The 60948-nt window shown below is 39.7% G+C and overlaps 2 protein-coding genes across 3 annotated transcripts; both read left to right on the top strand.

Moving 5' to 3' along the window:
• The first annotated feature begins 3106 nt into the window (after positions 1-3106).
• p4ha2 (procollagen-proline, 2-oxoglutarate 4-dioxygenase (proline 4-hydroxylase), alpha polypeptide 2) lies at positions 3107-28536 on the top strand. Of its 2 annotated transcripts, none has more exons than XM_081390433.1 (15): positions 3107-3656; positions 6090-6181; positions 8283-8379; positions 8471-8622; positions 11748-11903; positions 13759-13998; positions 17051-17250; positions 18321-18497; positions 19684-19754; positions 22134-22233; positions 22684-22737; positions 25099-25164; positions 25540-25608; positions 27349-27445; positions 28149-28536. In XM_081390433.1, exons 2-15 carry the CDS (start codon positions 6103-6105, stop codon positions 28217-28219), a joined length of 1629 nt encoding a protein of 542 aa, XP_081246559.1. In that variant the 5' UTR covers positions 3107-3656; positions 6090-6102; the 3' UTR covers positions 28220-28536. The 2 variants fall into 2 exon arrangements, with proteins under 2 accessions (XP_081246559.1, XP_081246560.1); XM_081390434.1 differs by having other exon boundaries at positions 3124-3656; positions 11748-11885.
• Positions 28537-29199: 663 nt separating this feature from the next.
• LOC308706117 (prolyl 4-hydroxylase subunit alpha-2) lies at positions 29200-50043 on the top strand (the record flags this gene model as incomplete). The annotated part of the gene is made up of 14 exons (XM_081391497.1): positions 29200-29281; positions 29815-29911; positions 30314-30465; positions 31327-31458; positions 32744-32953; positions 36297-36454; positions 40263-40430; positions 40853-40923; positions 43780-43879; positions 48827-48877; positions 48984-49043; positions 49143-49211; positions 49342-49438; positions 49602-50043. 14 exons carry the CDS (start codon positions 29200-29202, stop codon positions 49670-49672), a joined length of 1518 nt encoding a protein of 505 aa, XP_081247623.1. The 3' UTR covers positions 49673-50043.
• Positions 50044-60948: the final 10905 nt, after the last annotated feature.

Below are 60948 nucleotides of genomic sequence, written 5' to 3'. Positions count from 1 at the left end.
AATGAGATGGCTCTGTCCACTTCTTATGTCTATGGTCAGAGAATGTCTAATAAGGTGAGAAGTTCCACTCTCAGTAAACTTCCGGCTTCTGAACTGGTTGCAGTTCCACTCTGGCTCCATATGAGGGCGCTCACATGACGAGTGCAGAATGAATGGAGGTCTATGGCGATATACCCCTCAAAATCCACTTTTCTCAGGATATAATTTTTTGTCTAGTAATTTGAATGTTGTATTCGAAAGGAGATGCAAAGAAATTACACATTGCTGGGTGTTCGATTTTTTAGAGTCACTTATTTGCTTTAAAAAGTATTTTAAAGTGTCAATGACATCATACACATCGTACGACCAGATATACTGCTTTATGGCAATCCTTCAGTCACTTTGGTGCTTTCGCGCTCTGCACTTTCTTTTCTCTCGAGGCATCAACAACACAGCTGACACAAGTAAACACACGTGCTAGAAGAGTTTTTGTTTAGTTTGTTTCTGGTCCCGCTTCGGATGCCACGATGCCATCAAGCGGTATCTCTGGTCGTAATCAGTCCTTCACTGACCAATCAGCTTTCATTAGCAGAATGCTAGCGTGTTATGGGCAACAACAACTCAACTTGTAAGAAATCGAAAGGACATAAGTACTCGTTCATTCAACTTTTGACCTATAACCCATGTTGAACTTGCAAAACCTACAATCAAATCTGAGATTTCTCAACGGCAATCGGGTGAAAGAGACAAATTTAGCTGTCTAGCCCCATAGACTCCCATTAATTTTGCACTCATGGGCGATCGCCCCCAGTGGAGCTCTGGTGGAACTACAGCCAAAATTCGGTACAATAGGACTTAATAGGGAGTGGGCAGGCTCTCCGTAGACAGGCTCTGCTATGGTCTATAGAGCTGGTAAGTCCCGCCCCTTCCGCTAACCCCGCTGGACCTCAAAGTTGAAAAACCGTCAATGCAAGTGAATGGGAGAAAATAATTATTTTCTGGTCCCGTTTGAATTGTGCCATGAATGTGAACATATGTTGTCTGTGAATTTTTTATATAACTTTTCATGTTACGAGTTTGACAGTATATGGTATGATTCTTCAGCTAGCAGTTGTGGAAAAGACATAACGAGAAAGACTACATGTTGCCTATGTGACGTCACCCCATAAAGTTGACTTACCCGTGGTTTTCACCAACTTCAACGATTTTGTCCTCTCCCTGAAAGAAGGCGATGAAGTGCACCAAAGACACAGCCATGTTTAGCAGGATCCGTGAGATAGTCCGTGTGCTAGTGGTGTTGACGTCTCAAACGCGTCGAGAGTTGTGACTTTTCGTGTAAAGAATGATACAATTTAGCGGGAAGAAGTTTGATACGGTTAGACTCTGTGTGAGAGCACTTTGTGGACTACAACTCTCGACGCGTTTGAGACGTCAACACCACTAGCACACGGACTATCTCACGGATCCCGCTAAACATGGCTGTGTCTTTGGTGCACTTCATCGCCTTCTTTCAGGGAGAGGACAAAATCGTTGAAGTTGGTGAAAACCACGGGTAAGTCAACTTTATGGGGTGACGTCACATAGGCAACATGTAGTCTTTCTCGTTATGTCTTTTCCACAACTGCTAGCTGAAGAATCATACCATATACTGTCAAACTCGTAACATGAAAAGTTATATAAAAAATTCACAGACAACATATGTTCAATTCATGGCACAATTCAAACGGGATCAGAAAATAATTATTTTCTCCCATTCACTTGCATTGACGGTTTTTCAACTTTGAGGTCCAGCGGGGTTTTACGGATGGGCGGGACTTACCAGCTCTATAGGGGCAGTAGCGAATTAAGCTGCGTTCACACTACACGCGACCAAGCGACGCGAGACCACTCATTTTCAATGGGGAGCGGGCGATTTCCGGCGACACGCGCGGTCGCGACCGTTGGCGACTGGATGGGGCGTGTCTGGTGACGCGACAAAGTTGACAAATGTTTAATTTTATGCAAATGAAGACCGACTTTCGCGAGCGACAACCAATAGCAGTGAAGTCAGTGGAGCACACGTGATCCGTCACTCTTCAGTGCAGCGTCTGACCGAGGCAAGATGAATGAGAAGTTTATTTTAGCAGTCAGAAACTGTCCAATAATTTATGATATGTCTCTGTGTACATACAGTAGTACTCGTCGTGCTGACTCTGAGGCCGAATGGTTTCGTGAACTCAGAAAGACCAGTATTTGTTCATTTTCTGCAGTTAAATAGCCGCGATAGCACAGCACTCGCTGTTTCTCATTCATCTTTAACATTATGCATTTTATGTACTGATCCCATTTATATTTAGACTTTTCCTTCCAAAATGTTAGCTTGTAGAGGCAAGAAAACAGATTTGTTGTCTACAACATGTAACATCCGTGAATGTCACTCACAAACATTACCTAGGCAACCAGAAGTGAGAACGCCCACTAACGACCTCATCGCCAGCCACTGGCGACATGCAGCGATAAAGTCGCTTGTAGTGTGAACGGGGCTTAGACTTCTGAAGCCGTAATACGCATGCGCATGCTGTCACCGCTTTCACAGATTTGCATTTTTGTAGTTTACACAGACACGATAACTGTATCGTTTTCAAAAACTTGCACTTTGAATCCCATTTTCAAAGTTGAATGCCATTGTGTAAATGAACAGCCCAAAAGGCATAAAACGTTCAGTTTTTAGTTGAAAACTGTCTTGTGTAAATGGCCCCTGATTGGCTTGAATAGACGGTGGGTGTAGTGGGTGGAGTCCAATGAACTCTATGTTCATTTGATTGCACATTGAAATCCACAAACACACAGGAAGTCATATACAAACTAATGTCAGTCAGAGTTGTGCTTGACATAAAAAACTATTTGTGAATATGTTTTTATTGGCAAATTTTACTTTTTATTGAATTTAATACATTTTTGTAAGCTCCTAAAGTATATTTGAGGATCATAATCTACTTATTTGAAATAAATGAATGGTTCTACCCCCATAGGTAATGCCATTGCCATCAATCCCTGCTGAATGATTCACCAGAGCCCCAAGTCATAAAGAGAACGTGCAGTCCTGCATGAATCTTGTTTTACCGTAAACCACCGTATAATATACCCTGATCTTTTGTGTTGTGCGATCTCAGATGGGCGACTTTAGGGGTAGTAAACCTCTATTCCTATTCAGTGCCTCTATTAAAATCCAGCAACCTGCATATCATTTGGACATAACAGGATCAAAACAGTACATTCTGCCTAAACGTTTTTCTCGTTCAAATTATCAAGGCTTTAAGGCGACGCAGAGACGAGAAAAAAAAAAGATTATCCTTCATCTGAGTTTACACGTTGTCTTTTGATGCCATTAGAGATTCGTTGACTTTTAATATGAAGATTAGTTGTAGTCAAGTATGGATCGGATGATAAAATGTTGTATTTCACGCCATCAAATGCTGTTTGCTAAATGTTTTTCCTGATATAGTGGATCGTCATGTAGTTCTGGAATGCGTGTGCGCGTTTATTAGAAGGATTGTGAGCGCGAGTGGAAAGTGTTGGGTCTTCTGTACGTGGCAGCGACCAAAAACACTGCAAACCCTCTGAAACAGTGGAGGGGTGTTTATAAAACTCTTTTACTGGGTCTGCCCCATCACACTTTACTTTCAACTCAAAACGAGGTAAGAGCTCATACATGTTTAATGGTTTTCATTTAACCCGATTGTTTGATTGGTAACAAATCTGCATGTCATGCAACAGCATGATAGTGACTTAACGTAAACCTCTAACAATACACCGTTTATATAACCCTTATTACAATGTTTTCTTATTCTAACGTTATCCGTTTTTTATTCAGAGTAGGCTATTGCAATCAGTTGCATGCACGTTTGAAAGTGCAGCTTATCAGTAGATTGTGAAATGTAAGATGTAAAGCGGTGTTTTAATTCATGTAAACTCTGTAATAAAATAAGTGTGGATACGTTAGCCTACTTGTACGTTTAGTACTGCTTTATATTTCTTTTCATTCCTTGAACACCTTGAATACAATGTTTTAGGTTATATATGAGTAATACAATATAATAGTATACTGTATTTATTTCATTTTTACTTTTCACTTACTGAATTCAAGGCTAAGTCTAATTAATATGAATAAATATTAATTTATAAGAGCTAACATCTGTGTCTGAATTCAGCTGAAGGTTTGAAATAATTGATTGTTTTATTAAGTGATGGTAGATTTTTGCTGAAACTCAAGGCAAATCCTCATGGGGTGGACAGGAAATTTTCTAGAAGATGTCGTCATCGCTCTTGTGCACTGACTTCAGAAACATTTGAGAGTTTAGGAGAAGTGTTGGTTTGCTCTTAAAGTATAATTATTCTTTTTCTAACAGTACGCTAATATTATTTGCCTTGAGGCAAATTCTTTGGTGAACATTGGTTTATTCATCTGAATTCCTAACTCTGTTCAGATGGAGCATGCATGCAGATCATCGGTAAAGTGGGAATTGTGTCCTATTTTCCCACATGGAAGAATCTTCAGCTTCGTCCAATGACCTGTCAGCATTCAGAACCCTTAAGAAGGACCATTAGCACAAACAAGAACGGCTAAAGAGTCAAACACAGCTGAGTTTGCATGACAGGGAGTTTACTTTTAAAGTAGGTGCGAAGACAGAGTCAATCTGAACTCCAGATGTTTAAGAAGTCGATTAAATCTGACTGTGTATTACTGTTTAATTAACTATTTGCCAAAGTGCTTGAGTCAAGTTAAGAGTTAGTTCCCCCAAAAATGAAAATGATCCCATAATTTATTCACCCTCAAGCCATCCTAGGTGTATCTGACTTTCTTCTTTCAGCCAAACACAATCAGAGTTATATTAAAAAAATATCCTGGCTTTTCCAAGCATTAAAATGGGAGTGAATGGTAGGCTACCTTAGATATTGTTGCTAAAAAAAAGCGCATCCATCCATCCTTAAAGTAATAGGAGGATTTTTAAAAGGAAAATTTTTACTAGGAGTTTTATACATAATCTTCACACAGATTGGATTGTGACTTCCTGAATCTATAAATGAATGGAATCGTGAGGTCTCTATGATGAACTTTTTTTCACACTTGTGGATTTTCTCTGTGGTTTCTATTTCGACTTTAACCAAGTTCACCCACGCCCAGTTAAACTGTTTCGCGCTGGCAGGTTTTATGCTTTGACTGTAATGACTGGTCATTAGCTAAAGGAGTTGGTCACATTTGTACCAAAAAGTTTGTTGTTTGTGACAGTATCTAATTCCACTTCTCAAAAACATAATTTTTTTTATATTTATAATCCATTCAGTGGCTGTTATCTATATTACATCAGTATTAATAATTTATAATAAATAAGCTACTTGACATGTAAACTGTATTCTGGTGAATGAATACTGGCTCCATTTCTTGGTAGATTTAGAAAAGTGTTTGATCTGTAGTTTTTACCCATTGCTTTGAGGTTGCTTTACTGGCCTCACGTTTGGTCCCTATATAATCCCTAGATATGAATCAGCAGGTTCCTTCTTCAATTCAGCTCACTTGTGCCATCAGTTCTTCTTAAAAATGTAATGCATAGAACATGTTAAGAAACTTTTTGAGTCAGACATCAAGCTGAATATATTGGTCTCAGATTTTATTTAATTTCTTACCTCTATGCAAGTTGAATTGGTTGCTGTATAAAAATATATTGTTGTACAGTTGCTTAGTTACAGGGCAAGTTTTCATTTCTGGTCATACTCTTTTTTTTTTTTTTTTATACTGTTCTTCAAGAAAAACTTTTTGTGGTTAAACACCAGAGCTTTCTGCAGTCTATTCTCTGACTCGGCTTAGTATTTAATGTCTGCCCTCAATAGTAAAAAAAAATACTTAACATGCATATGTGTAGACTTGCAAGTGTATATATGCAGCCTTGGAGACTCCTTTCAAAAACATAAACATTTTTTAATGTTTCTAAACTTTTGACCGGTATTGTGTATACAATACATACATTTTTTATTTTGACAACCTCAGCAATGTTCAGTTTAAGACTTTAAGTCTTATGGGGATATACAGTACATCTGCACAATTCTAAATTGTCTGTTTGGTTTTCTTGTAGGTTTTGCTTGAAGATGGCAACATTTCTGGGGCTAACGCTCTTGACTCTGCTCTTCTCTTCACCCACGCAAGCAGAAATCTTCACGTCAATCGGTAAATATCTAAATAAAGTCATTCTATTTGCAATTGAACTTGCAGAGAGAGTAAGTAAACCTGTGAGTAAACCATTGGAAAGTTGAATTCCCCGAACCGTGGCAATACTCTGGCTTTGTAGTGCTATCACAATGCAGCTGTTTGTTTGAGCTTCTTGTCCACCCCAACACAGCTGCTTGTCTGCAAAGTGGCTTATGAGGGGAGTGTTTGGCAAACATTACTTTTGCAATTCCATTTGGTGATACTAATCTTGCAGAAATTACACACTGATTCTTCAGTGATAAACATTTCAAGAAATATTTCAATATGCTATAAAACATACTAGAAACTTCCTTATTAGTCTAGAAATGGCTTCTAGTGAAACCAAGTTGCCAAAACAACTAATTTTCTTCTTGCCAAGCCAGTGACTAAATGGTCAACTTAACACTGCTCCTCTTAGTAGCATGTAAATCAACTGTTATTTAGGTCTGTAGCCCCTATTGTTTCTGTTATTCTGTTATTATTCCTCCCCAATGGAGTCTATGGCAGCCCTATGAACCATAAGTTTTAATTAATAATTAGTTTTAAGTAAATTATGAAAATTGGCACACTTGTAGTGATGCTAATGAATAGTAATCTGACCAATGTTAGGGGGCTCTAGGATCAACTCCATAGCACCACCACTAGTTAAAAAATTCACATTTGAAACAGTTATAACTTTTGAAACCCTTTGATCTAGAAAATTTACACTTATTACACCTGATTCCTCTCATCATGCTGATCACATTCAACATCATACTTTAAGACTCCGCCTATTACGGTAGTGGACATTTTGAAAAGTACAGTATTCCGTTTTTTTCACTACTCATCCTTCAAAATTTGTCCCAATTCTTACGAAAATTGGCAGAAATTATCTTTAAAACGAGCCGCACAGAAATGAAATGACTGAATTGAATTTCAATACCCACGGGTCAAAAAAAGTTATGATGTTGTGAACTTAACTAGGTCTACCCAAAATTGGTTCAGAGGCAGTATCTCAGGCAAACTTTGACCAATCAAAATGAAAATTGGTATGCTTCTTTGGAACCAAGATCTAGTAGGCCATGCCAAATTTGGGAACAGTGCCATTGCCACCCCGGTTATTAGATCTGAAAAATGGCGATTTTTGCTAATAACTTTTTAACAGTTTGTCAGAAAATCTGTGCTCATTTCCCATATGGCGGAAAGTCCAAATTAGTACTTATATGCCAAGTTCATACAATACTTTTATTTGACTCTCTATTGAAACTATTGAACTATTCTCTATTGTTTTTTTCTTCTGCCATTCAAAAATGTTCATTCTCACCTTGAATCTCTCTTCCATATCAAAGCAAAAGGTGGTCATCTCTGAGACACATTAAGCTTAGTTATAGAATTTCCAAACAAAAGCATTTTTAAAATGTTTAAACCATTTTTACTGGAACCATTTTACCAATGTTCTTTCAAAGCATTTTTAAGAACTTACAGATACAGATATCAACGTCAACATACAAAGAAACTTAAAAAAACAAAGTATTTTTTAGCTACTTCTTGAACCCATTGATCTCATCATGCTGATCACACTCAACATCTTACATTACAGTTACACTTACAGTTTTTAAAGTTACTTTTAAAGTTTTGAAACCAAAGTAGCCTATTTTTTAGCTACTTTTGTAACCCATGTGACCATTGGAAGGACTTGGCCCCGTGATGGCTGCTTGCAGCTATATTTTAAATTATGATTATATACAGAAAGCAATCAAGGAATGCTTCTAATCAAGTCTTTATCTGTTCTACACTTTCACCAAAATTGCCATTCAATGATGCTGTTTACACTGGACAATGCAATGGGAGTAGATGTAAATATAATGCAAGAATCAACCCTTTATATTATGTCTCGACAGCTGAAATATTAAAAAAGTAAATCTTTTCCAAAGTGTTCCACACTTAATACATATTTCATGTGGTAATATATATCTCAGTCATGGCTGGCTTTGCTGAAGGATAGTAAAGCTTGATGGTAAATAAATGTGCCAAATCATGTGCCTTTTTGGTCTTGTGCTCTTTTTTTCTTATGGTACAATTTGTCCACCTCCTTTCATAGGCCAAATGACAGACCTGATATTTACAGAGAGAGAGCTTGTCAAATCCCTGAAAGAATACATTGAGGCGGAAGAGTTGAAACTTGAAGCTGTGAAGAGGTGAATCTTTTAACTAAAATAATTTTTTTTGTATGACTTCACGTGAACCCATGACTCATTTGTGTGTTTATTTTTTTTTTGTGCTCATCAGCTGGGCTAATAAACTAGATCTGTTGACACATGCATCCACGTCAGACCCCGAAGGCTTCCTGGCTCACCCGGTGAACGCCTACAAGCTGATGAAGAGACTCAACACAGAGTGGTCGGAGTTAGAGAGCCTGGTGCTACAAGACCCATCAGATGGTACAGTCTATCCACCGTTTTCCTAAGCCCCATGATGCATGTGCAAATTATGGGAGTAACTTCTGTTAAACTGTGAACAGTGAGTGAAAGGTTTGCTCTCTGAACACAATAATAAGCATTTTCAAATCCTGGGTATAATGAGATGACATTATTCTACTTACCCTTCAACCATTGAAAATTTTAAGGAAATGTAAAAGTGTAAAAGCATTAACAAATGACTACAACAGACCCTAAAAGCTTTTATTTCCACAGCAATATTACGGACAGTTAAATATTACTGTGGTAACATGTGTCCTCATCATGTAACACGTTGCATTAATCAAAAATGTTCATTAACTGGAACATTGAGTGATAACATTTTTGTAATTTTGACAGACATTAAATGAGGTACATGCTTTAGAAAGATTCCAGTAAACACTGCTAATATGGATTGAAAGTGAAAAGTGGAGGCGATTACATTTTAAAGCATCCGTGTGAAAACAAACCTGGAAAGAGACATATAGGATTTGGGGAGAAAAACAAAAGATTCTTAGTGGATTCCAGTGAATTATGGAATATATTGTGAATTAAATCGGGAGAGCAGACCACAAATGCTCAGTATATGTTGTCGTTTTTCATAATCTTACTGCAGAATGCAAAGGAAAAAAAAGAAAAAAAAAATCAGGAGGAAAAGAATGCAGCGACTGAAAAGCTTTTCCACAGATATTCTTGTCATCCCACGTCACATTAAAATACCAAACGTTATGCTATTCTCTTGAAGTCTGAAGATGAGAGCATAAGGAAATTTTACAGCTCATTCAGTCAAACTGATGGATAAGGATTATTTGTAGCGCAACCTTATGATTTGAAATCATTTGTTTCAGTCTTTTTGAGTGAAACTTCCCCAATACGGAAGTGGCTCTCATAATCTAAAACGCAGTTTAGGCTCATCAGGAAAAAGGTGGATCCGTTTATCACAAAGAAGTCGTGGTAGATTTAACTTGAGAAAGTTGTTTTGAAGAATGATATAATCAAATAAAATGGTCTGGAAGGGTCTGCAACTTTATGACAGTTTTATGTATTTTGACATACCATGATTTTGATGTACAGTTTTATCTTTTGGCTCTATCTTTAAGCTTCTTTTTGAGATACGACATGCTGAAGAAAATGTTTAACATGAATGAATGAATATGGCATTTATATAGCGCTTTCATATGTACTACTGTACACCCAAAGCGCTTCACAATCATATCAGGGAATCTCTCCTCATCCACTGGGATGATGTGACGAAGCCGCAGGACAACGGCGCCAGTGCGCTCACCACACACACACACACACACACCAGAGGAGAATTTAACAAATGTACCGCTCGCGCTCATCTATGTAATGGCAGTGAATAGCGACCAGCTTTTTAAAAAAGATGCAGAAGTGTCACAGAATGATCCCATGTGGCACATGCCATATATTCCTAATGTTTTAGGGGTATACAATAGGGTTTTATGAAAAACAAACCAAAATTGAATTATTTAAAGCTGCAGTCCGTAGCTAAAAAATTATCCAAAATAAATTTGAGCAAGTACATCACCAGCCAGTGTTCAAAACTCTCTGCTTGCCATAGCTTGATTCAAAACGGTAAGCTTGTAATAATGTTTTTAACTCCAGTGGTACTGGTGGATTTCCGTGGGAAATTCAAGCATGTGTTTGCGTCATTACGTCACATCTGTCCACATAAAGAAGAGTCTCGGCGAGTAGGCCATGAGTGTGAGGATGTTGGAGATTTACAGCTGTTTCTCACAGCACTTGATATAATTAAACTTATCAATTTGATGGCGGATCCAGAAAGGTTCAAACAACAATCACCAGTGACGACTGGAGATTCACCCGCTGTAAAACGCAAAAGACTTTGGACTTCGGAGAAAAAAAGAGACTGCAACCGGCCCATGGGAAAACAAGGATAAATATTGGAAGGACATTAAATGTCCCGCAATGCTGATGTTGATAACATTAACAATTTGAGAATAAAGTATATTTTGCATGGTATGACGTGATATGATAAGCGATCGTTAGATTTAATCGGCGCGATTTACTGCAATGCTTTTTTCCCCTTAGTTCGTCTGAACAAAAGTGAATGTTACTTGTTCAGAGGACATTTTCCGGTGAAAATTCTTATGTTGGTCATACTTCCCAAAAAGCAGAATCTGTGATTGCGAGCGCCAGTATCCACACCGGCGGCGACTGACAGCCACATTCTCCTCAAAACATTGGATTCATCCGCGCTGTGCCATGCCGAGGCACAACCCACGTAAAGTTGATAATTCCGCGAATAACTGCAATTGCAGATTTCGAACAGAGATGGCGACAAAGAGGAAAAACTACGGACTGCAGCTTTAACGAAATTCTTGACTTTGGCCGTTGGGCTTCTCTGCACAGCTGCACGACATGCACATTTGTGAAACTGTTAGCGTCTCAGTTCACTCCGTTTAGCTCAGAAAAACACACAAGTTGTGAGAAACCAAGATTAATAAAAATGCAACATAGATACAACTCAAACTGCAAATCTGCAAGCATATAGTACACTCATATACACTGTATAGCAAATCTCAACTGCCTGGTTGTTTGTGAATAGAGTCAGTCACTGCAGCTGCTCATTTATTTTCACTCTCACCCTAATGCGAACTTGTGTGAGCATGTGTTGCAACATGTTGACACGTACAGTTCTTGAGAATGTTTCCACTTAAAATGAAAGTCAAGGATAATGTACAGTCAGCCAGTCACAGGAAGTAACCCTGACAGGGAGATCAGGACCCCAACATGAAGCAGATTATTATGAAATACATACATACATTGAGTTAAAATCTCTTTGTAATGTGAGAAGATCGATCACCAAGTGGCTTGCAGCCGAGAGACAAGCAACTACCACAGCTGGAAAGAGCTGGAAATCAGTTAGTTTAACTCATTATTCAAAAATATTTGACCACATAATACTGCCATTGGTGTACTGTACTTGATTCTCATTGGCCAAAGCACTGTGTCATTAAAAGTAATTTTTCATTCTTTTTTTCTTCTTCTTCAGCAAACACCAGATACCTTCAAGCCATGTCTAATTTAAAAAACCTTTTTCTCTCTCTCTCTCTTTCCCTCTGAAGGCTTCATATCAAACATGTCAGTGCACAGACAGTTTTTCCCTGATGAGGAGGATGAGAAGGGAGCAGCCAAAGCGCTCTTGCGTCTGCAGGACACGTATAAACTGGACTCGGAGAGTTTCTCCAAAGGCAAACTGCCAGGTCAGAGGCAGCAAGCGGGTAACTCGCACTCTTGTTTTGAGATCTCCTTGTGTTCATTTTAAACAGGGCTTGCGGGGATGAAAGCGCAACCCGTCATTGCAACACTTTAAATGGGGAACAAATTTAAATCCACCCTCACCATCAGTGCAATGGGTTTCTGAGGCTTCAATAGCGTCTTCATGACAAGTTGAAGATATAGATTTTTTTTAGTTGAATGTATGTGCTTATTTCCTAGTTTTTATTAGGGCACCAAGCACCTATTGCAGGGCTATTCAATTGGCGGCCCGCGGGCCACATGCGGCCCGCCAATCATCTCCATGCGGCCCGACGGCACCAACCTCCCTCCTCCTCTTTTCGCTCCGATTGACCTGAGAAACGTTTTACGTGTGAATATTTCAGCAGTTATTATGTGTCCCGAATTTATGACGACTGAACCAGCGATAGGCTACCAATCATTCGTGAATGAATCATTCTTTTGGTTCGATTCTTTCTAAACGCGCTTGCATAACGGTCTAAAACTATTCGGATTCATTCGGACCGCTCCGTCACTGAATCATCTGAAGCGGTTTCTCGTTCAGTACAGTAACAACAAATAGCGATGTTTTCAGTTGTTTCACTAGTTGTTTAAACACGGCCCAGCGCGGAGTTGCGTTTACTCCCGGTCCCGGACACACTAATATTAAACAGCGTTGCGACAACCAGTGGAAGCGTTTCAGTTCGACAGAAACATTTCTGTTACAAACCAAAAATCACTCGATGATTTAATTAGTATTAAATCGGATGAAACAGCCTCAACATTCCCAACAAGACTGATGAGGAAAGCAGGAGAAACATTGTGGCATGAACGAAATTAGAAGACTTTTAATCCCCTAATCACCCTTACAAACATTTACCACATTTACTGTAGTAATTTACCATGGTTGGGCAGAAATGTGCAATATTTATATTGAATACTATGTAGTAATAAATAAATATAGTAAATACACTATAATATTATATAGTTTAATAGTAAATATAGTGATTTATATTGCATTAGTTTTATTAGGTGGGTAGAGGAATATATATTTAATGCTTGTTATGAAATTATGTCAGTTTCTTTGTAAAGGTGCGTATAGTTTTTAACTTGTGTTTAGGCATTTTTTATACAGTGGGAGTGAGTAGCCTGTGGTTAACAAGTCTCACTGTCAGAATATTTTCATTTAAGCATAACTATTATAAATAAAATAATTATTATTTCTCACCAACAGCTATAAGTTTGTATAAATAATTTATTTGTTCCAAGGAAAATAGTTGTACACAGCTGTAAATTATCAAGTTTTTATTTATTATGGTTTTATATATTTGCATACTGTTGGGTACCACATTTCCAAGTAAATACCACACTTCTTTAGGGTTACTTTAGCTTATTTATTGAAACTGTTATGTTTCAATAAATAAGATAAACACCCAAACCAACCCACCGGCCCACCTCAACTTTTCGATTTGATAATGCGGCCCTCGAATGAAACTAATTGAATAGCCCTGGCCTAAACTATCATCATAGCAAATTTGGAGTCTCTAACTCAATCCCTCTATTTTAATTTGAAATTTTACCTTGTTTTGGTAATATGGCATTATATTTATCTATCAATACTAAGGATATTCTTTGGTTTGGTCCTTTCTTTTAAATAAGACACGTTCAACTGTGCGTCATTCTGTGCTGTCTGTGAACAAGCCAGAAGTTTTAGTATGTCAGTGAATAACCACTAACTATGTGCTTTATGGGAATTTTCCTGAAAAGATGATAAGCAAATGAGCCAGATTTCCAATATAAAGGTCCAATATCAAATCCTTACTAAGTCCTGTGATAAATGATGTGATGTTCTGTCCACAGGGGTGCGCTACAATGCTCTGTTGACGGTGGATGACTGCTTTGACATGGGGAAACTGGCCTACAGTGAGAGTGACTACTATCATTCAGTGCTGTGGATGCAGCAGGCGCTGAGACAGATGGACTCGGGAGAAGACGCCAAGACGCTCAAGGCGGATGTTTTAGATTATCTTAGTTACTCTGTCTATCAGATGGGGGATCTGCCACGAGCCATCGAACTCACCCGACGCTTGGTGGCCATTGGTAGGCTATTGTCTCTCTCTCTTGAAAGTGTAATCTCCAAATAAAAAGCACATTAGGAGAATTTTATAATGTAATTCATATCATATTATAAAACGGTTAGTTCCAGTCCTTGATTCTGATTGGTCAATAGCTGTGTTTTATTCACAATAAAACACGGCTATGAGTGTTTCACCCAACGGTTCTGTGTATCACTACGCAACCACTCTTAGCAACATAAACATATGTTTGTTCTCATTAATATTGTTCATTGAAGCTTATAGTGTATTGTGAGAGATCGAGTCATTTTATGAAAAAAGGTTGAACAAATTGCAACAGAAGCAAACTCAACTGATTTTGTATCCTCAATATGTCCTGAGTAAGAAAAAAAAAGTCCAGAAGAATCCCATTAGGGGAAACTTTGGAAAAAGACCCAAATATAGCCTATTCATACGCCTATTCATTTTTTTTTTTTTTATTATTATTATGTATGTGCTAATTTGCATAAATACCACAACAGGTCTAAACATTGGGTATAACCAGGTGAAAATGTCTTGTTGAATCTTGTTGACACATAACAGTAAAATACTTAAAGGAGCTATGTGGAGGTTTTTACTTAAAAAAATCTTTAAGATAGAGTTTTCATTTGTACATGTATGAGCCAACCATGATGTAATAAAAAGAATGACACCTTGACTGTCCACCACGGTTGCCTCTATCAGCCTGTAGGCTCAATTGTGTGTGGAGGAGTCGGGCCCGAATCGGCGCGAAAATGCACAAAATGTGACGTCATGCGCATTCTCGTCTACTTGGGCTTACATCCATATGGCACGGCAGCCATTATTAGTAAGCAGCGGCAATCGGTAGTGTTTTCAAATGGTGTTTTCTTACCTCAAACATTATGCTGGTGAATCTCGATGAGCTGTCAGAGGTTGCTGCGGCAACCCTGGTTGATGTGGTCGTGCTCGTATGAGCGACGCGTGTGCGCACCGAGAACGAGCATGAGACTGACTGCAGTTCCTCTAACGGCCACTGGTGTCAGTAACTGTTAGAAATTTCAGAACCTACGCAATGCTCCTTTAATGTTAAGGTCTGAATGGAACCCATTTAAGCTACCCATGAGCATTAATACATAGAGGCAGGAAGAAGTGCTTTAAACCAGCCTTTATTAATTATTATTGCAAAGATGGGGTTTGGGGCTGGGTCCGTGGGACTGTTTCTGGGGGTTCACTTTTTATTTTGCCTACCTTTTGTCTTCTGTATTCTCCTTACCATTGTTTCCTGTTCTTCCCTCAGACTCGTCCCTCAGAAACAGTCCCATGGACCCAGCCCTAAACCCAATCTCTTAAAAATTAATAAAGGCTGGTTTCTAAAGTACTTCTTCCTTCTTCTATGTATTAATGTTCATGGGTAGCCTAAATGGGTTCCATGCAGACCTTAACATTAAGTATTTTACTGTTATATGTCAACAAGATTCAACAAGACATTTTCGCCTGGCTATTATACCCATTGTTTAGATCTGTTGTGGTATTTATGCAAATTAGCACATACGTAATTAGATTATCCTTTTTGACTCAGTAATTTTCATGGTGATATCTAAAGGTTAAAATTTTACCCTATTCACGTAAGAAAAATAATGAACAGGCGTATAAATAGGCTATTTGGGTCTTTTTCGAAACTTTCCCCTAATGGGATTCTTTGGGACTTTTTTTTCCCTTACTCATACATGCATATTGAGGATACAAAATCAGTTGAGTTTGCATTTGTTGCAATTTGTTCAAGGTTGACCCCCATTTTGGCTTGAAACGTCTGGACTATAGTATTACAGGTTTGCACAAAATTATGCTGTTTATAAAGAGGTCCAGCAGGAGGCGCTGTAGGAGCAGCAGAAACAGCGGTTTCCCCGGTAACGGATGTACACAAAGCGGTTTCCCCGGTAACAGATGTACACAAAGCAGCACAGTGCTCATAATCAGTTTTATCAGGAAAGATATAGAAAGATTAAATGAAAATAACATTGAAACTTTTCTAAAAGACCTGCGGTTCACTTCAGATACATTCATATAAAAACACCCGCGCTGCGTTTTGACCATAGACTGTAAAAAATATGGACAAAGCATGATGTGACGTCACCCATAGACTTTCTGAAGAACGGTTTTGAGGCCTTTTATGAGCTGTCACTGTCAGATCATGGCCGAGACGTCAAATTTCAGGAATTCCACTCGGCGCAGCCTATGCTCGTTATCAGCTGTCAATCAAGCTGTCAATCAAAGTTAACCACGCCCTTATTTGTCATACATTTTATATCTAAATACGATCTAAACTAATGAGTTAGAAAAAAATTCACAGCCTCACAGTTGTCAGGCACTCGGAACCTATCGAAAAATACAATAAAAGTCCATGGGACCAACCTGTAAAAACATGAATTTATGCTGTGAAAACGGACATTTTAACATGGGGTCTATGGACATTTGCTCCCTTTTGGGACCTTCCTCTAGCGGATTTTCGATGTATTGCAGTTTTTCGCACTTCCGGGTAGGCTTCATTTTTCAGATTAAATGTTGCCGCTTGGTTTTGACTTTGAAACGTGTAGTGCTCATGTTTATTCAACGATGTCAGTGCCAACCACAAATAGATTTTCCAAAAGGCTGTGTTGATATTGTGAACCAATGTATGGGAAACACTGTAATATAATTTGACAGCTATCAATTATAGTTTAACCTCTCCATCTTCACCGTTACATTAACACACACATCTGTGCATCGCCAGTGCAACGGTGAAAAGACCCTGTCGCGTTCCCATCGCTGTTAAAGCCACATACACCGATATTGCGGTATATTAAAAATTCATATCATAACAAAAATAAACACCGGTATTCGGTATGAACCGGTATACCGCCCAGCACTACCTCATTGCTTTGCTTACATATAATTAAATATTATATAGATTACAAGGAAAATAATCCTTAATACCAGATACATTTTTTGGCTGTATTTCTTGCCTGCAATGCATCATTAAAAAGTAAACTAACCATCGCGATTCATGCGTGTCCTATGCTGTGTGTGTGTACGTGCAGATCCCAGCCACCAGAGGGCTGGAGGAAATCTGCGCTACTTCGAGCGTCTGCTGTCGAAGGAGCTGAGGGAAATGGGTCGCAGCCAACAGCAGCTCGCGGACGAGAGGCCCATTCAGCTCGACACTTACGAGCGGCCCAAAGACTACCTGCCCGAGAGAGAGGTCTACGAGGCGCTGTGCAGGGGCGAGGGCGTCAAGCTGGTGAGCACTCATGCAGGAGGATTCGGGAAATCTGATTGCTGAATTATTTGCACTTAAAAATTTACATTTTTGCTTTCATAATCTGATGTTATTGAGTTATTTACAGTGTCTCATGTTTTAAACTGTGCTTATTGTGTAGTATTGTGAATATATTAATATGTGGAGTGTAACGAACATGATGCACTGATTCAGATGATGCACTAAGTCACATGATGTGGGGAGCACATGGCTGAAGAGAGTTGGAAGATGGCAGTTAGAGGGTAATGCCTTGAAGATGTGGGAAGTTAGTAAGTTAATCCCTGCATATCTCCAAAAAACCTGTGAGGTAAAAGGAACCTTGCATTGATTGCCTTGGGATTTATGGAAGGTTCCTTTTACCTCACAGGTTTTTTGGAGATATGCAGGGATTAATTTATTAATCCCTGCATATCCCTGCATGCTCCCCACATCATGTGACTCAGTGCATCATGTGATTTAGTGCATCATCTGAATCAGTGCATCATGTTCATTACAACACTACCCTTCAAATGTTTTGGATCAGTACCATTATTTAACGTTTTTGAGAAAATTCTCTCATGCTCGTATTATTACAAATGAAATATAACCGTTTTCTATTTTAATATAATTTAAAATGTAATTTATTCATTTGATCAAAGCTGAATTTTCAGCATCATTACTCCAGTCTTCAGTGTCACATGATCCTTCAGAAATCATTCTAATATGATGATTTAGTGCTTAAAGGGATAGTTCACCCAAAACTGTAAACTCAACACAAATACTTTGGTTTACTCCAAATTTTTTGTAGAGACTCGATCGCTTTATATGATGAACAAATTGAACTTAGGCTTTTATTCACATAAATGTATTTTAACGTGTTTTTTTTTTCTTTTTCAGTTCAGTGTCTTGCCATAGAATTCCATTGATCTAAATCTAATTTAAATCTTTTTGAATTTGTATGAAAATTTGTTGATGATTTAAAATCATCCTAAATAAGCTGTAGGTTCTTATACAATATCTCAAAATCCTAAAATGTCGGGAAGCTTTTTTATTTAATCTTAATTTCCCGACAGACTCAGAAGAGGCGTAGCAGACTGTTCTGCCGTTATCAGGACGGCAACAGGAACCCGCGTCTGTTGCTGAAGCCGATGAAGGAGGAGGATGAGTGGGACAGTCCTCACATCGTCCGCTTTCTGGAAGCCCTGTCTGACGAAGAGATCGAGAAGATCAAGGAGTTAGCCAAACCCAAGGTCAGTATTAAACCAGTAGACCAGATTAAAGGAATAGTTCATCCAAAAATCACACACACCATTTGTGAGCCCATTTGTGTGTTTATTTTGAAAAAGACAAAGCAATAGAAAAATTATTTGTTTTACATCAAATTGTGATCCGACAATCTGAGGTTTGAAGAAACTGGCTCAGTGTTGATAGGAATTCACAAATGCAATAAAGAGAAATGTAAATAAATATCAATCATTTATGTTTTAGGGAGTTGAACAAGATGCTGTAAACTAAAAATGAAAACAGTTGACAACCATATGAAATGAAAACTATTTACAAGCCTTTAGAGCCAAACAGATTTCATGTTCTATCTGTTGTTATAATCCATAAATATCACTTTATTTTGATCAATAGAACATAGATGTAACTGCACCATTGTTCTCCTGTAATAAACCCACTAAGCTAAGTACGTCATACAAAAAGCATTAGCTGATTTAATCTTGAACTTTACCCACTTATGTTATTTTCATTGTGGAGGAGACAAGCTGAGAAAAAATGTGTTACAGTCGCTATACTAAAAATAAAGTCTCATAGACAACATGATACTTTTTCAAGGCTTTTTACAGGTTCGCAGTTAATCAAGGCCATTTCTGTTTGCCAGGTTATGACATCTGAGAAAACATGTAAAGCTTAATCTTAAAAGGCTCACTTTTACTACTTACTTGTGTCATTTCAAATCAAATAAAAAAAATTAAAAAAAATTCTAATTTTCTGTGCAAGAGAAAAATATAATTGTTGAAGAATTTTCAAGCAGCTCTTTTAAATACAATAGCAGTTCATGGGGACCATGTCTGTCCAACTCCAAAAAAAAAAAAAATATTTTCAATATTTTCTCTATACAAATAATTTGCTTACTACTACTACATGTGACAGTCTATGCCTGAAAACTATGAATGCTAGGTTTGACTGAAATTAAGATTGTCAGTGAACAACTACTGAAGTTTTGGTCTGTTCATCACACAGAGAATAAAAAAAAATATTACAAAACTGGTTAGGAATGACACAAGCGTGAGAAAGCAATGACAGCTTTTTTTTATTTTTGGATGAACTATCCTTTTGAGTTTTGTAATCTAGTTCCCAGAGCTCAGTCTCTGTGAAATGTGAAGAAACTGAAATATTGTGCATGTTTGGCTAATAATGAGTTATTCCCTGTAGCTTGCGAGGGCCACAGTGAGAGATCCTAAAACCGGCGTTCTGACGGTTGCCCATTATAGAGTTTCCAAAAGGTGAGCGCATCTCATATACATTAGATCATTTAAGTGTGTTCATGTCTGGCTTTATTAGAACATAAGGTGAGGTAACTAGGGCTGGGTGATATGATGAACTGTTAACTGATTTTGCCATACCATTTATATTACAATTGATAGAATAGAATAGATACAATTCTGCTCTTAAGTGTATTCTAGCCTGGCCAAACTATAACCAGAAAACCGCTTTAGGCTTGTTTAATTAGCATAGAATGGAAAAGAAGCCTGAAGTAATGTGAAAATAAGAAGACATCTCCACAGCTGTGATTATCTTGAACAACAGTGTTCTTGCTCATGGTGATATTGCTGGTTTCTTCATTCAATTTCCAGCAGAATAACTAGATTATGATATATACTGTACCTGTACTGTCAGTGTTTCCCACAGGATTTAGTGAAACTGTGGTGGGTGGACCTCGGTCCTTCTAGGGGGGTTCGGGTTCCCCCCCACCCGTAAGAAAATTTTGTATTTTTTTTTTGTTAAATTCATCAATCTGGTGCAATTTTTGAGGGTTCAAAATTGAGAGCTCCAACCCATGTTCAGTGTGCAACTTGAACAAAGAAAAAATCATTGCATTGACTTGTACCTGAACTTTAAAGGGGGCTCAAACCTCTTTTTAGTTGTGATATAGGGCCCTATTTTAACGATCTGAAACGCAAGTAACTTGCAAGTAACTTGCAAATCTAAAATGTGTTGGTCTGAAGTAGCTTCATTACTCATAGGTGTGGTTTGGGGGCGTAACGTTAAATAAACCAATCAGAGCGTCATCTCACATTCCCTTGAAAGGCAGGCGCTATTATAACAGCGGATTTGCCAGGTGCACGCCAGGAGCGGTTCACAGCCGAGGAGACCGACATTCTCGTCAGGGCCATAAATCACAGAGAAGTGACATTGTATGAGGATGGAGAAACACACCCAAATTAGCTTCGGTTAAACAGGCGTATAATAATTTGGGTAAATGTGTAAGCTAGATTTATGGTTTGCAAACATGGCAACTGCTGTGTCTGTGTAGATGAGAGAAGCAAAGTGTATGGCGTTGTGCACACGCTACATTATGGCCAAGCATGTGCCCTTAAAATAGCATCTGAACACGCCACTGACTTTAGACTAGGTTTCTCCTGGTCAGTGGAGGAATTGTTTTCTGAAACTGCAAAATAGCACCAGGGAACGTTTGCGCCGGAACACGCCTCCTCTTTTCGCTGAACCGCCCCCGGGAGCGAAAGTTCATTCCCTAATTTACCGACGTGCGTCTGTGGAGGGAAAAGTCCGCTGTGCGTCGGGTGCAAAATAGGAATGAGACATGCGTCGGTGTACAAAGTCAATTGCGCTGGGTGCAAGATAGGGCCCTGAGTGTCTCAGGCTACATTTCACTACATAATTATAATAATAATGTTGTTATAATATTATTCCAATCACAGTAATAGCCATATATTGTAAAACAAATCCACTGAAAAATAAATGAAACTTTCATAATTAGTTTTGTCCTAATTTCTATACATGCAAGAGATAAACACTTGAGCTTTTATTTTGACGGAAACTGCAGGCGAGCTTTTATTTTGGCAAAAACAAGTTTACAAACACGTCTCACTAAAATAAAGTAAAAAATAAAATTTGTTTGAATATTACGCTATATTTAATTTACACTTTGTTACAAGTTACCGTATTCAATTTGCTAACCTTTTGCTTTCTTCCCAGCGTGTTCACGTAGCATACTTTCATGTTTTCGAGAGATGTGTCTTTTTAGATTCCAAAATGAGTCTTTACTGACTGAAACGATTCGTTTTCTTGTACCACATTATCATTGTTAGTTAGTTTTATATTAATAGTACACCTGTATGACATCTCATTTTCCTTTTTGAAGTACTTTTTGAACTCCATTATTGAGCCGAGTTTTGACTGAAAATAGTCTACTGTTGATGACTGTGCACGACAGATGGATTCTGGGTCAGGCTTGACTGAGCATGCTTCAGACTCGTGGTGTGAGCGGAGCGAAATTGGAGCAGGAAATAGGGCGACGCTCCGTCCTTTTAAAAATGCCGCTCTGCGCTCTGTCCAACATCCGCCCGCTCGCGCTCGCGCTCCCGCTCCCCGCTCGATCCCACTCCACTCCGCTCACATGCTCTGATGGGAAGCACTGAAATCTATTTGTGGCATTCAATGTTGATATTGTGGCTAATAAATCAGTGTATGTGAAACCCTGACTGTGATATAAAAAAAATCTTCTGTTATTTGGTTATAGTGCTCACCCCTAGGTGTTACATTAATGAGTGTGCTTTTTTGTATTGAGATACAGCCGTTTAACAGAATTTGGTCTATTAGCGGTTTTGTCATTATTGTATTCTGTTCTGGTGTGTCTACAGCGCGTGGCTAGAAGGAGAAGATGATCCAGTGATCGCGCGGGTCAATCAGAGAATAGAGGACATCACTGGATTAACTGTGGACACTGCAGAACTGCTACAGGTGATTCATGTCTCTTCTCCATTGACTTCAGGCTCACACCAGTGTAATGTAGAATAGGTGCCCTTGTTACAGTGTAATTATACAAATACGTGCTGAGTAATATTAGTTAACATGTACTTGCTATATAATTCGGGTTGGGGTTTTGTTTAGGGTTAGTTGCTTGTAATTATTCATAATTTACTGTTTATACTATAGTATGTATGTAAGATGTGTAACAGGGACACTGCAAAATAAAGAGTTTTAGAATAAAAACTTGAAACAATAAATTTTTACAGCCTCTCCAGGTATTTAAACAAAAATTGAAACGGATGTTTTGGGAATGATGCATTGCATTGTGGTAAATGGTACACTAGTGCAAGGCACATGATATGTTGTTTGCTTATGTGATAATTAATCGTCTCTGTTCTGATTCGATAACAGAATCTTCTTATGAATTCTGTTGCATCTTAGGTTGCTAACTATGGCGTTGGAGGTCAATATGAACCACATTATGATTTCTCAAGGGTAAGAACTGCATTTCTTTCAATTATGTGGCATGATATTTCACACCAAAACAATCATGGGCATGTGCATGAAGCAATATTAGTAAAAAAATGTCTCTGACAATAAAGGAATTCTATTTTTATTCTATTTTTTACTGTCAATTGACACACAACATCCATGTCTCATCTTTATCCATAATTTATCCATAGAACATAGGTTTAGGCCCTTTCCAATCTTGGTTGGGAGAAGTAACATTTCATTAGAAATAAATAAAGAATGAACAAACAGTTCATTAACAGTTGAGCCCAAGCCTCCGTTACTAATTCTAAAACGTCACTTTAGCTCTAGTAACGAAGGAACGTTGAGTCGCTTCATTGAAGCTTAATGTTGGATTATGTAGAGAACAGTATTATGGTATTATGAGAGAGAGGTCGACTAAACGAGTGTATTACCTGTATTAATAATGAGTGTATTACCTGCATCTGTTATAGCATTCATTCTTCAGTTCGATATCCATAATATTATATTCATTATAAAATATCAGTTTGAAGGTCCGCTGAGGAAAGCGATATCTTTGTCTTTGGCAGCACATAAACAACTTCCTTGTATACAACCAGTCAGTCTTTTCCGCCGTCTAATGGCGTAATAATGTAACTTTCACTGAAGTCCACCTCACGATCACTAACGGACCCCTTCTCAATACTAAACACGGCATAATAATTATATAAAATAATATTTATTGAACAACAATATTTAAATGAACAACAATCGGCATTATAAAAGACAATAGCAGATACACACAAGCAAAAAATTCAGTCAAACACACAAAAGCAGCAATTTAGTACAGGATTTATGTTAAATAGCCTAAATAAGAAGTTCTGAAACTTAATTTTCCCCTTAACTCAAATTGATTTGCTCTGGAACATGTAATAGATTAATAAGACCAAAGATTGCTTGTTTGATATTCCCAAAATGAATTATATCTCATGTTTAACCACTATCTACATATATAAGAGCCAGTGGCTAATTCCCGGAGGACTGGCCGAGATGAAGCTGTTCTCTGAGCGCTGAACGCCTGGAGCTCGCATCTGCAAACGCGTCTCAACAGATTGTAAAACAGTCACATATTTGTGGTGTAAATAACTACATTCTTGCCTAAAAAACTCTTAAAACTACATTTCATGACACAACAACAGTAGTATTTTTAAAAAATATGGCAGATTCACCATGACAGTTGCCTCAAGCGGAGTGATACAAACGTTAAAACGGTTGCAGTGCTGATACTGGGGGAATATCGCACGGCTGGAAAAGGCTCTCATCCAATCAGATTCGAGAACAAGAACGGTTGTATAAATTACAATAAATAACAGAAGTGTAGTAAATGCATAGAAAATTTGATATAAAGTAATTGCCACCCAATACCCTACGACTTCCAAGTGCTACTATTTTATTTACGATATTAAAAAAAACAGAAGATCTGCTTTCCAACAGCCAAGGTTCTCCAACAAAAAAAATGTAAAAGTTTACTGTCAACAGCTGCATGACAAATAAAGTGACTACAACAACACAGCTTAACAACAAAATGGCAGGATGAAATAAAGTTTCTTAAAGATATAAAGCTCAACAGAATAGCTTCAGTCTGACACACACACACACACACTTCAGTGAGCAGTTGTGATAGAGCGGCAGTAAACAGTGATCCGCGTCTTCACCGGATTATAACTCACTGCTTTATACTGTCACACAGTGGCCTTAGAAAGAAAAAGATCATTTTTGGCCAAGGACATGGCACATTTAATTGAATTTTGGAATTATTATTCACATTTTTATATATAACATATATAATTATATGTTTATGTGGGGGTTTAGTGTGTCATTTGATGGCAAAAAAAAGTGCCTGCGATTGAAATGTTGGAATAGAAGCTTGTATATAGTTTATTGCTGGTGGTAATAAGTTTCCTGATACTTTTATTGGGATTTTTATTGATTGATTGAAAACTTGATTGATTGATTGAACTTGAATGCATTAGTGTTTTTGATTTTGACAAATCACTAGAGCTAAAGTATTTTCCTATTGTTTTAGATTGAGTACATGTTTGAGAATTGATTTGACACCCAGCACTCAGTTTTGTTGTTGTTGTGAACATAAGCATATGAAGAGTACAGTAAGTTGCCTCCGAGGCAGAGGTATTCCCTTTGCTGCACTTCAGTCTGGTTTAAAAGTTACACACGTCTGTTGCAGCGTCCTTTTGACAGCAACCTCAAGGTTGATGGAAATAGACTTGCCACCTATCTGAACTACGTAAGTACATGTGTGTGCGCTCGGAGACGAGCGTTTCTTGCTTCTCTGCCTGTCTTTACTCTAAAATTTTATCTTCATAGAAAGATGAACCTGATGCTTTCAAATCATTAGGCACTGGAAATCGTGTGGCTACTTTTTTAAATTATGTAAGTATGTGTATCTTGTGGTGCCTGGTCCCAGAACTCATGTGTTATATGATTACTCTTGACTTGGCATCAGGTCTTGTGTCATCGGCTACTGTGGATCCACATGAACACACACACACACAACACCAGTGGATCTCAGCCAGGGACACAAAACAAGCATTCAAATAATTCCAACATATTCACATTTTTGATATTTCTTGGTTACACTTTATTGTGATGTCCCACTTTAGACATTCTTCTAAAACATAAGTAACCTGTCAACTAACTCGCCTTAGAGTATTGGTAGACTGTTAGGAGACACTGAAAAACTGATGCATGCCATGTTGTATTTCTTTGAAATGAAATGTTGATGTTAATGATCTTTCTACGTTACAGATGAGTGATGTTCAGGCAGGTGGAGCGACGGTTTTTCCGGATTTTGGTGCTGCTATCTGGCCTAGAAAGGTACGGACACTAAACCTTAAATAAAACATGTATGAAATCATTACGTCAATGATGACGGCACTGCCTTATTCACATTCCAACTGAATAAAGAAACTGATTAAGATAACAGGAACTAACCAATTTTTTGGGGGGGCTATTCAAAGAAACACGCTGACTTTTTGGGACTTTAGCTTATTCACCGAATCCCCCAGAGTTAGATAAGTCCACACATACCCTTCTCATCTCCGTGCGTGCCGTAACTCTGTCTGACGCACCCACCGCTAGCCTAGCTTAGCACAAAGACTGGAGGTAAATGGCTCCAGCTAGCATACTGCTCCCAATAAGTGACAAAATAACGCCAATATTTTCCTATTTACATGTTGTGATTTGTATAGTCACAGCGTGTACAAATAACAAGGTCACATGAGACACAGCCATCTTCTAACCGTATACACACTGGGAACTATATTCTCAGAAGGTGAAGCACTGCTACTTGGGCGGAGTGATTTACTCCAACTTTGAGCGAACTCTCTGTAAATAGGAAAATAGGAAATAGGAAAATGTTGGCGTTATTTTGTCCCTTATTGGGAGCAGTATGCTAGCTGGAGCCGTTTACCTCCAGTCTTTGTGCTAAGCTAGGCTAGAGTCAGAGTTACGGCACGCACGGAGATGAGAAGGGTATGTGTGGACTTATCTAACTCTGGGGGATACGGTGAATAAGCTAAAGTCCCAAAAAGTCGACGTGTTTCTTTAACATTGCATTGGTGAATAACAATGTCCGCTTTCCCGAACTGTCACCTTTCCCTTGTGTCAGTTTCAAAATCTTACCAAAAGCCTTGCCAATCAATGTCTAATAAATATTTTGTGATAATTTTTCAAAAGAATTTTAAGTAAATATAGGTTGGTTTAATTAGTTACACTTTATTTTAAGGTGTCCTTGTTACAGTGTAATGATATATTTAAGTACTGAGTAATAATAATAATGAACTACATGTACTTACTATAGGGTTAGGATTAGGGGTTGGTTTAGGGTTAGTTGCATGTAATTTTGCATAATTTAAAGTTATAACTATTACTACAGTAACTAGTAACAAGGAAACTAAAATAAAGTGTTACCGTTTAATTTCATATATTGGAAACATATCGGCCAATCGGATCTGACATCAGCTTGTAATGTTTTACATTTTACAGATGCAGCGTTTAAACCATAGACTGTAAAGAAATATGGACGTAGTGTGTGTGACGTCAACCGTAGTGTTTCTGAAGAGCGTTTTTGAAGCCCAAAGTGGGCGGAGCCGGCCGTCGCCATCTTGGCAGCGCGAAAATCGCGGATAACCGAAAATGGGTAAAAAGGCGGGATTAGCTGAGGTGACGTGATGCTAACTGACAAACGACTAGTAGTGACATCAGCGGCAATCCACCTGTCACTCAAGTGGTCACGCCCTTAATTATGCAGAACTTTAAGGCTTAATATCATTTAATCGGATGAGTTATAAAAAAATCCACCCCCCTCACAGTCGTCATGAAGGGCAAAATTAGCTATATAGACCAAAACCACTTTTTGTACCAGGCTGTAAACATATTTTTTTCCTGCTGCAAAGTTGGGCATTTTAACATGGGGTCTATGGGATTGGCTCTCTTTTGTAGCCTATCTCTAGTGGCCAGTCGATGAACTGCAGTTTAAGTCACTTCAGTGTTGGTTTCAAGAGAGAGACTGGAAGGTTGCCGCTTGGTTTGACTCCTATCCTTCTCTTTCTGTAGGGAACAGCGGTGTTCTGGTACAACCTCTTTAAAAGTGGAGAAGGAGACTACAGAACGAGACACGCAGCCTGTCCTGTTCTAGTCGGCAGTAAATGGGGTAAGTGGACTAAATACAGTCTCGGCGACCAAATGCTCATTAATAGGTTGCTGTTCAATTGCTTTTTAATTGCAAAAATCACGTTTTTTTTTTTTTTTTTTGATGTTCATTTTATTGTAGTTAAAGGTGGTATCAGCGATTTCAGGCCCAAAGATAAATGATCACATTCATCTAATATTTCGCTAGCTGCACGCCCCATAAGCATGCTGTCAAAAAACCGCGTCTCTCTAGGTAGCCTAGGCTCTGAGATCTGCACACAAAAACAGTTGTTTTCAGTCTTTTTGGCCAAATAATCAAAACCCAAACAAATAGTGTTCCAACCAATCACCGACAGGGGCGGGTGTTGTAAGGTTTTCGTGTGCAGCCGTCCGGCAGCCGTGCACGAGCGCAAAACCTCACAACACCCGCCCCTGACGATGATTGGTTGGAACACTATTTATTTTGGTTATGAGTGATGTTGATACCAACTGTTTTTGTGTGCAGATCTCAGAGCCTAGGCTACCTAGAGAGACACGGTTTTTTGACAGCATGCTTATGGGGCGTGCAGCTAGCGAAATATTAGATGAATGTGATCATTTATGTTTGGGCCTGAAATCGCTGATACCACCTTTAAACAAATTTGAATCTAACATGGCATGAAAAGTAGGTTGTTTGAAAGCCAACAAATATCATTTTGCATTTACAAGTTCCTCTCATTTGGCAGTTTCAAACAAATGGATCCACGAGAGAGGTCAAGAGTTCAGACGACCATGTGGCCTGACTGAAGTGGACTGATCCAGCGACGCAGTCAGCATCCGAGCTCGGCTCTACCGTCTGTGCCTTGACTCGGCAAACACGGACACAATCACACACTCCAGAACATGCATCAGATCCAGTCAGGACTCACTGCTATGAGACATGAGCAGGGCTTCATCAGGCAATCTGTCTGTTAGGGATTTCTTTTATCTCTTTTTCCCATTGCTTAAACTTTCTTGTCAGATTCAACTGGAGGATCACATCAGTGAACTCTCATTGCGTTCATGTAATGCATAAATTATTGTTCTTCAGTGTTTATTTTGTATTATTTTGCAATAAAAATATCTAAATTTGAAGTTATGCTTCTTTGTCTGCAACACTTTTCCTTTTTTTTATAGAAATTTTCCACAGACATGATTTTAATACTGTACAAACTGTATATTTTATCCCTTAATTCTACCCCTAAACACAACCCTCACAGAAAACTTTCTGCATTTTTTTTTTTAAAAAACACACACACACACACACACACACACACAAACAAGACTCGAGCACTGTTCATATATTTAATTTTTATTGTGACATTTTGTTCAGTACATTATTATAGTCTTTAGAATTCAAGTGAATATAAACCAGGAATAACGAAAAGATTATGAAATTTTGAAACAACTCGCCTCAAGCATAAGCAGCCTCTGTGATGACCTGTTTCTCTATTAGATTTGATTTAGTAATGTTTTTACTGTAAACACACCCGCTGGTTGTGACCACAGCTCTCTTTCAACATGAAGACCTCAATGTCTAAGTATGTTACCTGGTGTAATTACCGAGATGCCTAACCTGTCATTGTGAGCGTGGGTCTGATCATAGGAGATTATTGAGTCAGACAATAACACAATTAGCTGTAATCTGTTTTTTGGAAAGGTGTGACTTAACTCTCCACATTGCATCATTACAATATAGAGACCAGTTTTGCCTTGAACAGAATAAGACTGAACGTTCACCTCAACTAACAGCTCGAAATGGAAGCAAAGTGGATTGTGTTGTTATTATCAACATGCTGGATCTCCTGTGTTGCTGTGAATGAATTCTACTCTTCAACAGGTCAGTCTATAGCAATAAGATGATGGAAACACTTTATTTTGATGGTCCCTTTTGAATATTCCACTGACTATATCTTTGCAACTACATGTCAATTTATTCTACATTTTACATTCACATTTATTCATTTAGCAGACGCTTTTATCCAAAGAGACTTGCAAATGAGAACAATAGAAGCATTAAAACTAACAGTAGGACAACATGCAAGTGCTATGACCCTTCTCAGTTTAGTCTAACGCAGTACATGTTAATTATTATTATTATTATTATTATTATTTTAGATATAGAATAGAATAGAAGAGAAAGTGTTAGTATTACTGGATCAAGTGCTGTTGATCAATTCTAACCCTAATACTCTACTAATAATACTCTAATGAGAGTTAGTAGACAGCATAATTATAGTCAACAGAATGTGTTAAAGGGACCATCAAAATAAAGTGAAACCAATATGATAAAACAGCATGTTTATGACTTCTCTGTCGAAAACACACTTTGTTTTTGAACAAGTGCTAATTGTTGTGATATGCTTTCTGTAGATCATATGATTCAACTTATTGATATCAAAAAAAGGTTTGCCACAACCCTTCATGAATATATAGAAGCGCTGGAGCGCCAAACAGACCTTCTGACAAGGTAAGTGTCTCTTTGTTATGTGTGTGATAGTGTATAAAGATATAGAGCAGAGCAGAACAGCAAACAACTTTATTTTGGTATTACAAAGAAAAAGCTTAAATCCAGTTGAGACTGGTATGACTAGAGGAGATTATTATGAATGTTGAGTTCAATATTAACAAAATGCATAAAGCATTTTATGAGCAACTACTTCGCAAATAGTACATTTTAATTAAGGTTATATTACGTTAATTAAATATGGTGCATTTAATTTAGTTTAGTGTCTGTTAATAATTATCGATAAGTTAACAAACAGGACACAAACAGAGTAGGCCTACATGGTGTTTTGTGTGTGTGTTTTTTTTACCACAGTCTGTAAAAGATCTTAAAATATTTGAATTATTGACATAATTTATTTATCAGGACTCTGAATGCATTTGAGGATGACTTTGATGACTCTCCTAAAGATGCCGAGAGGTTCATCAGCAACCCTCTCGCTGCGTTCCAGCTTGTGAGGAAGCTGAGTCAAGTCTGGCCGAATACACTGGACATTATAGAAGAAAGACGTGCAAAAGGTCAAAGCACAACTGTAGAAATTCACAATAGATCATTCAGACACTGCAGTTTCTCATAACTTTTGATTATGATATGAATTATTGGTCACACTTTAGATTAGGGTCCAATTCTCACTATTAACAAACTGTTAACCACGACTTTTGCCTCAATAAACTCCTTATTAACGCTTATTAATAGTTAAGTTGTTAAGTTTAGGAATTGGGTGGATTAAGGGATGTAGAATATGGTTGTGCAGAATAAGGCATTAATATGTGCTTTATAAGTACTAATAAACAGCCAATATCCTATCATTATGCATGCTAATAGGAAAGTAGTTAATAGTGAGATTTGGACCCTAAACTAAAGTATTACCGAATTATTATGGTAACACTTTACAATAAGGTTCAGTAGTTAACATAGTTAAGGTATTAACTAACATGAACTAACCATGAGCAATACATTTGTTACTGTATTTGTTAATCTTTGTTAATTGTTAGTTCATGTTAGTTCACAGTGCGTTAACAAGATTTTAATAAAGTGTTGATGAATAAATAAATAAATGCTGAAACTAATATTAATTAAGATTAATAAATGCTGTATAAGTCTAGTTCATTATTAGTTCATGTTAACTAATGTAGTTAACTAATGTTAACTAAAGAACCTCATTGTAAAGTGTTACCATTATTATATTATTTAGGAATGAAATGTCATGTGAATTGTGAAGACGTGTGCTGTTATTGAGGCATCTGACGGGTTTCATCAGGTTTTTTGTGTTGTAGACTAACTGTAAATATGATGGAATCGTTTGCAGGAGGACACACTGAACTGAACGGGCTTTAAAGATCGAGGTCACAGTCAGTAACATCTCTGATTTCTCACAGATGTTTTGGAAGACCTGAAGTCTTGCGCTCAGACTCTCCCCGGTGCAGATGATGTGGAGGGAGTAGTGATGGCTTTGGTTAGACTGCAGGAAATTTACAGATTAGATCCGAGGAGCATCACAGTATTTTCTGGTGCGTTTCATGGTGCTTTCATTTGTTCTTTATCACTCTCCTGGTTAGTGTTGTTTGCTAAGGTTTGCTTAGTGATTTGAACAAAGCCCTGACCATAAGTAAAACAGTGTAACACTATAAAGCAAATCTCAACTGCCTGAATTTTTCAAATTTCGTCACAAAATGTAACTTTATTATCACCTAGTTCTTTATATAAAGTTGGATATATAAGTATATCTTACTTTATCGGCATACATATTCTTGCATAGAGCTCTATCTCAACTGCTTGATTGCTTGTATTGTCACAAAATGTATATTTTCACCCAGCTCTAATCTGCTAAATGCGACACGGCATGACATTAACATTTTAACAATATAAACATTAAAGGTGCTGTGTGTAACTTTTTGACTAAAGCATAAAAGCACCATATGTTTGCAGAGATTTAAGAAACATTCTAAGTTCATATACTTATTTCTCTGAAAAACATTTCTAAACTGAGTCCGAAATTCTCTTCCGAAATTTTCGCACGTTAAAAATAAATATGACCTCACGTTGAGTCAATCACGTTTACACACGGCCTTCGTCCCTCATAAACATTTTCGGATCATGTTCGATTTCCTGTTTTTCACATCCGTAGCAAGTATTTTGAAAGGTGTTTTGACAATTCACAGCCACCGAATGACGAATACGAAAAAACGCACATGAAAATTTCAGGGTCGGTGAGCAAGGACCTTAACACAGCGTATTGCAGCCATGCAAACAAACTAGGTCAGAGATCGCAGATTCTACCCGACCTAAAAAGCCTCGGCATCCATCTTAAAAATCTCTATGAACGGGAGCATATTAAAACACAGATAAATCAACTTATCAACTTACAAGTGTGTGTATCACCTCGTCTTCCATTGTCAATTGCGCTTGCTCATGTTGCGTTGCTTGTCCTCAATCTGGAAACCCACGTGAGCGTCGAGTCTGAGGAGGAAGGGCGGGAAAACAACCCTCACTAATACATTGTAATTTAAACTGCAGTATAGTCATTTCAAATAGCTAGCTGTCAATCTTACCTACTGCACCTTTAACACTGTGATTTTTAGTAAAGCTGCTTTTAAAAAATGTGTATTGTGAAAAATCCCATACGATAGAGACCAGAAAAGAGACTTGGGTTGGGCACTTTCATCTGGGAAGAGTAACAAACCACCTAGCAATGCTTTGGCAACCACACACATTGCCAACACGAAAAATCTTGTTCAGTTTGTACTTGAGGCTCTGAGGGTTTTAGTGACGTCAACTTGATGTGTGGCTTTTCAGAAACGAACCACAACTTAAGACTGGATCCAGACGAAACGTTCCACATCGGCATGATCTCTTATGTCAATCAACGCTTTCAGTATGCCCTCCTTTGGATGGAAGAAACCTTCAGGAAACTCAGTCGGGGCGAGGAAGCCGTTGTCACTGAAGAGGAGGTTCTTTATCAGCTTGCTTCATTTTCCCATCAGATTCTGCTGTCATCTGGGCGAGGTGAGGAGATAACAAGAACGGTAATTAATTCAGAGATTTATCCCCTATATTCATCTACCTCTTCAGATCAGAAGAAAAAAAAATATCATAATAATATGAAAGTATAAAAATATAAATTGTACAACTATATTTAATATCTGCGTGTAATTAGAGCTGCAATTAAATTCTGTAATTACATCTGTAGCAAATTAGCTCTAAAGAAATATTAATAATTAATCATAACTTGTTATAATTAATTATGAATATTTGGATCAGTTCAAAGAATTAACTTAATCTAATAAAATATTACAATCAATTAACCTGTTTGTCCCATAAACACTCAGGGCCCTATCTTGCACCCAGCGCAATTGACTTTGTACACCGACGCATGTCTCATTCCTATTTTGCACCCGACGCACAGCGGACTTTTCCCTCCACAGATGCACGTCGGTAAATTAGGGAATGAACTTGCGGTCCCGGGGGCGGTTCAGTGAGAAGAGGAGGCGTGTTTCGGCGCAAACTTTCCCTGGTGCTATTTTGCAGTTTCAGAAAACAATTCCATCACTGACCAGGAGAAACCGAGTCTAAAGTCGCATGTTATTCATATGCTATTTTAAGGGCGCATACACTTTGCTTCTCTCATCTACACATAGACGCAGCAGTTGCCATTTTTGCAAACCATACATAATTACAAGGAAAAATATTCCACACGTGGGAATTAATTGTGGTGTCCATGATGTGAAAAAATAGGCATAAATCTAGCTTACACATTTACCAAATTATTATTCGCCTGTTTAACCGAAGCTAATTTGGGTGTGTTTCTCCATCCCCAATGTCACTTCTCTGTGTTTTACGGCCCTGACGAGAACGTCGGTCTCCTCGGCTGTGAACCGCTCCTGGCAAATCCGCCGTTATAATAGCAATCCGCCATGGAAAAAGCGTGTCTGCTCTTAAAGGGAATGTGAGATGTCGCTCTGATTGGTTTATTTCACGTTACGCCCCCAAACCACACCTATGAATAATGAAGCTACTTCAGACCAACCCATTTTAGATTTGCGTCGGGTGCAAGAGTCATTTATTCCGCCGGTATAATAGCAACAGTGCCCGAGATCCACCCAGAAAGTTACTTGCATTTCGCGTTTGATACTTGCGTTTCAGATCGTTAAAATAGGGCCCACAATGTTAATGAGTTATTAATTCTAAGAAATGTTAATTTCCGGGGCATGGGAAATGTCTTTCTTACTGTACAGTACTACTAAGAGCATGTAGTCAAAATCTGCATGATTAGGGACTCCAGTATATGAGCATGAAACACGGACAACCTTACGTGTGACATGAACAAAACTTTATTAACTGCACTAAACACTTGAACTACTTGAACATACACATACATACATGCATACAGTTTAGCAATGGAAAAGAGAGCTGACGCCGAATAAAGGAAAACTAGAAGTTATAGCATTGTGTAATGGTCACCAGCTGGAGTGCCCTTGAAAGCCACCAGAGGGCACTCCACAACTATTGTCATTCCCTCACAAACTACATTTCCCATAACTCACTGCCCGGACTCTTCATCCATTATCACATTCACCTGTGTCTCATTATCTTGTTTAGCTCACCCCATATAGGCCAGGTTTTCTCATTCATTATCTGTGAAGTCTTTAGGGTCTCTACTGCATTTCTGAGCGTGTTTGTATCTGGCTTCTCCCGTGTCCTGGTTCTCTTGATTATCTGACTGTTCCCTCAGATTTCTCTCTTTGCCTCAGCCCTGATCTGTTATTGTTTGGATTGTTTGTGTATGACCCTTGCCTGTTTCTGGATTACGTCTTTGGATTACCCTGTTCAATAAATTCTGCATTTGGATCCTCAACCTTCGTGTCTCAGAGCAGTTTGTGACACATTGTTTGAAATTCAGCAGATCAACAGCCTTGAGCAAACCATCAGTTTAGTTCTAACATGCCCTTCTTTAAAAGGGGTAAGGATACTTAATGTATCAAATAATGAGACTAAGTTTAATACTTGCATGTCTCGCCCATTTGAATTAAACTGTCCTGATGAAGTTTGTTGAGGCTCCAGTTGATCTTTGCTGATGTTGTCTTGATGAGAGAGAACCAGTGTGAGTCAGAGGATCTTTGGTGAATGGAAAGACAAGGCCGCAGCCTGGCACAAGCTTGGGGGTCCTTAGAAGACTTGTATTTCAGCATCATCTTCACATCAGGATTTCTCAAAAAATAACTAACAGGCGTGATCTTGTGATCAGTGATTTTTAAAGTGTAAAGATGTCACACCCTCTGGAGGTGTGTGAGCCAATAAGAAGTTATATCAAGTGGCTATATATAGAATTAATATATAGGAATGAATATATCCACAGACCTTTGTTGGGAGAGTGAGTTTGCTGGATTATTCAATAAATATAATTAATAATTTAAGTTGTCCAGATGTTACACATCTATGATTACACTGTTGACTCTTCCTTTACCCGTCCCATCTTAATAGTAGCAAAAGCGTTTTGCAATACAACATGAACACATTTAAAAAAAATAATAATAATTATGTACAGTAAGTACATAGTAAAGACTAACAACCTGATTTTGTAGAGTTAGATGTATTCCTGGGTCAACATATTTTGTTGATCCTGGAACAACCTTCCTCTCCAAAAATCTACCCCTAAACCTAACCTTACCCATAAGTTATCCCTAAAACAACACTGGAGTAGAAGCACCTAACCCTGGGTCTAAGCCTAAACTTGACATGAACTGTAAACGTGTCCCTCAAATCTGATTGGTTGATTGTAATGTTGTTCAGGGATCAACAAAGATGTTGATATAGGAACATGTTGTACTTGGTAAAATCATGTTCTGTGTTAAAGACACCTAAAATAAACAGATCTGTAAAGGTTTCTCTTTGTGAGCTCTTGAAGCTCCGCCCTCTGTGTTGGGAGCTGCAGCTCATTTGCATTTAAAGTGACACACACAAAACAACACATTTTTGCTCACCCTCAAAAAGGGACAATTGTAACATGCTATATAAAAATATCGGTGGGGTATTTTTTGGCTAAAATTTCACATCAAAGACTTATTTTACATCTTGTAAAAATGGGCATTATACCACCCCTTTAAATAATTTCCAAGTTTAAATGGACAAATAAAATATCAAAGATTTTTAAAATGGTTTTACACATTTGCTCCCCACTGTACAGTATGTTGACTTCTAATGCATTATGTGTAATAATGCAAACCAAAACAATGCTACATGTTAACAGTGTGCATTAACAATAATTAACAAAGGTTAAATGAAGATCACCTGAAACAAATGCACTAATTCACACTCATTCATAATGCATCTAATTTGCAATTGTTCTTAGACCGCACAGAAGGAGATGTGCTTCAGCCTGCACTTTACAAAAACATAAAAGAGAGCATTAAGACCTGGACTGCAAAATACATCCCTCATTTTGACTCACCTGTTCACTACATGGACAAAGCATATGAGGCTCTATGCACAGGCAAGAGGGTTATGATGGTGAGTATATGCCTCTCTATTCATAATTATTTATAATCCTTGTAATTTTACACACACACACACACACACACACACACACACACACACACACACACACACACACACACACACATATATATATATATATATATATATATATATATATATATATATTTCCTTTGTTGGGTGATTTAAATATTTAGGCTATAAATGATCATAATGTGTTATGATTACTTGTATATATATTTCCCTTTTGAGCTAATTTGCTACAGTCAAGCAATCCTCGCTGTAGTTGAAACATTAAAACACAGAATTCCACAGGAAAGTTGTTCAAAAGCAGCACATCCACTACAAATACTTCTATTTTAATTAATATAAAACAATGTTGTTGCTTCTGGATATTGATTTCATGAAATTTCAGTGTTTAACATTAATGAGAGTGGCATATTTAATCTAAATGTGTATATCAGATGTAAAACAGAGTTTAAATAATTCTGTTTACCTCATTACTTCGCTCACTCCAACACGTTCCGTATATGTCCGTGTCCATGTCTGCACATATTTACGCCTAGTTTATTTTTATAAATCCTGATTTGTGCATGGAAAATTGCAACGTTACACATCAGGTCCCAGGAGTTTGCGCTAGGGGAAGTGTTATTTTTCATATGCAGAAAAAAAGGACAAGACAGAGACCACATCCTGAATGGAGAATAGGAGGGCGTCCAGAGTATGCCAAAGAAATGGCATCCACATTCCAGTGGGCGATCCTCTGTTTGGAGACAGCCTTTCCCTTCTGTTGTCCCCAAAACAGACAAAAAGCTGCTCAGAGCATCTGAAGCTCTCTGTGCTGTCCAAATAAATGTGCAGGGCACCTGTTGGACACAGCAGGGATAAGGCTGGGTCTGCCTTAATACGAGAGAATGCTTGCAAGTTCACCACATGATCCCTGATGGGGTAGTGGGAGCTTTGGGCACATAGCTAAGCTGGAATCTCAGGACAACATGTGAGAATGCTGGACCAAACTCAAGGCAAGTCCCCAACAAGGCACATATCGGTAACAGAGAGTGCTTGCAGGTCCCCAGCCCTCTTGATGGAAGAGAGTGCAGTCAGGAGGGGAGTCTTTAAATAGCTCAATTGGCTCCAAGGGACCAGAAGGACCAAAGGTGCAGTCTCAGAGGATTTAGCATCCTCACGCCTCTGAAGAACCTAATGATCAGGCCGTGCTTTCCTAAGGACATACAGTCTGCTGTCTCATCAGATGCCGCTATAGAAGCCATGTACACCTTTAGGGCGGAAGGGGATAACCGCCTTTCCAGCCTTTTCTGCAGGAAAGAAAGCACTGACCCAACGGCGCATCTCTGTGTGTCTTCGCCTCAGAGGGGGCTCTGGCTTGAGTGCTAGTGTCTGTCACTGTGGAGGTTCCAGAGGTCTAGGCGTGGGTGCCAGATTGTTTCCCTTGCAAAAGGTGTTCCTTCCTGAGGGAAATTCGCCAGGGAGGTGCTGAGGCAAGAAGCATGAGCTCCAAGAACCAAGTCTGGGTGATCCGGTAAGGCACAACCAGCAAGACTTGCTCACCGTCCACCCTGACTTTGCACAGCGTCTGCTGACTCCAGAGGAGGAGATGAAGGGCGAGTTGTGACATGCAACATGAATGGATACCGCCATGGCGATGACGTGCCGCAGTGCCATTCCCATCTCGGGACTCGAGTCTAGTGCTGAAGCGATCTCATATGCATCAATCCGAGCGGTGTAATGAATTCAGGCAGCTCAGCACCGACTGGGCGCACCCCATCGTGAGACGTGCTGTCATAGTGACTGAGTCCAACTCCATACCAAGAAAAGAGATGCTCTGCACCAGGGATAGCTTTCTCTTTTCCCAGTTGACCTGAAGCCCCATCCGGCTGAGGTGCTTGAGCACCAGGTCTTTGTGTGCACACAACAGATCATGAAAGTGCATTAGAATTAGCCATTCGTCAAGATAATGCAGAATGCGAATGCCCACTTTCCTTAGCGGGGCAAGGGCAGCCTCTGTGACTTTCGTGAAGAAGCAAGGTGACAGGGACAGCCTGAAGGGGAGGACCTTGTACTGATATGATCGTCCATCAAAGGCAAACCATACGAATGGTCTGTGTCGAGGGAAAATCATGACCTAAAAGTATGGGTCCTTCAGGTATATCGCCACAAACCAATCTGGATGTCCGCAGGAGGGGCACCAAGGGGACAAACGTTATTGACATACCTGTGTTAGGTGCCTCGCGGTGAGGCGGAGCAGAGGTTGCCATGTTGGGAGGCTTTGCGTCCCAATCTAGTGACCCTAACCATAGAGGTGTTGAAACCCCTACCTTACTCCTAGAGCCTGCAATGGAATTGGACTGTGACTGTTGTGGAGGCTGCGATGGGCAGACGGGATTCGGGACCTCAGAAGCCTGTAGGTGGCTGCAACGAAATATGTGCATAATCGCCTCCGTCTGCTTCTCACCTGCCAAGAGAAGTCCTGGACAGTGTCGCCAAAGAGGCCAACTTGGAAGATGGGAGCATCAAGAAAGCACACTTTCTTAGCATCTGTCATCTTCGCAAGGTTAAGCCAAAGATGCCACTACCCAGAGTCTGTGCAGTCAGTCACCACGCACAGATCCGGGATCAGACCTGGGTCAGGACTACCTTTGTGCAGATCTTTAAGTGCCTTGGTCTGATGGGCCTGCAGGATGGCTATGGCACAGATGCACTGCAATCGCAAGCTCGACCTGTGTGACATCCGATTACCCCCTGGCCACACCACCATCGAGGGTGGTGGGGGTCAAAGAACCCGCAAAGCATGTCCTGGCAGTGAAAGGTGTTTTCCATGACTCTGTGAACTCCTTGGCACTTCCAGGTAGAAAGAAGTGGAGTGGAAAGTCAAACCAATCATCCAACTGAAAAAGCAAAGGGCAGGCTGGTGGAGTCCACTCAAGCCTGATATTAGCCAACTCGGTGTCAGCCTCAATCTGAGCCATCCGTGTCCGAAAGCATAAGGCTGCTCTTCAATGCCGAGATCAATACTTCATCCTCATAACGAGCCTGGAATGAAAAATTCCCATATGTTCGGGTAGTGGCGTTCAAATCCGCTCTCCAATTCTCATGGTTTGTATGTAACATGACTCAAATCAAAATGTATTTATAAATGACTTTAAAAACCACAACTGTGTATTTTACTGTATTCTTTTTTATTTTGTAATATTGTACAGCAGTGTACCAAACTGCTGTACAATATTACAAAATAAAAAAGAATACAGTAAAATATAACAATAGGGAAAAAAAAGATAAACTAAATATATTAGAGAAAGGGTTAAAAAAATAATTAAACAAACACCACAAATGCATCTGCTCAAACCTAATGATTATTTTAAATAATGAAGGCTTCACCAATCAAATATTATGTTTTAAACATGTTTACAGAGATAGAGGATTTAATAAATATTGGTTTGCCATTCCACAACTTCTAAGTTTTAATCCGATTGGCTGATTTTAACCCTATTTTTCAAGTCTGTCTGCAAACAAAGTCATTTAAGTAAGTTACCAGGGTGATACAGCAAGTGCATTAGAGAACTAAATATTCACTGGAATTGCTGAAGTTTGCTAGGTTATCTACTGGGCTAATGTGGGCTAATATACAACATGGCTATCTATGCAGCAAAAGGTTTCATAAAACAAACATTACACATCAAAAGTAAATGTTTTACACTTTACACAAAACAAGAATATTGGAAAATTGGTATAATACTGTAATGTAAAGTGCTGAAGATTAGATTTAATGTGTCAATGTGGAGTAAAATTGCATTATGGCTTATAGACGCCTCAGAGAGAGAGAAAGCTGGTGTGCAGGTACAGAACAGGAAGAGGAAACCCGCTGGTGCTGTTTAAAGAGGAAGTGGAGTGGGATCAGCCAACGATACTGCGATACCATGACTTTCTTTCTGAAGGAGAAATGGACACCATCAAAACACTGGTCAGGCCAAAGGTACATGCAAATTTTATATAAAAGGTACATTAAATGCCGATTATGTTTGATTAAGTAGCACTACAACATGTTCATCAACTCTTTATATAAAATAATTACAGCAGGTTACATGTACATATTTTAAACTGCTCTTTTAAAGTATTATATCAGTGTAGACATGTTTACTCTTCTCCTGCCATTGACAGAACAGAGTAGAGGCTCTGTTCTTTCTTTTGATATATTGCATGTTCAGATGTTCATACAACAAAATATTCAGATGTAGGGGAATTATAGGGAATGTACTGTATATGGAATTAAATACATTTGTAATTGATAACTGGTAGTATTGATAATTGTCTGTACCATTTTTAAAATATAGAATATGTATTATTAGTAATTAAGAATATTCATCTAATGCAACACAAAACTCTGTTTATATTTAGCTTTCCAGAGCTAAAGTCATAGATCCAGTCTCTGGAAAAAAAGTTTCTGCTGCATCCCGTGTGTCAAAGAGGTATGTGTAAAAACTCATACTCACGCTCCTGTCTTTCCAAAACTGTATTCTTCTCTTTCTTCTGTGGAACATAAAAAAAGATATTTTGAGAAATGTCTCAATGTTTTTTGTTTGTTTGCTTGCTTTGTTCATACAATGGAATAGTTCATTCCATTGTATGAACAAAGCAAGCAAACAAACATTGTTTGATGAACATTGTCATTGTCGTTGTTTGGTTCCCAATTTGCTTCAAAATATCTTCTTTTGTGTTCTGCAAAAAAAATGTTTACAGGTTTGGAACCACATGAGGGTAAGTAAATGGCAATTTATTATTACTATTATTATTATTATTATTTTTTTTTTTAGGTGGAGTATCCCTTTAAAATCCATGTGATTCCTAGATAGCCTCACAAATATATATAGCAAAACCAGAGTGCTAGTGGGTGAACTTTTTTCTTCTTCTTCTTCTTTACACTTTTCCTTGTGTTTACATCCTTTTGAACAATAACAATATCCCAAAGTTTGCATAAAATAGGTAGATGGAAAGGTCTCAGTTACACATGTAACCCTGATTCCCTGAGTAGGGAACGAGATGCTGCATCCTGAGCTGATGCTATAGACCCCTTTTGCGCCGATGTCACAGTTACGTCACGGCGCTAGCTGGAGGCAAAACAAACGGAAAACTGGAGGCGGCCAATACAAACCAGCACAGATTCGGCTACATAATAAGGAGCTTAAATTATTATTTTTATTGTTAAATGTAATCTTGTTGTGTTGTTGGGTGCAAGAATCGATGAAAAATGAGTATGCTGTACCTGGAATTTTTATTTCTAGAAAATATCCACATCTTTAAAATTGCAGCGTAATATGTCACTCTTTACATTGTCGTTTTCTTGGCGCTGGCTAGGCAGAACTGCGGATCGTACACACAAATCTTTACATGACCATTCAGCACATAGTTATAGGCATCTAAACATTTATGTCCTCAGTTTCTCTTTACCCTCAGTTTCTCTATCGGGTAGGTGTAGAAGTCAGGCCACTCAACCGTTGGTAGCGTTAACGTTAATCCTGTCAGATCGTCCATCCATTGACTGAGCGTGTACGGTCATCTGGTTCCATGGTTCGAATTACGTGGGAGCCAGTGGGAGCTGAGCTCCCATAGAGAGAGGATGAGCTCCCATGAAAGCAGTAAAATCATACACCTGTGGGGGTCTCTAAAAATCATCAGCACCATTATTTTAAATTACAAATAAAGCACTTTTTCCTTCAGACTACTGTAGCATGACTTAAAAGATAGGACAAGATGCCAAACACATGGATCTCACGGGATCTCGGATCGTCATCACACTTACATCCTTATGCTTAAATCAAGTGATCAAAGTGCTCGTTGCCGCTGCGATCAGTGGCGCGGATACTGTGTTTGTTTGTGGCTCGCGCAGTCTTCACTCGGACGCGCGCTTCAATCCGTTGTGGAGACTCTCTATTCGTTCCAGTGAAATTACAAAACAAAATGCACACAAACGTGTCTCTGCCTGATATACAACCACTGATAAACATAATCGGATTTTATAAAAAGAAAAAAAAAAAAAAACTATACGAGTACGGATTCGAACCCACCCTCTGACACGCTTGGCAAAAGCTCTACCACTGGACCATTTAAATACACATTAAGTGATACATTAAACCAAATCTACTAGTTAAATTGAACTGTGTTACCAACGCTTTTTTTTAATTAAATTTGTATTATGTTTACAAATTTTTATATTTGTATATTACATTATTAAGCTACACCGCCCCTGCTCATAGGCTACTTTTTTTTTTTTTTTTTTTTTTTTAAGAGACCCCCACAAAGATGAAATCATAATTCGAACCCTGTCTGGTTCCGTCCGTTAAAATTAACTTTTGCAAATAACAATCGCGGTCCTGGACAGTGAGTGACCTTGCACATTAAGATAAAATTGGATTTTCTCCAGTCATTGTTAAAAAAACAAGCTAACAAACTGGCAAACTAATGTTAGTGAAGCGGCCAGAGGGATCTTTCTGCCTCCAGCTAAGCCCCGCCCACACAAATACGTCACCATGTTTACCAACTGTAAAAGGGTCTATAGGGAATGCCTCCTGCTTGACTTTGTCTGAAGTACGTGTGTAATCACGCCCAAAGTCTCCCTAATGAAATCCAACCATGCAGTAGACTGGATTTAAATGGTGCTGTTCACACTGCTATGCAAAGAGCCTCAACTTAGAGGGCCCTATTTTAAGGACCTAAGCACATGGTCTAAAGCGCTGGCTCAAGTGCACTTAGGGCATGTCCGAATCCACTTTTGCTAGTTTAACGACGGGAAAAATGATCTGCGCTCCCAGCGCATGGTCTAGAAGGGTTGTCCCTATTCTTTTAATAGTAATGAGTGTGTTTTGGACGTAATGTGCAATAAACCAATTAGAGTCTCATCTCCCATTCCCTTTAAAAGCCAGTTGCACTCGGACCATGGCGGGTTCGCTATTTACATGGCAGAATTTGCAAACGGGAAGACTGAACGTGTCTCCAGAGATCAAACGCATCTGCTCGTGGTGTGACACCCTTCCCCCACATTTGATATACAGTAAATAATAGTCATTGGCATGACAAATAATTGTACATTTGTATAATATGCAGAGCTTAGCTGTGTACAGTGAGTTGTGTTATTAATGTCAAGGTTGAGGACTCATGTGCAGTGGGAACTAGTATGGGCTTATAATAAAAAAACAAAACAAAGCAAAACATGAAAAATAGAAAACTACTCCGTAAGGGAATACTTATAGTCCAGGGCAGTTAGCAGTTGAGAAGAAGGACATAGGACATTTAGTTTTTAATGTGATCGTCCTCTTTATGTCTCTCAGTGCGTGGCTCTCTGAAGATGAAGATCCTGTGATCACACAGGTCAACCAAAGAATTGCTGATGTCACTGGTCTAGAATTGGAGACAGCAGAGGAGCTCCAGGTATTCACAGTTTTAACCCAATCAAAATGCTAGGTTGAATTTCAAGCATAAACTAGTAGGATTACACACACCAGGATGCGCGCGCGCCCTCAGATCACTTGGACGTGGCTGTGTATAAGAGCTAAAAACTATATAAATACTGTTCGTTTTCTCACAACAACTGCTCGTTTCGTGTCTTAGGCCATCAATGTGTACTTACGATGGGGAATTGTTTAATTTGGACGATGGGGAATTGTTTTAATTTGAACTCTGTTTATGCTCTTTGAGACCGTGACCATAGACCTGCATTATATGACTGACAGACAAGAACGGTTTGACCTAAAAATATCAAAATTGAAACTACTGCGGAAAAAAAGACACCTACATCTTGGATGCCCTTGAGGTAAGCTCATAGGTTCACTCAACTCATAGGTTGCGATGAAGCAATGGGAATTATGTGGGAAACCACTGCTATGTTGTCCATCCTGATATTAATATGAGAGCCCGTCAGGGCCGGATGGAAGTGATCCAGAGCCAGAAAGACGGCGCGCAACTCTAGGCAGTTTATGTGCCACGAAAGAAGCTTGCCCGTTCAAACACCACAAGCCAGTCTGCCCTTGAAGACCGAACCCCAACCAGTCAGGGAGGCGTCCATCCTGTTAACATAACGGGGGCAGACCGCACCCATCTTGACCCTTTGTAACAAAAAGACACGAAGGCAATGGTGCTCGATACTCTCAGCAAACGGAAAGCTGGCTAAGAAGGATGGATGCCCCTGAGTTTCATCCACCACAGGAACAGCCTCATGTGAAGCAGACCCAACGGCAGCACAGGAGAGTCTGCTGCCATGAGACCCAGAAGTTTGCGTTATGTGCCCACTGCGACATGATGGCCGAGACTGAAACGAAAGGCAGGGGTCAAGGAGTGGGAGGTTAGCTGGCCCTCCTAGGCATGAACTGCATAAGGGTAGCAGATTGCGTCTTAGCCAAGCATGCACAGAAACTGGAAACTGGAGCAGGGACCAAGCGGGCCTGCATCAATAGTGAATCTAGCTGGGCACCCAAGAAATTGGTCTGCTGAGAAGGTGTTAAGACACTCTTTTGAGCATTCAGCCTGAGACCAAGAGACCAGAGGTGGTGGAGAAGGACATCCCTGTGACGACACACCAACTCCCTCGATTGATCCAGAATGAACCAAACGTCTATGTAATTTAGTACACGGATGCCCTGGTGCCTTAAAGGGGCCAGAGATGCGTCCATGCACTTGGAGAACGTCCACGGAGCCAAAGCTAGACCAAATGGAAGAACCCGATATTGGCATGCCCTTCCCCCAAAGGCGAACCTGAGGAACCTCCTGTGCCGTGGAATGATCTGGATGTGGAAATAGGTAGTGATGGGGATGAGACCACCTATGCCGAGTCCGAGTCAAGACCGAGTCTTTGAAGGGTCGAGACCGAGTCGAGACCGAGTCCGTTGGTTTTCAAATACAGTCGAGTCCGAGTCAAGACCGAGTCTTTGAAGGGTCGAGTCCGAGTCAAGACCGAGTCTTTAGGAGTCGAGACCAAGACCATAAAAACATGTCAGTTTTCATATTCATGATTTAATATCACCCCAGTTAATAATCAACAGTTAGTTGAATGGTTGTTGTCTTTTTAAAACGCAAAGTTGAACAACAAAATTTTTATTTGAACTGGCTACACCAACTGCTGCGCAAAAAAGTAAATATCGATAATTTTCTGATTTTTGTTTATGACTTTTTGCCCCTTTATTAAACATTTAAAATATTCACAAATTAATTTGGAAAACATGTCGATTTTACTGGTTTTCTAAGGCCAAATTAGAACCTGGAATTGATATTTTTCCCGCAGTGCTGAATGAGAAGAGCCATTAATATTATTAATAAACTATTGTTTTCTAAGTGTCGGCTAAAATCACATCTCCATCTCCGCTGTTAAGCAGATGCGCTTTTAGAGAGAAATGCACCTTTCATACGGATTACATAATCAGAAGGTATTAGCCTTCGATTCGAATTTGTTCATTTTAAAGTGGACATTTCAAGCTTTAGCCTACATAGGCTATATTTTGTTTCAGTTCTCGCGCTCCAGTTTACGGAGATCATGAAAGTGTGTCTGATTGTTTTCTTTTCTTTTACAAAAGCACAACGTTTTCTTGTTATTGTGAGTTTACACAGATAAAAGTAGTTGGGAATAATGTATTATTATTTTCTGTATGACCAAAAATGATAGAGTATTTTAAGTTGTTTACACTGTTGATAGGAAAATGCAAGTGTTCGCAGCCGCGCCTCCGTGTCATGCAGTGCGCGCTCCACACTCAGCTTAAATTTGTTCCTTTTTTGCATAAAAGCGTCTTCTAAATATAGCCTATTAAATGTTATAATAAAATAATATAAAATTATTATTATTTGCGTAGCTATACATGGACCTCAAACACACTGCGTCTTCTAAGTCAGGTGACTGTAAATGCGCAAAAACTGTTTCCATTGCAGTTTTGCGAAATATTTATTTTTCGAATTGCCTGAAAAACCCCCTCATGCAAACGTAAAAACTTTTTTGCGATAAACGGGAGTTTTTGCGAAATTGACTTGTTTCCATTGTGCATATTTTCAATTCACAATTTCAATATGCGCAATTTGAACGGTAATGGAAACGCGGCTACTGACACTGACCTACTGACACTCACCAGCAGCAGAGCCATAGAGATAAATAAACGGCTCTGACGGCAGTATCTTTGCATTGCACCATGGGATATAATTTTCAAATAATGCCCGTCAACATTGCATTTTATTATTATTGTTGTTATGTGTTGTGTGTTTTTTTTTTATATGAACATAAAAAAATGCGTTGAGTCGAGTCGGGTCCGAAAAAAGTCGAGTCCGAAACCGGTACTACCGGTACTATTTCTAGTGTACTACATCACTAGAAATAGGTATCCTTCAGGTCCATGGTAACAAACTAGTCCCCTGCTCGGATCTAAGCCAGGATAGTTGTTAACGTCAGCATCTTGAATTTCCCTTAGAGGGAAAGATTCTGACGAACCAGTTCCAATATGTTACGCAGACCCCAGCCCTTCTTTGGAACGATGAAGTAGTGCCTGAAAAATCAAGGGTTCATGTCCGATGGAGGCCTCTAGGGCGCTGTTGGTTACCGTGGGATGAATCCCGTCTAAGCAAGGAGGGTTGCGTATCATATTTTTCACAACTCCCAGTTTTACTCTGAGATTTTCCCATGTTGATTACACTGTGTCTGTGGTGTTCTTTTGGCGCGCCTAAGAAATCGATTGGACATCTCCGATGGACCCGAAACGTATCACGAAACGTGCATGGCGGTGGGTATAACAGATTTGGCCTAGAGATCATCTCAAGGGGGAACAGATACACCTTAGTGGTCTGTCCCTCACTCCTGAGATGGGGGAAGCTCTCCGTTTACTGACCTGAAGATCAGGAGTGACCCCACAACACTGAAGCAGCGGGTGTATCTGGCTGTTTCAGGTCAACGAGCTTACGATGGCACTGGCAAGGCATGAGACGGGCACGAGCTCCCCAAACCATGCAAGGTGGTGGATGTCACAGTTCATCACTCCTCGTGGAGGTCTCTTTCCTGTGTGCAAGGCGGTCCCTGGGCACGAAGGCAGGAGTGGGAGGTTAGTAGGTCCTGAACTGCATAAGGGCAGCAGATTGCGTCTTAGCAGTTTTCCAGTAGAAAAATTGTCTGCTTTTCACGAATCTCAGAAAGATTTAACCAAAGACGGCTGTTGACAGCTCTTTGACCACCTCTGGTGTCAGGCCCCCACCCTTGTCCATTTCATTAAGGACGTCTGCTTGGTAGGCCTGAAGAATGGCCATGGTATGAAGCGCCATACCTGCCTGCCCAGTTGCTGAGTAGGATTTTCCAACGAGGATGGAAGTGGTACTACAGGACTTAGAAGGAAGAAAAGGGCAGGACTTCCAAGATGGAGCAAAAGAAGACAAAAGATAAGTGGCCAGAATGCTAGTATAGCCCTGCTCCACAGAACCAACCAAGTTGGGGAAGCCAGAGGCCGCTGCATTCGTTAGACGAGTGGAAAAAGGCTGCTTCCAGGGTCTTGAGATCTCATGATGAAAAAGTTGAAAAGTCACGAGGCTCGTCCACGAGCTCAATGTAGACCACAGAAGGCCAGGCTTACTGGTCACTAAGCCGTGGGCCTAAAATTCTCAGAATCAGATGCCGTGGTGAAAGAAACAGCATCCATTCCAAAGGAAACGGCATTCTGTGCCTCTGGACTGGGGTATAAATAATCGTGGAGAAATTTTACAGGCGAATCAGCAGGGTGCGAGCGCTTGGGTGTGTGAGAGAGAGAGAGAGAGAGAGAGAGGGAGAAACTGGCCTGATCGTAGCTCAACATCCGATCCCCAGGCCCATTCATGACGGGCATCAGCCATGTAATTTGCCACAGAGCAACAGGGGAGGGTGGATGAATCCTTATCAAAGCAAGCATGCCTCGGTCGGAGAGTTTAAAATTGTCACAAAACTTGCAGCCAGAAGTGCCATACATAGCCTCATGTGCATGCAACAGGCAGAGGCATTTCACACACTTAATGTGCGGGTCGTCGCTTGCAGTGAAGCGAGAGCACTGTGGCTGGCAATGACGAAGATCCATGTGCTTCACTGAGAGGAGAACGAAGCAAGTTCCACTGAGCGAAGTCACTGAAGCACAAATTGAGTACATCCAATGAAAATATCAGACCAGATAAAGCACAGACCAGATAAACTTTGATGATTTTATACGGGTTCAGACAATCAGCACCGCACAAGGCGTTTCCCATTGCATTATCGCTACTCAGCGATGAGTGAACCTATGGAAGAGAATGTACAATGCACCCTGTTTGGCTCCTGAAACATTCAAACAGACTGTTCATGTGAGAATTGAGTCGATCTGTAACTACAAATTCACTTTTTTTTTTTTTTTACAGATTGCAAATTATGGAATTGGAGGCCAGTATGAGCCACATTATGACTCAAAGGTATGAAAGTGTTTGTTATTCCTCTGGTCCTGTGTGAAGATATGTACCTGGAATAGAGCATGCACTGTGTTTTATTTCATAACTTTGTTACAAAATCTCTCCACAGTTGGCAAATGATTCCGACTTTCAACTCAGAGGAGGCCGGATTTCTACTGTCCTAATTTATGTGAGGGTGTAATCTATGGAGTATAATCTAACCAATCATGTATATATTTCAAATAATTCCCACTTTCCAGATTATTGACAGTTAACTACTTTATTTTAGATGAGTGATGTGGACATTGGTGGGGCAACAGTGTTCCCTATCATTGGTGCAGCACTTCAGCCAAAGAGAGTTAGTTGAAGCACCTTTATTTACCACACATTTACAATAACTTCATATTAAATTGAAATTAAATTAAATTAAATTGATGAAATGACTTCCTTTAAGCTGTGCTCACATGTTCATGATTCTATTCCATAAGGGTACAGCAGTGCTGTGGTTTAACCTGCTGAGAAATGGAAATGAAGATGCCAGAACTTTACATGCAGCATGTCCTGTGTTTGTAGGCAATAAATGGGGTAAGTGTTCTGTGAGGTTTGTATTGTACTAGTGAAAAATAATTTCTTTTTGAAAAACAAGAAACCACAACCAGGTCACATTTCATCCCAAAGTCAAAGACACAATATATGTGCACTAGACTTACACAATGTAAAACTTCATCCTTTGAATTCTTCATTCTAGTTGCCAACAAGTGGATTCGTACCTATGGGCAAGAGTTCCGAAGAAAGTGCTCTACAATCAAATCTGATTAAAAGACCCAAAGCAGACTGCACAGAAACATTCATGATCCAAGTAATGAGATCCAGTAAGGAGACAATGTGATGTCAAGGCAAAAATGGATTCAAACTATTTAATTAGAGGAACACTTTTTGCTTTAACGTCTGTAACTGGAGTGTTTGTTTTTTGTGATATGATGTTTCTTCATTTATCTGCTTCAAATGAAATGATGCGGTTGATTGTAACATTGCGAGATAGGCATGCATGAAGACAAAGAAAACATGGACATCAAGGTTTTTGCAAGAATTTAGTTTGTTATTGAACTTTACTTGTTCAAAATTAGTTTTATACCATACAATTTTATACAATATACCATTTATAGCATCAGTCCCTCCCTCCACACCTCAATTTCAATTAAATTAGATAAAAAAAATATATTTTAAAACAGCAAACAAGGTGAAAACATTTTTGAACAAATATATAAAACATATGGTAATAACTAGATCTATCTATCTATCTATCTATCTATCTATCTATCTATCTATCTATCTATCTATCTATCTATCTATCTATCTATCTATCTATCTATCTATCTATCTATCTATCTATCTATCTATCTATCTATCTATCTATCTATCTATCTATCTATCTATCTATCTGTCTGTCTGTCTGTCTGTCTGTCTGTCTGTCTGAGGACTGCAGTGAGTAAACTGTGAATGTAATGAGGTCATTTTGACAGTACAAGGGGGCGGGGTTACGCAGTATCATTCTGACATTCGAAGGGGGCGGGGTTACGCAGCATCATTCTAACATTCGAAGTGGGCGGGGTTACGCAGCATCTATCTGACATTCGAAGTGGGCGGGGTTACGCAGCATCAATCTGACATTCGAAGGAGGCGGGGTTTCGCAGCATCATCCCGACAGCAGAAGGAGAAGGAGGGCGGTGTTACGCTGCATCATCGGAGCTTGTCGTTTTATTGTACGGCTGCTGATGCTGAGAGGTCGCGAGGAGAAATATGTAGGACCATGATTGTGGATGTGAGGTTTGTGGACTGTGGCGCATCGTGGCGGATTGTTTTCTAGGTAAGCATAGCTTTATTCTGGGCGCATTTGAGTCTCTGCTGTTTTAGCCGTATGTGTTCGCCGTCGCTGAGATGTGCTTCAGAGAGCCACCGGACAGAATGAATATATCACCGCAAGGCTTATAGAATGCAAATGCTGATGGGTGGAAAACGGCTGAAATGAAGGCATGCAAGAAAGCAAGCTTGGTGTGTATGATTTGGTTGTCGTGTGATATGTGTTATTTTTGTATGGATATGTGAGTGTGAATGGGCGAGCTCGGCCTGCATCAGGACGCGTGTGATTCAGCCCTGCAGGCCGTGATGAGGAGACACTGATGCGGTACATTACCGGTTATTATGCAGTCACATACATGTCTTCACTGATGCTACTCATATTCAATAGCATCCAGCTCTCATCAAAGAAGGATCATTTGACAGGCCTAAGGCAGTCTGTCACATGACATCTACTGCTGTGTCAAAACGAAACCTATACTACTGAAAAGACTGGGGAAAAAAGCATGTTGATATTTCAAATATTTAAAATTATCTTCAAAATTAGGTTTAATACATAATAATATGGCCGGCTGTTGCTGTTCATCCCTGCTTTAAAATGCTTTAGGATTGTATACAGCCCTTATGAAAATTAACCATGGTTTAAATAAGACCAAAAAAAAAAAAAAAAAAAATGTTGTAGTTAAACCATGGTAACCACAAATTAACCATGGGTTTGCTGCACTAACCATACTTTAACCATGGTATTTGTACTAAAACTGTGGTTATACAAAATGATAAATAAATAAATAGAATGGTTAGCCCACTTCACTTTTACCATAGTAAAACCATGGTTAATTTTAAATAAGAATCAAATAAGAATCCCTTAAAATTGATAAACTGAAACTTAGAATCTTAGAATCCTTTTGAATATTGTGTAATCTCCATCATAACTCTACTTGTGTTGTTATACTGTAAGATGTCTTGCTTTAAGTTAAAGAAAATCTTTTGGGACGATGTATGAGTTTTAAAATCCCACAAGATTTTCTTTAAATTAATTTTGATGTCTTACAGTGGAATTTTATTCTTTTGGGAATCATGAAAGTCCTATTAAAACTTAGTTTTAGTTGGTTTAGTTGGAATCCAAAAAAGTGATTTCCATTAAGGATTTTTTTATTTTTTTTATTTTTAGAATTGGTTCCAATTATAGAAATAATAAGAGGAATCCTTAGCATATTTAATAGGGACCCAAATACGAGCTTCCATTGAATTCAGTCAAAAGTGAAAAATCAGTACAGTGGCTGATTATGTGATTAGTTTTTATATTAAAATGCTTATTGTTATTAAAAACAACATTATATTGCATTTTTTTACTCTATAGATTAACTGTTTGTTAATATTACAAAGAAAACAAATGTCGATAAGCTTAATGGTCAGTGTGCTTTACATTTTACAGTTATTGTTTTTTAGTATCTTATTAGTATATGGTACCTGTTCAACATATTTAACCATAATAATAATAGATAGTATTGTACATGTGAATCTGAATATATCTGTTTAATTAAAACTCTGAAAGAACAACTATTCAAAGAGTTGTTAGTATGATTTTGAATCTGTGATATTTTCTTAAAAAACTAAATCAATTGAGAACAATTTTGTATTGATATTGTAGACAGCTGATCATTATGCACTGGTTTAACATTAAACTGAATTATTGTCAGAGACAGTTTTCAGAGAAACCATTTGAAACTGAATTGTATTGTGTGTTATTGCACAGGCCTCCATTTCCGGCTTACCAGAAAACAGGGATTTTAGGATTTTTTTTTTTGATTGCGTGGGTGAACCTGACCCAAGGATAGTGAAGTGTTCTGTAACCCTCTGTATTTGTGTTTGTGGTGTCTGGCGTTTGGTGTCAGTGGATGCAAAACTGGGTCATGATGCCAGTGTGTTTGTACTTTTGCCCCATGCTGACAGGAAATGGGCCAGTGCGGCTGGAAGACTCTAACATCCCATTAACATCCCAGTACCTCCAATAATGTTTGGCTCCTGCTCAGTGAACATGTCTTTATTCATCAGTTTGACCTTAAATTGCTAAATTTCAGTCTACTGATTCGTCACATGTAGATTTATTAGTGGTGTTTGCAAAGGCAAGCATCACTATTAATGCATGCTTGTAGATTTTACAAACTTTAGTAGTACAGGGCGTAAGAATGATTTGAAAAGTGGAAGTAAAACACACCAAACTTCTGTTTTTATTTACTTTTTATGTATTCGATTTGTTTTTAAAGCTTATTAAGGTAAATCTGGCAAGATCTTTTGTTGCTTTGAAAAATTGGGCCCATTTCATTTTAGTGGCCTACACATTTGCCAACAAAATATAAAAGAGAAGACATACAGGAAGAGATACCTTCCCAAAAAACGATAAGGAAGCTGTAGATTTTAAGAAAATATAGTGCTTAACACAGAATTAAAAACAAAAATTGTAGCATAATTGTCAGCAACAATGTGTTTATGAAATAAGAGTTTAATGTGCACATTTGAAGTTGCTTATGTAATATAGAATAAAATATATAAAAGTGAAAAAAGAAAGCACAAATTGAGGGATGCATGATATGTTTCGGCCACATATCGGTATCGGATGATATATGTACATTGTTTAAGTTATTGTTTTCGGCCCGATAATAAAATTTGGTCGATATATTAAAGCCGATGAATAATGGATTTTTCCTTCAGCTGAAACTCTTCAGATGCTTCAGATTACTGGAAATATGGACACTAGATGTGCACTGTTCAACATGATGGCTTTGAATTGCTTGAAATATGATCGGAATCACTTCAAAAAATGAAAATACGGTTCAGTGCAACATGTGCAGCTCAAGTCTGTTATATAGGCTTCATAAAGTTACAATGAGAACATTGTAATTGTGTGCTTGGGACATGGCTTTTAATGGTGAGACTTTTGTTTTTGTAATCAGGCTCTCAAAAACAATATACAAATTTAGATTTAGATTTATCGGCCAATATATCGGCTTCCAAATATAAAGAATTATCGGTTATCGGTATCGGCCAAAATGTTCATATCAGTGCATCCCCACGCAAATTGTTAATCAACGGCAGAATACCATGTAGATACTATAAGACTCACAGTGCTTGTGTCTTTATACTGGTTACTGAGAGGCTTTAGATTGAATGAGTGACATGGTTGTCATAGAGACGACGCTACATGACAAGCTTGCATATAGAAGTTGAGCAACCTAGTCACATTTCAAACATGGGGGAATTTCGAACCCGGAGAAATGTTTTTGGTATGATTTGGTTTGGATTCAGGGTGCAGTGTCAGCAAAAACTGTGGAGGGGTCGTGTCCACCACATCCTCCTGCTACGTCCTTCTCTAAGTGTTAAACTTGGACATTGGCAAACACCCCGTCACTCTAACATGGTGGCAGCAAATTTTGCACTGGCAAGCACCAGTATTTACAAATATTTTCTAAGAGCTGCGCTAGGGATGGGACGGTATGAAAAATTCTTATCACGATTATAGTTACAAAATTATCGTGATTATCAATATTATCACGGTTTTGTTAAAACGAGATGAAAGTGTTCAAAAAGAACTGATGCTCATATTTTACATTTTTATATTAGAGTTTTATATTTGAAAATCAACAAACAACAGATAAAGCAAGCAGCTCTATGCACTTTTTAAGCAAGATTCTATTCTGTGGCATTTCCTTCCTTATAATGACCGTCGTCAATAGCAATGCATTATAACACCACGCACATCCATGTATGTTTAAAGATAATTAAATTTTAAACGATTATACTAACCGTCAGTACATTTTATCGTGGTTTATAGTGAAACCGGTAATCGTCCCATCCATAATCTGCGCGTAGACACGACCACAACGGAGCCCTGAATGCCAACAGAGACCGTGTCCACAAGACAATCCCCTGTGAAGGCCTCGTCGACACGACAGCCATCGGCACTGATCCTCGGAAAAGACCTCAAGATCCACAAGGTCCTTTCCACAGACCATCTTCGGCTCCATACCGGCATGATGAATCCGATCTTCAAGCAAAAAGAACTGGATGAATATCTGAATGCTGCAATCCACAATCTGATTTCTGACTTGTGAATCATTATCACACCATGTTTGTTCGTTGGCCAGAGGAGAACTGACCCTCTGACTGATCCTGGTTTCTCCCGAGAAGTTTCAACGCACATACGTGTTCAAACGAAATTTGGTCAGACGAAAAGAGGTAGTCTCGGTCCGGATTAAACTGAACAAAGGTTTGGTTCGTTTCTAGTGTGAAAGCATTTTCTGTATGGTTCGGACTTTCAGAACATTTACAGGACGTTCCGGTGGTTCCCGTGTAACCTAAACATCTGAGAGAAGAAGACAGAAGAAATAAGGACACAATTATAAATCACCCGTGACAACTCATCTTTTGAAACAGACGGCCAGTATGGACACAAATTGCCACTCACCTTGGTCTCTCCCCAAACGGAGGTGCCAGGGCTCGCAGGATCGCTTGACATGTAAATGAACAGCCAGAACACATTCAAAGTTTTGTATTTTCAGTTGAAAACGGTGTTGCGTAAGCAGGCCCTAATTAATAACTAATGATTTTTACAAAAGAAATTAATCAATTAAAAACTTACTTAAAGTAGTCAATTATTGTATCCCTTAAAACTCATCTTTGATCACCAAAATGACATATGTAAATGTTTTTTCCTTGAAAAATATCTTCATGCCTTATAATATCTTGAATGTAACTCCACACCCTTGCCTGATTTAGTATGCGCGGTTCTATGAATATGCAAATGAGCCCCGCCTCCACTCACTCACTAAGCTCAGAGATCCACTGGTTGACGATCACACGTTGATCTGATTGGTTACAAGGTCGTTTGTGACGTCAGAAACACCAGCGATTTCAAAGCGTGTTTTTGAGACTGTCTTTGGTTCACTGCAGTTTTAAGGAGAAAATACTCAGCAATGGTGTCGACTTATGAATTTACTCATGGTTTGTCTTAAAGCATATTAAAAACACCACATAGACACATAAACAACATTAAAAACTGGATTTTCACCACAGGGGGACTTTAAGCTAGATAATGACTTTAATCTAGATCTGCTGTACAGCTGAAACAAACTTTGTTGCATTATTTTCCCGTTATCACTGTAAAGCTGCTTTGAAACAATCTGTATTGTAAAAAGCGCTATAAATGAAGGTGACTTGACTGACTCTTTCTCCATTCTGTCACTTGATGGAGTTTGGAGTTCATTGCCACTGTCGCCTCTGGTCTTAGCTCAAGGGACACAATATTCAACAATATTATTGATCTGACTGCACTTACACGATTATATGAGAACTGAACTGAGCTGGACGATGACAACTGTTTTCTGCAGAGCTGCTTTATAGATGAAATTAATTTAATATTTGATGATCTTTACAACGAAACTGAATCAACACTCAACTGACTTCAGCTGAACAATGACACAGTTATCTTGTAGAGTTGCTGTACAGCCGAAATGAACTGTTTGCATCATTGAATCATTTTCCTGTTATCACTGTAAATCTGCTTTGAAACACTCTGTATTGTATAAAAAGCGCTATAGAAATAACGCTGACTTGACAAATATAGTTTTTTATGTGATTATTCACAATATACATACAGCAGTTAATGTAATTTCATGCAACCGTGGTAATGATGTGTTAGATGTGTTAGCAGATTTACAGTAAATGTTGCACTTATAGAATGCAAAGCTCCTTTAAAAAAATATGTTTCCCACTTATACTTAGCATGCATACACGCTAAAAACAGACACATTCAGAGGGCTTTATGGATGCAGAACCCTGTGATAGATAGACGGCTAAATCCGACCGGGTGCACAGCTAATCTGGAAGGTCTGCAGACAGACGGGAGAGGAGAAATCAGATTATTGCCCCACACAAATATATATTTTTAAATTTAGCATCCAGTGGCTACAGTGTGCGCTTTTGTGATTCAGTCGTTTCTGGGTTAATATGGTATTAGTGATAGTGGTTTATGGTTTGGTACAGTCAGTGTGGCGTCAAGATGCATTCTGTTTTTCTAAATAGTAAATGATTGTCTTTCATGCATGTGTACAGTGATTAGTTATAATAATAAACACTATGCACGATTAAAGTTAGCATAATCTGCTAAAAGTAGAATTTGGTGTACAAATAAACCTAACTCATTTGAACCTGATGTCCAGAGAGGCAATTCTGAGACTGATATTATTACTCCATGTTAAAACATGTTATGAAACAGGATATGAAAGAAATGTATTCGTAGTTTTACAGTATCGAGATATGACGGTATATGTTTGGCATGAACTGAGCTTCTCTGGAGGGACAGAGCATCACGAATCTAATGGATTTTGCTGTCAGACATGCACAATATAATCAAAACATCTAAAGCTGTTAAATCTTAGTTTCTCGTGGGCAGAAAGATTAACCAAACTATCAGCTGGTACAAATTACATAACCGAGAAGATCAGTATCCCTCTGCCAACAAGTTTGTAGAAAGAAAATATACAGTAAATGTACCAGTTTCCCCAATGTTATCACTGATTTTTTAAATAAAGGACAAAACATATTTTAGAAGGTAGTTTTTATTATTTAATAATACATTAATAATAAATAAACTGATATATTTGTAGACAAAGGTCTCAGCTGATGAACAATGTCATTTTTCTAAAAATGTTTATTTATTCACTTCATAATTTGTCAACTCCGTCAGACGCATTAAAAAGCATGCTAATTTAATTTGATCCATCCAACAACAGTGTAAAGTCTTCAGTTATGTAATAATGGTGTTCAGTAAAGGAGCTAAGTGGAAGAATACATTCTCTAAATGTTTTTTCCTGAACAATCCCGTTCCTAAACTCCTTAATTCTCTGCCCTCCTTTTTATTATTAAACATACATAACCAATGTTCTTAGGTAAATCAGACGTAATATCATGTAGTTCAGTTGATGTTGTAATATTTTAACACAATAAATGGAAACCTGACTGAAATATTTCTTTCAAAATGTACAGAAACCTTTATCTTAGGTGAGGATGTTAAAAACTGGAGTTGACAAAAAAATGAAGGAGTTGACAAAGGTCCTACTGAGGTTACAACAAATGATAGACAACTATTTTTTAAGCTAATATTTAATTTAGTACCACAATCCTTAGTGGTTTTAGCGGTACAGTATGTCTCATTCTGGGTCTCCAGTTGCTCAAAGAATACAAGAATCTTAGTTTGAGCGTAATGGTAATCATTATTATGCGCTCAATGTATAAATGTTCCCAATGTGAATCCAAAGTTCCCTTTCGTTGTCACTCCGAGTTACGTCGGATGACGACGAATGGGGTTTCGCTTAGAAATCCTATCATCTTCGAGTATTAAAACACGAGCCAATGGCAATGAAATGCCATGGGTCTGCGGAATTTGCATAGCGTAACTCCGCCCCATGCAGGGGGTATATAATGAAGTGCGCGAGCAACATGCAGACTATGTTTTCGCTTCGGAGCCAAGTTCAGTACTTCACTCCACAAGCCTTTTGAGTGTCATCTTAAATCTCTTCGAGACGAGCGGCTCTTCAGTGTGTTGGTGTGACGGCGCTTCCAGCGAGATCGCATTTCCTGCTGCTGATTTGTGCAGTAATCTGCCGACAGTGAGTGTGTTTCTCCCTGGGTGCTTCAGCACTCTGCTGAGCTTTTCCACTCTCTAAAAGAGCTGCACGCGGCACGTCTTTTTCAAGACGGTTCGCCCGTGTATTTTCTGGATGTGTGTGCGTCAGTCATCTGCCTAACGGTCGCGAGCGCTGTTTTGCGTGTTGGGCTTAATCACGCTTGGCAGCGCTCGTTGATGAGTCATGTTTTCATTGCGGGAACATGACCATCGCGATGTTTATAGATCAAGACTCAATGATCTCCATGTGAGTAGAGTCCCCTCTGCCACACCCCAATTTATCTCTTCCTCGAGAAGGGATACTTTGGCTGGTGGCCAGGGTGATCTGAGGGTTTGGTGTGGCACAACAACCGACGAGTCAATTCCTCGGGCCACACCCCCCTCCACATCGCAGACCATGCACTCACAGCATCACAAGGCGGGCTTGATTCCTCTGGAAATGAAGTTTCGACTGCGTTGCCTCCCACGGGAGTGCCATCGTTGCCGGGACCGATCCAGAGCTGTCAGCCATGCTTTCCCGGGCAGCTGAAAGCATCGGCTGGAGTGGCCCCGCCCTCCCTCCGAGCGCTGTAAGCTTCTCCCGGACGTGCATCAGGACACCTGCGCTGCGCGAAACTCCACGTGACTTTCGCGGCCCGCGGGTGTCCTCCGCCTTCGCTGCTTTCGATCGCACGGCGATCATGGTCTGTATGTTCCCTGTCACTATAGTGGCACGGTCATGCAGTGCTGTGTGTCGCCTGCGCCTTCGATGCAGTGCTGTCCCGGGAGTTCTGTCGAACCGGCCGCAGTGGAACGCTAGTCCTTCCCTGGCCAACCCTGGCAGAACGCGGAAATTCTAACCACGCCCCTATGCTGGGACGCTATGCCTCCCATGCCCGGCCTGGTTGTTCCGCCACGCACACTACTGACCTCGCTCTCGGGCGACATCGGTACCTGCGTGATCCTGGGTCAGGTGATGTCCACTATGTGGTCCAGACATGGGCTTAGCCAGGTTGATGTGTCAGGGTCTGAGAATTCATTTTCTCAGCTCCCCCATGTCCCAGGCTGAGCTCTTTGGCGGTGTGGCTTCGACCACCTGAAGCAGACTCGGGTCCGGCACCGATGGTCATCCATCCGTGCGGCCTCCTCAGTCTGCTTCCCGCCAAGCCCCCATCCATGCGGCTGCTCCCCTCTGGCCTGCAAACGGACCTGAGCAGGAGGAAGCCGCAGGAGGGCGGCGCTGCCCGTCTCCGCCCCTTAGACTGCCACGCCAGCCTAAGCAGCACCTTGAGGCGGGCTGCCTGGTCGGCGGGGTGGTTGAGGACTGCGCCCAACAGTCTTCGATCAATCCACAAGCAGACTGAGGCTTCTGCACTGACGGTCATCTGTCGGTGTGGTCTTCTTAGTCTGCTTCCCGCCGACGCCGCCTCCTTGCGGCTCCTCCCCTCGAGCCTTCACTGGCCTGAGCACAAGGGGGTCGCTGGAGGCTGGCACCGCCTGTCTCTGCCCCTTAGCCGGCTAACACCTGGCTGAGCAGCACAAAACCTGAGACAGGCAGCTTGGAGTTAGGGCTCAGTTCTTCAGGAGCTGGTAGCAGGACCACTCCTTCCCCCGCTTGAGGGCTGGGTGAAGATCTCTACAAAAGAATTAATGCTCTTTCTCTGAGCCCCAAGAGGCTGTGGATGACAGCACGCGCCGCCCACGGGCCACGCTCCTCTCATCCCCCTCTGTCGCCAGACCCCTGCCAGAGCACGCCCCCGTGGGACGCTGGTCCTCCCCTGGCCTCCTCTGGCAGGACGCGGTTTATGGCCGTGCCCCCGCACCGGGCCGCTATGCCACCCACGCCTGGGCCGGTCATTCCGCCTCGCTGCACCCCCGACGGTACGTCTGTGGTTCGAATAACCCCGCTGGCGCAGTTTCTGGAGGCCTGGCTAGAGCTTTCCGGACTGTCCCGCCGGGTCGGAGAACCATCAGGCTCGGCTACGTGATTCAGTTCGCGTGGTCTCCTCCCCGCCTCAGGGGAATCCACTCACTATGGCCGGTGGCAATGCCCCTGTCATGAGAGCGGAGGTCGCTACCCTACTGGCGAAGGGTGCGATCGAGACTGTCCCTCCAGCCGAAATGAAGTCTGGGTTTTACAGCCCCTACTTTATTGTACCGAAGAATCCGGTGGGTTACGACCAATCCTGGACCTGCGCGTCTTGAACCGCTCCCTTCAAAAAAGAGGACGCCGTTCAAGTTGCTCACGGCCAAACGCATTTTCGAATGCGTGCGGCCGCAGGATTGGTTTGCAGCGATCGACCTGAAGGACGCCTACTCCCATGTCTCCATTTTTCCTCGACACAGACCGTTTCTACGGTTTGCTTTCGAGGGACAGGCATACAGTACGCGGTTCTCCCTTTCGGGCTAGCCCTGTCTCCTCGCGTCTTCACGAAGGTCGTCGAGGCAGCCCTTGTTCCCCTACGCGAACACGGGGTTCGCATCCTGAACTATCTCGACGACTGGCTGATCCTAGCTCACTCTCGAGACCAGGTTTGCGAACACAGGGACCTTGTGCTCCGGCACCTAGCTCGTC

The sequence above is a fragment of the Scardinius erythrophthalmus genome (genome assembly GCF_964197995.2).
Source record: "Scardinius erythrophthalmus genome assembly, chromosome: 17".
In the NCBI taxonomy this organism is placed as follows: Eukaryota; Metazoa; Chordata; class Actinopteri; order Cypriniformes; family Leuciscidae; genus Scardinius; species Scardinius erythrophthalmus.
Note: the sequence above shows the minus strand (reverse complement) of the source record. Positions and strands in the feature narration are given on the sequence as shown.

Excerpts from the sequence above, each read along its gene's own strand:
- p4ha2 (XM_081390433.1), top strand. The coding sequence starts at position 6,103 with ATGGCAACATTTCTGGGGCTAACGCTCTTGACTCTGCTCTTCTCTTCA. Across the intron at positions 13,999-17,050 it reads CCGACGCTTGGTGGCCATTG|ATCCCAGCCACCAGAGGGCT; the intron begins GTAGGCTATTGT and ends GTGTACGTGCAG. Across the intron at positions 17,251-18,320 it reads GGGGCGAGGGCGTCAAGCTG|ACTCAGAAGAGGCGTAGCAG; the intron begins GTGAGCACTCAT and ends ATTTCCCGACAG.